This window comes from Pinus tabuliformis, chromosome 7 (assembly GCF_031772625.1).
Source record: "Pinus tabuliformis cultivar Carrire ecotype Pingquan chromosome 7, CPIR1, whole genome shotgun sequence".
NCBI classification, from domain to species: Eukaryota; Viridiplantae; Streptophyta; class Pinopsida; order Pinales; family Pinaceae; genus Pinus; species Pinus tabuliformis.
This window is the reverse complement of record NC_142293.1, coordinates 792185108-792257196: the sequence shown is the minus strand read 5'-3', so window position 1 is coordinate 792257196 and position 72089 is coordinate 792185108. Positions and strand designations below refer to the sequence as shown.

At 37.9% G+C, this 72089-nt stretch overlaps 2 pseudogenes; both read right to left on the bottom strand.

The window, feature by feature from the left end:
* Window positions 1-41541: 41541 nt before the first annotated feature.
* On the bottom strand, window positions 41542-42612 carry LOC149249952 (xyloglucan endotransglucosylase protein 1-like; annotated as a pseudogene).
* Window positions 42613-62824: 20212 nt separating this feature from the next.
* LOC149249951 (xyloglucan endotransglucosylase protein 1 pseudogene) lies at window positions 62825-63493 on the bottom strand (annotated as a pseudogene).
* Between the last annotated feature and the right edge of the window lie 8596 nt (window positions 63494-72089).

Sequence of the window (72089 nt, the reverse complement as noted above, 5' to 3'; positions counted from 1 at the left end):
GTATGCTTCTTGTAGTTTCCCTCTCTTGCCATTTTGCAGGATCTTGGTGTAGCTGGGCCAGTGAAAGAGCAAGGAGCTGGGAGCAAGCAGCAAAGAGAGAAGATTGGATCAATCATTAGCGGAAGACATCGGTTAGTGGACCTCTTTCTCCCCTCTTTTACATCTCATAAAGAAGTAATCTCGAATAGCTTTGCTTTGATTGTTGCTGAGGTACTATCACCCTTAGAGTGGGATAGGGTCATTCCGTATTGGATACTTTTCCCAACAACAAATTGGCGACTCCACTGGGGATCGTATCTTGTTGGTTGTTTGTGTTTTTGCTATTCATTTCATAAACACAGGGAGTACCGAATCGAACTGTATTTGGATATTTCAAATGCAAAGTAGAGGGCAGCTACTCTAGCTCAGTTTCTGGGCATGTTTATGATTTGAAGAGCTGATCCACAAGGACTCTGAATAGCTCTTAGTGATAGCTTTTCATCCTCCTTTTCATCCCTTAGTGTGTACTTGATTGATAGCTTCTGATTTGGCCAAAAACTGTGAATTTTTGAGCAATCTGTGACCCGGAAACTGAGAAAAACGAAAGTTTATCTCTTCAGTGCAGGCACTGTGAAGGCAGTCTGCATTTCAGCGTAGATCCCAAAGGGGCTACCTGCGCTGAACCAGTTTTGCCTAGTGCTATTGGGGTTCCCTGCTGTTTATTGCCCTGTTTTCATCCTTGTTTTTGCAGCCTGTTATCAGTCAATTTACCTATCTGAAACCAACTTTCCTTGCCACTATTCCGCCTCGGTTGTATAAATAAACTGTATTTGTTCTTTGTGTATTTCTTACATCATTTGCGGTTTCCCATAACGAAAGTGAACTAGTCTTGCTGTGGCCTCTTAGATCTAGACCTGTGATTAAGTGTCGTTCTGATCTTAAGAGTTAGTTTGTTTGTTGTTCATAGCTGATTGAGCTTTTGCTTTCGTCATATGGTTTGAATTTATATATTTCTAGTGTCGAAACAAGTAAATCTTAAGGTGTCTTTTGACTTTGGACAAGCTTGTTTGCTTTCGCTTGAAATTGAATTCAAAGTTATACAACAGCTTTCTTTTTGTATTACATCAACATTAAGAAAGAGAAAAGAAATACCTGCATTGTGCATGTGCATTTTGACAGCTTGCATGTTGATTTAGGAAAAGTGCATTAGTGTGTTCTCTATGATCTGTGTGAAAAGATGATGTCTTTCTTTTCCCTCAGTAGTTAAGATTTTCAAAGTTGAAAGATTGAAAAGCTTGCTTATCATCTTAGACTGCATTTAGGAGTGTTATCATACATCTCGTGGTGATCCATAAAGGCAAACTGTTAAACAAGATCAACCTTAAAATAAATTGAATTTACATAACAACGCATTGAAACATAATGCAAACACATAGAGGTCTAAGCTAGAGACGTGTTCCGGCGTCGTTAAACATGATATCTTAGCGTTGAGTGGTTGGGTGATTCCTCCACGGTGAAGCGATAAGTATCAATACGGACTTGTGCTCCCACGTACCGTCGCGTATATATTGGGAGACCCCTATAGGAACAAAGCCTTTATCCATAGGAAACCGTGTCGGCCGCCCTACTAATCGCAATGCAGTGAACACAGCATTCACGAAGATCGACCACTCGTACCGTAAAACGTATTCTGTGGTTTTGCGAAAAGTTTGGCACACCCTCTGCCTAGAACTCCAGAGTAGTTTCTTTTGGCCTTTTTCAAACTCTATAACTGAAAAAGTCCATCCGAGCATTTGTCACTTCGGGCTCGTTAAAACATCGAAGGAGACTAGAGTCATCTTTAGCTTTTTCTCGACTCTTAAAAAGTGAAAAAGCAAGTTGTGTCTAAAGCGTCGTTATAAAATTTATTTTAAACGGAACATAATCACCTCCTATTCCTGCGTTGATCTGTAGGTTGAGAACATGGAACGCCCCAACCAAGGAATTCCACATGATGGAAATCCTAGTCCTTTCTCCTCTTGGGGAGAAGTTGGTGCACCCCACATGGCCACATTGTCGCTTCCAGGACTGACAATTGGCCTGCCAATTTGGCTATTCTCAACCAATGTAGTTCAGAACACCATGGTTCCTGAACAGTCGAGTCAACAGTTAGATCAGTCTAGAGCTGCCCACCAGCCTTCTACTTCCTATAACTCTTCCTCCGATCCTTCATCTTCGCAAGGTAGAGCCGGCAAAAGCCAAGCTCCCATGGAGAAGAAGGAGAAGAAGAAGAGAGAAAAGAAGAAGAAGGAGCCTAAGGCGACTGGGGGCAAGCAAAAGACATCTGACAAAAATCCACACACAGCACAGACCGGGCCTAAATCGCCATGTGTCATATGTAGAGGACACCACTTCCATAGAGATTGTCCCTGTATTCCCCGGATACTAAGGGACTGGTCCCCTCGGTTGCACAATTCGGGAGCATCAACCTCTGATAGCCATGTTGAATGCTTACCGTCAACCAGCGAAAGTGAAGGTTCAAGACAAAGAGGGGGAGAAAAATCCCCCTGTAGACTGTGTGAAGGCGATCACGCCATCCACCGTTGTCCCTTCTTAGACGAAGCGAAGAGAGTTTTGGAAGATCGCCCGGTTTCACCGTTGAGACTTCCTCCTGGATACAAAAAACTCGTGCCAAGTCCTTCGTTGGTTGAAAATACAGCTGGCCCACTCAAGTGGTCAGCTGAAGCGTCAGTCATTGAGAATGAACCTACTGAATCCAGACCGGACGAAAGTCCAAAGGTCGAAACGGCAGTTGACCCGGTTCCGCCTTCAGAGGTTTCATCTTCAAATGACACCGTCATTGAAGATTTGTCTTCAAATGACACCCTCACTGAAGAGAATAAGGATGACACCATCCAGATTCTTTTCATCAACACCGACTCTGATGAGCATCAGGGCAATGCGCCCATTCCTTTATCGCAGGAAGGAACATCGTCAGGGTCATATCCGGCCGTGTATTTAGTCCCACCACCAAGCAACCTAGTTGTGTCCTTTGATTGGAACCAACTAGGCAGACCCCGGTTGCCAGCCAGTGTACCATTCAGAATCATAGTCCAAATTTATAGAATGGTAATGGTTGGCACTATCATTGATGAAGGGGCGTCTGTGAGTATCCTTTCCTCTATTGCTTGGAAAGCACTGGGTTCCCCGGCGCTTTTACCTGAGATAAGAAATCTCTCGGGTTTTGATAAAGGAACCAGTCGACCATTAGGGATCCTCCCCAATGTGCCTGTTACATTGAAAGGGAAGACCGTTCAAATGAACGTGATGGTCGTTCAAGGACCCTTGGATTATAACCTACTCCTTGGACGAGACTATATATATTGCATGGGAGCAATAGTCTCCTCACTCTTTAGAGTAATGTGTTTTCCACACGAAGGAAGAATGGTCAAGCTCGTAGACCAACTTTCATTTCCGGGATCACGCATCGCAAATAGTCACATACCAACCCTGAATGGTCTATTCAATCAAGAAATGTCTCCACCCCCAGTCCTCCTTCCCGATGAGTGCGAGTGATTCGGAAAGATGGGACTGGAACCCAGGGGGCATGCATCCTGGTCTGCTTCGGGCAGAGGAAACCTTGGGTATAAGGTAGAATTTCCGCGAGAGAATCTGACTAGTCCATACCCCGTCCGTGGATGGAAGAGGGGTTGTTCTAGAATAGGATTCTTTTGTCAAGGTTACTTGTTTGACAAAGGTCATTCACCATTTTCTACTTCGGTAGACAGTGCCGAGGAAATGTTTTCGTTTGAAGAAGTTAAAAAGACAATCTTTGGGTAACCAGAAAGAGGCAAGCCTCACCCTTTAAAACAGATGTTTTAACGGATAAGTAGGGGCAGCCTTGAAATTGTACTTTATACCTGGGGGCATGCAAACCTTTTGGAGTGCAAGCTAAGAGCGGTTATTTATCTGTTTTTGGGATTAGCCGTTTCCGAACTTTCATAAAGAAAGGATGAGAGGGAGCATAGCTTTGGTAAGGCACAAGCTCTATAAAAAATGGGATCTTACAGGGGACATTTCTTATCTTATGGCTGGTATATCGAGCAGTTTTACCGCGGAATTTATGCTCGTTAAAAAATAGAAAAGCGAGATCCGAGCAGTTTTAGCACATAGTTCATGCTCATTAAAAAATAAACATAAGATTGAGCAATGTTTTGGTGCGTTCAAGCTCGTTAAATAAAAAATGAACCTATCCCGGTAAATAACCATTGTGATCGTAAATTTATTAGCCATAAAAAGCCTTGGTCGTGTTTGCACCTGCCACCTCCATTTCATTTGGCCGATCGTTCACCTCCATATGATTGTTTACCCATTTTGAGGAACAGCTGCGAAGAGTGATTTCACCTAGCCATCCTTGTGACACTGCCGTGATTGGAAAATTCCAACCTGTACCTGGAATCTGCTGCTATCCCTGTTTATCACTCGTTCCTCAAAAGACGAGTCTTCTTTGAGCTCTTTTCTCTTGACTCGTAAAATATGAAAAGTTTGCCGAGTTTTGGCCTTCCAGCTCGCTAAAATGACCGGAAGAGCTATCCCTCCTCTAGATTTTAATCTTTTTGGACCTGAGGGATTATTGCACAAAAAGGTCGAGCGCTTGTTTTATTCGGCTCGTTAAAGTTATCGAAAACTCATCCCTTCTGTATTGTTTTATACTTTTTCGGACTTAAGGGATTAGATGACGAAAAAGGAATTTTGGAGTTAACTTTTTGTACCTTTTCAGACTCTCTAAAAATGAAAAGGACCGAGTTTTCCTTGTCGTTAGACTCGTTAAAATGATTAAATAGCGACAAACTTGTCTTTAGACGAGAATGAGTTTCCCTATCGCTAGGCTCGTTAAAACATAGCGATGGGCTTGCCCGAAGGGTAGGTTATAGAACAAGCATATGTTATCCTCCTCAAGCTTGACAAAAATAAAGAGGTACTGGTCAGAAATGACTGGGGAAAAATTGGAAGAACCTCAAAGCTTTAATGGTAGCAAGTCGCTCTTGAACATGACACTTTTCCTCCGTATCACATCGGGTTGGGTTGTTTCATTCACCGGTCTCATCACCATGGTCCTCGCCAAACCATCCACATTTGGGGTAATGCTACCGATCCATCGCATCAGTGTCGTTATATGTTCAAGAGATGTTGTTCAGAAAGAGTCAACCGTGTCCCATCCACTGCCATACATTATCCTTCATCCACCCATGATCGCCACCCTGAATCATATGTCACAGATTGTTTTCACCTCCATTAAAATCATTAGCTCCGTTCCGTGTCACTGATGTGGGATTCATTAAGGCCCTCCTTTGACGGATCGCTTCTTGTCGACTTCAGCTCATTATCCAAGGAGTTGATCTAGGAACACCCCCCCCCAGTACTTTGAAGCTTGCATGCCTCAATGGCAAGTTTCTCACTTCCGGCGACAGGTATACATCAATAACCTTCGACCGAAAGATTTTGCGTGGTGTTCGACGCCAAGTCCTTTATTCACACCACGTGAATTGTACTACAGTACCTTGAGGGTCATTATCATTATCGATGATTCCTCTCGCGCTTGTTAACGGTTTACATCATTGACCGGTAATCAAGCGATGTCTTTCCATGTTCGAATTCAGCGCAATTCTCACATGGATCGACTTGTACTTAGAGTGAAGATCGAATGAGTTTGAAGACCCCGGATCTAGTTTCATCCATCCGGGCTGCGATATATATTCAGGAAATATAAAGACATTTGACATGTACATCATTGCAGCAGATGATCATCCTATTCAAAGGATGATAATTTCAGTAGAGAATTATCAGTCTACCATCAGACGATCGTCTGTTCTATGTACCAAAATGAATTTATAAAGCTGAGCATGGGAATGCCCGCCTCAGCTAGATCATGAAAGCAGAATGAAAAATAATGTATTGTATTGTATTTTATTACAGGTCACCTCTCAGCGATTGAATGAACTTCGGATCCTCCTGATAAAGCATTTCACCCGATAAACGACCTCATACTTTAGGGGGCAACTGTTATAGACATTTTTGTGCCTTACAGCATGAAGCATGAAATGTCCATAATCTAAGGGATCCAAAGTCCCTAAACATGTTGTTCCTGCCCCTAGAGGAACAAGGTCAGCAAACCACAGCACTGAATATCAGTTCTCCACCTGAAAACACTCAAAAACAAGATAATTCTGGATCATGTCAACTGCTCCACTGAGCATCTGCGCTGAATGTCAACTGCTCCACTATGTACCTGCGCTGAATGTCCACTGCAAAGAAGGCTACCTGCGCTGGGCGAGTTTGGCCAAGTGGCACAGTCATTCCTCAAGGTGTCAATGCCCAGGAAGCTTCCAAAATGACACTTGGATCAGAGAATTCGACTGGTGATGAGTAAGAGGGTCTAGATCTCCAAGTGGAAGCAAGAACCTCCAAGTGGACTCAAGAACTGAAGAATAACTGAAGTGGGAGAGGACACTAGTCAGCTTCATGCCAGCCTCAAGCTGACTCATCCTTTCTCCAAAACTCCTATATATAGAGCTCTCTCATGAGGTCTAGGGAGGCTGGAATCTTGTGAATGTAAGGAAGTGTTGTTGGTTTGAGTTTAGAACTATTGGGTGATTTGCTTGAAGGAGGTGAAGAGGAGACCGGATTGGGCCTTTTATGGTTGTATCACTTCCTGAACTTTACTTCTTCCATTAATAAAGCATTTGAGGTTCTTCTATATACATGTGTTTCAATGATGTGTTGCTATACTTGTATATTTGATTTATTCTAATCCTTGAATCAATTATGAATGTATGCTTCTTGTAGTTTCCCTCTCTTTCCATTTTGCAGGATCTTGGTGTAGTTGGGCCAGTGAAAGAGCAAGGAGCTGGGAGCAAGCAGCAAAGAGAGAAGATTGGATCAATCATTAGTGGAAGACATCGGTTAGTGGACCTCTTTCTCCCCTCTTTTACATCTCATAAAGAAGTAATCTCGAATAGCTTTGCTTTGATTGTTGCTGAGGTACTATCACCCTTAGAGTGGGATAGGGTCATTCCGTATTGGATACTTTTCCCAACAACACAAACAAACATTATAAAGTGGGTTTTTTCTAAGGAAAAATCAAATCATCCTCTTTATAAGATTTCAAAATCATTTTCAAACTTCATCATGCTCATTTGACAAAGAGATAAAAAGGGAGTTGTAGCGAATTTGTGGTCAAAGAAACCTTGGGCACTGCGCATAGAGCAAGGAGCGTTGCGCATAGGGAAAATTGGTTGGGCGTTGCGCATAGAGCAAGGAGCGTTGCACACAGGGCAAACTTGTGGGGCATTGTGCGCACAGGTAGGGCGCTGCCAAAGAGCCTATGTGTCAGTGTATTTTTGCACAGCGCTGCACATACAACAGGGTGTTGCGCACCTATACACGGCACTGCGCCTACAACAGGGCGTTGCGCACCTGTACACGGCGCTGTGCATAGGGCCAGAAAACACCAAAACCATCCTAACAACCATTCAAAATCACTCCTTTTGCTACCTATAGCCTCAAACAAATAATTACATTCCCTAAACTGTCCTCCCAACACCCTTTTCACGATTTTTGAGTTTATTTGCTATTAAAATTTTCAAACCCCAGGTTTGTTTAAAAATCCTCCCTGCTTACCATTTTCCTGTTCATTCCTACATCTTGTTGTCATATCCATCATTCCCACATCCTGTTGTCATATCCCTAAATATCATCCATATTCCCTACTTCCTACTGTCAAATACACTTATCCCCTATACCCTAATCCCCCAAACAAAATCCCTAAACCCCTACTTACAAAACAATCCCTACTAAAAAATACCCCCCTTTCTCACTCTCACATCATACATATCTCATCCTGCATCACACAAACTCCTCTCCCTTCCCCTATCCCTATTCACCATAACTCACTTCCTGATTACCTTCTCTAGGGTTTCTAAAGATTCAAACTCAAAAACATGGATACAGAGGATAAAGATTATGAGGAGGAGGAGAACAGTGGCAGTCAAAGCATGGAAGATGAACCTCAGAATCAGAGAAAAACACATAAGGGAGGTAGAATTATTAGAAAGGAACCATCAAACATCAAAGAATTAGAGGCTTCCCCTATGACTATCTCATGTTTCAGGCATTAGGGATGCCATGAGTTTTGTGAGCAAGTACAAAGAGTTCAACATCATCCTGAGCTAACTAGGCTTTTTGTAGCAAATCTCAATGATAACAAGGTAACTCTTACTGGGGTGATATTTACAGTTTCCTCCTCCATCATTGTTGATGCTACAAGGATTTCGAATGTGGGGGAAAAATGGTATAAAGCACAAGATTTGGATGAGCAGTACTATGAGCCATACATCAAATCCAGGTAAAAGAATGAAATGAAAAGGACCTTTCCTTTCAGGTTCCTTCACGACAAGTATGCCCCTATGATGAGGATTATTATGAAGTATTTTACATGTGAGGGCAGGTTTTCCAGGTTATACACCTATCATATTAGGCTTCTTATGCACTTCACAAGAGTGAAAATGATGAACATCCTATACTTCTTAGCTAGGAACATTGAGAAGATGGCCTACATTGTACAGAAAAGGCCATACCTCGAGCAGATGAATAATATTTAGCACTATTCCTTGATTAAGATTATTTTGCTACATCATCTCAACCTCCTCAACATCTCCTGCGTACATTTATTGCCAATGAAATCTTCAACGGTCCTCAAATTCCTCCACCAGTGCCTCAGGAAGCAGAAAGGCCTTCCAGCAATACCGAAGTAAAGAAAAGTAAGAAGGCTAAAGAGACTAAAGTTGTTGAGAAGCCAAAAACCTACAAAACATATCAAAGAGGGGCTAGAAAGTTGTTTGTAGTTGATAGGCAAGTGTTTACTCCACCTGATGTGGAAGGTGCCTTGCCTTCTTCACCAACTCATAGGTAAATGCTTTCTCCACAAACTGTGGGACGGGCTTTGCCTTCTTCATCAACACCACAGGTACAACAGGTGCAGCATGTGCATAAAGGAAAGGAAAAGATGCTGGAGGAAAGCCTCAATGATGAAGAGGAAAGGGAATTTGATTTGATGGAACATGATGGACCAAAACAACCACACATTCATCATGGCATTGAGATAGTCGACTTGGAGGCTCAAGATGAGGCGACAAATGAAAATATAATCATAAAGGAAAAGGACGCACAAATCCAAGCACTGATGGACAACTTGGCGAGAGCTAAGTATGTCATTTCATACAATTAGCAAGAGAACAAGTAGGTAAGTGACAAATAGGTCCTCATGGAGCTAGAACGTCTCAAAGCAAAGAGGCAAGGTGGCAAAGGCAAATCAGTGATGCAAGAGGAAGAAACCCCAACCACCTTGACTACAGAATAAAGGCTTGAAAAGGAGATTAAAGAGGATAGAGGAATATGGATTGACATGGTCAATTTTCCTTTGGAGTTGTTACAAAGGGCCAATAGGGACAATCAAATCATCAGGCACATGGCTCGCCATTACAGGACCCAGAACAAGATTTGTAACATAAGAGTCAAGCAAATGAAGACAAGGCTAAAACAAGCCCTCAAAGGCAAAAAGGAGGGTGATAGGGTTAGGTTGCTTTCTGAAGCTTCCTTGGCTGACCCAGACACTTTATGGTGGTGTTCTCCACAAATTTTGAGTAAGTTTTGAGAATTTTTTCATTTTTGAAGAATTTAGCAGTTTTCGACTCAGGAAAATTGCTTTTTCCTAGGGGCATCCAATGAGGAAATGGTTAGCACTTTTGGACTCACAATGATGAGTACATGCACAATGCACATTTTCTATGCTTTTGGAGCAAAACTAGTTGGTCAAAAGGTCAAAAAACACCCAAAAAATGACCTTTCTGCCCTCGTTTTGACCATGGCACTGTGCATAGAAGTAGTCTTGGGAGAATCCATTTTTGAGGGGTCAAATAAACTCCAAATGAAAAACTAAAGGCATATTTGGAAGGTAGGTAGGACAGGTTTTCCAATGAGCTATCAAGAGCTCAATTTGGACACTAGGAAGGCCTCCAAACTGGCCTTGCAAATAGTGTTGCGCATAGCCTTCTAGCACTGCGCATAGGACAATAAAATGCTAAAATTGTACTTCACTGTGCCATGACTGTAATTTTTGGGTTTTCTCTCATGGATGATGTTTTTACTGATGTAACTAGTGACTAGGCATCTAAATAAGATGAATATTAGTTACTAGAGGGGAGATTCATTGGATCAAAAGTTCTCTTGAAGTCAAATGAATTAGTTCCCTCCCTTTTAAAGGCAAGTTGTTAGGATTGCCCAAATTCTAGTTTATTGTTTAGTTTTTGATGGATTAGTTCCTCATCTTAGGGATTCGACCCTTGAGGATGGGAGGATGTTGAATGTAGGTCTATATCTTCTTTTTCTTTCTCATTGTAAAGGGTTGGACTCAGTGGGATTCTTAGGCTTTGATAGACATCACTTTGTACCAGTTACAACTGGAGATTAATGAAAAATTGCAGCTATTTCTTTGGGATCCATGTGGTATGATGCTCAGTTTAGTTTTTCTTATTTTTTCATGCGTTAAAATGTAGTTTTGACTCCATTTCATCATTTCATACTCTTTATGTGAATGTATACAAGTCTGAAAGGCAAAATCCATAACTTTTATGCTCTGTTTTGGGTAGACATTTCACAATCTGTATTTTCTTCAGTTTAGGAATAATCCATGAGGTTTACATGCTCTTCCTAGCTCCTCACTTGTCTTTTCACCTCATCCATCAAACACTAAGTTTCTAATTGTTGTGCCTACCTTGCCCCATCGAACACCCTGCAGTTTTGACCTAATTTCTTTGGCCTAATTGTTTGGCTCCTCCTAATCCAGCAAAACCCTTCAAAATCAAATCAAACCTTGTGCTACTATACCAAGCCTAATATCAGTTTCTATATCTAGTAAATTTGGCTAAGATCCTTACAGAGATAGCCCTCCCCTGGCCTAGTAGGGCTAGCTACTTGGCTAAGCATGGTTTGTGGTTACCTTAGCATTGCCTTCCTTCAACCTGAGGTTCAATCTAAGTGCTAACAGGAGGATGATTTGGTTAGAGAAATTTTTAAGGAAATAACTTAGCCCAATATGAGGGCTCAACCCATTGTAACATGTTGTAACATGAATGGGTGTTAGGCTAGTTACGGCCACCTAGTTGTATAAAGATTTAATTGTGTTCATTTTTTGTGTGTAATGTTCATTGTATGGTATGAATGATTGTGTATAACAATTGGCTATGTTTTAAGTTGTTGGATGTTTCTAACATTGAAACATAAACAAGTGTGAGGCACAATTTAGACTCACGTTCTCTTGGATTGGGAAAAACATGGAGACAAAATGGGTCATGGTGCTTCATGAGCTATAATGATGGGTGACTTGGGTGTGCTAAGTTAGTCTTTGATCTCAAGTTGACTTTAGGGATATGAAAATCAGTATTAGAGAAGAAGATGACTCAACACACATTGATCATATATATATATATATATATATATATATATATATATATATATATATATATATATATATATATATATATATATAGATAGGATTTTTCAATGTGTGAGTAGACATCACCTTGATGACATAGAATGGAAATAAGACATAGAATTCATTGAGAAAATTCTAAAGACGATGTATGAGATCATTAGACAATGGAAATCATGGGAGATTTGGCTAAAATATTTGATTGTTGAAATTGAAGCCTACTAGGTGTTGGGCTTGGACATAACCAAGATAGGAGATGACCAAGACAATAACCTTTCCATATTGGAATGAACCTATCCAATTGAGGAAGGTGGTGAATCCATTATATGTTGTCTATTCTCATAAGAACACTTTGCAAAATACCATCCAAAAAAGGTGACTTGGTTGAATGAGTTGGGACTCCTACCAAGGATGGATCAAATGTTTAAGAGGTACAAGCAAAAGACCCATAGTCATGGCAAGATTTGGAGATGGTTGGATCATGCCAATGGTTCTTAATAAGTGCAGCCAAAGAGGGATATGCATAACACATTGATAATAACATAGAGACTTACCAACAACACGTTGTGGAAATGATGGAGTGACCCAACATGCTTGCAAGGAGAGGTAAGCTATTTTAGTGCTTCCATTTCTCACAAAATCATAATGTGAAGGTTTTCCTATTCTCAGAGGAAGCGTAGGAAGTGTTGTAGAAAGTGGTGAGCCCTAGTATTGCACCAAGAGTGTTGCAGTTCTCAGGGGCTCCTCAACTCAAATTATCAACCCGAGGTTCATATGAACTTAGAGGTGACAGTTCTATACACACATTAGGTTAGGTTATACTCATGTCACCCTCAATCATGAAATCATATCAAGATGTTCAAAGACCATTCCTCCAACTAATTATAGTGAAAACTTCTTATCAAAGTAAAATTGAACCTAATTCTAACTATGAAATTGAAAATGCCTCTCATTCAAATGTAAATGCTAATTGACATTACATGAAAGATAAAGGGGCTAGTCTACTTGCAGAAGTAAAACTAATCTACTTTCCACATTTAATCAAATCAATAATATACTTGCATGTATCATTGATATACTCTACATTTTATTGAAAATAAAGAATCTAACTTTTAACATGCTTATGAAAAAAACTAATTCTAACTATGTTTTTCAATGAGGAAAGGAGGAGGTTGGAGAGGTATAAGAGCTGCTCTTAATCATCAAATCATAATTTGGGGGTCATTATTCATCCTAACTAGGATAATTTCAAAGTGTGAATCAAAACAAGTTGAGGAAAACAGAGCTACAAGGCTACTACAGGAGGTCCTATATTGCGACAGGAGGCCCTGTTTTGCTACAGGAGGGGTTCCGAGAGCCTTTTGAGGGTAGAAATGGTGTCTTGTGGGTAGGAGAAGATGGATGAAGATAAGAGGAAGTGAATGAAGGTTGGGGGAATCCCCCTAGCCAATCCTAGGACCTCTTGAAGGTATATCTTGCACTAAGGTTGATGCTCACGGTGTATTCTAATTGCCTTAACAAAATGACTATAGAAATAGATTTTTGGCATAGTGAGAGGTAGAGAGGGAGAAGATGGAAGGGTCTAGGTGGATATGGAGAGATGTTCCCACCCCTTAATATCAACACAACCCTGCAACTAGCCAAATACATGCATCAAATGACCAATAACATAGTGAGATAAACTTATCATGGAAAAGATGAGTTGAATTTGAATAAAATATATCCTATTCCACAACAATATTTGATCACTAAAATAACACCTAAGTTTCAGAAAACATGCAAAGGGACTACTACTAACATCCATCTATTTCCAATAAATCATAAACAAATATTTTTGGATTGATATTGTAAATCTTCCAATCACTTTCCAACAAGAGAGGTGATAGGGAAGCCTACAATCACAAGTTTTTATAGCTTAACATATACTGCAACAAGATAAATGCATGAAATGTTTTGAAATAAGAATAAGAAATAAACACATAAGAGGGACTAAAGCCTCTGGGTTGGGCCGAAACGCAATGGTTTCAACCCTCTAAAACTAGCTTAGACACATATCAAAGACAAACTTCTCTTTAATAAAAAATAGTAGTCTTATACATCACATGAAAGTTAAGAATAAAAATATTAAGCACTAGGTTCAGTAGATACTCTTATTTGAATAAAAATATCGAATCCTAATGAGCCTTCCAGCTGGTTTATTTATACAAAAAAGTAGTTGATGGCATCTCCCTTGAAAATAAGAATGGTTCCATCTAAGAGCTCGAAAATTGTGGATTTGGTCCTCCTTGAGATTCACATGTACTTAGAGTTACTCAGTTGTGAGTTGTGAGTGAGGATCCTATGATCTCAAGTGAAGTTAGAGAGTTAAGGAGGTGGAAAAGCCCCCCTATATTCTCTCTTGGTTGTCTCCATCAAGCCTCTGCATAGTAAAAGCTTGAAAAATGCTTCATTTTCCTGCAATTTGATCACATTAGGCCACATACTATGACAAACACCTTTTACTCTTATTACTAAGCATATTATGACTAAAAAAGTGAATTAATGTGAGAAAAGGATAATCCTAAGGCCTGGAGGATAGCATAATGAACTTTAAAATATACCTATTTATGGGACCCATAATCAACCACCTATTGAAGTTGTTGATCATCTTATGAGAAAATTAGTCATCCATATGAAGCTCATTCACGACCCTAGTAGCCTCTCTAACATCCCAAGGCAGCTTAGAAGGTGTGCCTTCCTGTGGATAAAAACCTGCATTTTCCTCTATTTATTTTCATACATTTTATTATTCTGGTTGGTTTCTTCCTTCTTGTAGACCCAATAGTAAGGGGGGATTGAGCTTGCGACCTATCCAATTGATATTTACCCTTTGCATAATCTTTTTTTATAATGGTCTTCTCTCCAAGGCATTCCTTATTCTTTCTGTGGAGTGATATTCTCTAATTTTTTGACTATGAGGTATGGATATTAGAGACAGAAAGGATCACTTACTCCTTTTAAAAATAACTTTGTCATGTGCATGAGGGTTTGAGGAAAATTTTTGGTCACTTTGTCTCTCTTTCACCCTTCAATTCCCTCCTGCAGATTCTTCTCGTCCCTCCTATAGTAGTTTAGACCCTCCTGTAGCTTCTCCTGTAACACCTGCAACCATAGTTCGAAGTAGCTCGGTGGCTCCCTGAGAAGTCTGATAGCATAAGCTCCCTCTTCCTCCAACTATTTTTATTTAGAGATGAGCGATGGTGCAAATGGAGTCGAGCCTAGTACTTAATATTATGTTTTGTGGTAAAAGCTCGGAGCGCTTAGGTGACAAAACTCACACACGAAATTCCTTTTTTTGAACTGTTGTCCCCACTCCTTGCAATCATTTCCCTACTCCTCATGAATATCACCTCACTCCTTGTAATCACCACCTCACTTGAGTTGACGTTTCAACGTTCATGTGTAACTGAAGTGAAATTTTATCTTGCTAGTCAAAGGTGGCCAAGTTCACTGGCCACCCCCAACCCATTAAAATACCTTTCATGAATATTATCACATTTTAGCATTATATGCATAGGAAAGAGGTGAGGGTTTTCATATTGAGAATGCCTATGGATGGAATTGTTAGGTATGGCTGCATGCTAGAGCTGGGTCTCATCACATCGTGATCTTGAGGGATTCGATTCCCTTTGCTTTTTTCTATTCAGGGCTTCATAATCCAATTATCTTTTGACTGATAAATTTGTTGTTTATGCAGGTTCCTTACCTGTGTCCAATATGTTGCTAATGAAGTGGATGGATTTTTTCCTAAGGATGATGTGCCTCTTCCCTATTCAGAAATGACTCCATGATGCTCTGTGTGAGTGTATAAAAAGAGTTTTACAGAGTTTTGTGGTGACTGTATATGTTGTGTTAAACAAAACTATGGTGAAGACAAAAGATATGAAGGATCAACCTTGAATGCATTATTATCCTTAATGATACATATTTATACAAGTCTAGTGACCCTTGGTTTCATATTCCAAGTGGTCTCTTGGAATCCCTTTGACTATTCATCTTTCACACCAACCCTTAGAGGATTAGGTGTCCAACATTCCCCTTCTTAATCTGAAGGGGTATGTATAAGTCCAAGAAGAGAGTTGTAATAAAAAATGTGCAAAAATATGCATGGTAACACTAGACTGAATGTGCTCTCTGAAATGTTGGTATAATGGGGTAGTTTAAGGATGACCACCAACACTGGAATGCTTAGTATAGTTCCTGGAACTCTTACAAATGTGGTAAGAAGCTGAAATATTTTGCTAGAGGAATTGTCCCTAATGATTTGGACAGGGAGACCATCAACCTGGAAAAGGGAGTTCTAGAACTTGTGGTGGTTTAAGAATGACCTCCAACTCTAGAGTGCTTAATGCAATTCCCAGAACTCTTCCAAAAATAAAAAGAAGTTGAAGTCATGTGCTAGAGGAAGTGTCCCCAATTCTTTGAAGAGGGAGAAGCTCAACCTAAAAAGGGTGGTCTTAACCCCACATAGATGGTTTAAGTATGACCACCAACCAAGGGCATGCTCATGGGCATCTCTGCCTCTAGATGCAACTCTAAATTTGATATGGTAGGTTGTGTCTCAAGCTTGCTTGATGTGGCTTTGAAAATTGTATATGACCATCACTTCCTCCACCTGCCAAATACAAGGTGAGATGATGGATAAAACTCAACTTCAAGGCTGCTCTAGAACAAGTTCTAACATATGACTGAAATATCTTCTTGGTTGTTGAAGCCCATTTCCAAGAACCGATCCATCCAAGGTGAATTTTTTTTTCTTGTAGGAGGTTTGTTTTTGAAGCATATTTTTTAGGAATGAGTGGTTTTATGATAGTGCTCACATGGATGAAGATCAAAACAATGATCTTTCATATGGCCAACTTGGTCACAATTTTGGCATTTAACAATCTATTGTTGCTGCTATGGAAGAGGAGTAGGATCTAGAACAACTGAAGGTGAATTGTCATGAAGAAATCCAACACTATGGAACTAGATGGGCCTTGAGTAATTTGGAATATGAAAGGACACAACTTTGTCATATCCAAGACTAGTTTTGTTCTTGTTATGGAGAAACTCTTCCCAAGGTCTAATAATGGGCTTGGGAAGCCTATGCTAAATTTCTACTTCTGCATGCAACTCTTCTCTTGAGATGGGTATTGCAACTGAATCAATTTTAATCTCATTGATATGATTACTTTTTGGAAACTGATGGGAGTCTATCTCAATTTTCTAAAAAAAAATAGGTTCAGAATGATGACTCCACTGTTGTAATTCTGCTCACTAAAGCTAAGATACAAGCTCCAAAAAATCTACCTTCTCTTGTGTATACTGCAGGCATGTTTTAATATCACAGAGAGATTTCTTGCTAATGTTTATCATCCCATCAATAGTGGAATGAATTAGGATATTCAATAACTTTAATGCATCTTCAAGTCTGGCCATTGTCTCAATACATAAACCCTTATACGAAAATGATTTTTGCCACAATTTTCTCCACTAGGGGTGATTTTCATAAGTTTTTGCACTGTACATTGATTTTAAGGCTTCCAAATGCACTAACAGTCTCCAAATAAACTTGTATTTTTCAATAGAAACTTCAAAAATTAAATGCAATAATGGACATTTCTCATTCACAAACTTAACTATACAGCGAGCAGATTGGAAGATAGAAACTGATAATTAAATGATAGCCAACACAAATCAGTACATATGCAATTATCATCCCCAGAATGGCACCTCATCATTTTGTTATGTTGTACACTACCCAGGAAATGGAAGCACAGGTTCCATCTTCACGACAATCCTTATATCATCATCAAATCACACTCATTCAACCTCTGAGATAACACGCAATCCCTTCAATGCAGATACAACAATAATAGAAGGTTGAATTATGACTTTCGACCCTTCAGAAAGAACTCCAGAATTCGTGGTTATGCCCAGAAATAGAGTGCGACCTCTTGAGAGTTGGTTTCACACCCCAAACACATGACACAACTTTCCTGTAGCAATACTTTACCTCCTGCCATCCATATGTTCCACTCTTCAATGAATACGTAGCCCAGGAAGAAGGGAGACTCGACCAACAATGAGATATGATCGAAATCTTGACTGGGTATTTGAGCTTCCTTTAAAATGGGTAAAACGAACCACTGGTTCCTTCAATCAGTCACTACAATGAGAAAAATCCTCTAAAAATACAAACTCAACCTCTAACTTGACTGTACAATTCGATTTCCACTATTTAGATTGAGGCTTATGTGCTCAAACCGCCATGAAATTCTTTAACCTACGTTTAGTGGCGAAATACACTCGAAAATTGACAATATTATGGCACAAAAGATCTTATGCTTGAAAAAAATTTAGTCCTTGCCCAACGAAGAGTTAAACATACATGGAATTTGAACATCCTGCAAATTTCATAAAGACCGATTCTTATAACCTCTCATATATCTTGCTAAAGCTAAAATAAAATACAGAGTAATTGTTCTTTACTAACCAGAAATGCCAGCTTGCAAATTAAATAATTAAACAATACCGATTCTTTTAACCTCATCAGATATATTACTAAATCCAATAGCAAAAATGGAGTTTCCATTCTCTACTAACCAGAAATGACAGCTCGCAAATTCAATCGATCGATGATTCTGCATGGAGGTCTAAACCAATGGAGAAGAGATGATCAAAGGTTTCCTTACGATTGGATACTAGTTGAAAACATATAGGAGTGTGGAAAATTAGGTTCAAGTTAAGATTCCAAAAAGCAACATAGTTAGAGAATTTTAATTACAAAATTTGCATGACATCTAGGCACCTGTGAATCGTGTGAAATTGTGTTGGACCTCCTCTTTGCAAAAGAAAGAATTCACGAGATTAGGAATCAAGGCACAAAGATGTTTTATATTTAATGACCTGGGGCAGGTTAAACTGGTGTGGAAATAATGAAACAGTTAGGTCAGATTAGCATAAGGGGCAGAGTTGCAACAACAACAGGATGGATGGGTAGAGGGACAGTCTTCAGAGGTGCCAAATTCACATGCAAAAAATGGATCAAATCAATTTGTTGTAATCGAAGGAGGAGCGTTTTTGCATGTAGAAGAATCCTAAAAACATTTGTGAGTAGAGAAGTGGGCACAAGGCAGAAAAAATGGCTAAGAATAGCATTGAGGAATTGGCAAGTCTAAGCAGGATAGGGAATGGCATATAGAGAATGGCCACAAAAAGTGGCTCAAATTTGAGCAGGGACAAAACTCGCTGACTCTGATACCGTGTTAAACACAACTATGGAAAAGACAGAAGATATAAAGGATCAACCTTGAATGCATCATTATTCACAATGATACATATTTATACAAGTCTAGTGACCCTTTGTTTCATATTCCAAGTGGTCTCTTGGACTCCCTTTGACTGTCAGCTTCCACACCAACCCTTAGAGGATTAGGTGTCCAATAGGCTGCTACATGAGGAGTCTCCTTCCTGTAGAAGTCATTTAATTCCCTTTTCAAGACTTCATTTTTCATTTCATATGGATGGAAAGTGATGAAAGGTATGAGTGTTGGTGCACTAAAATGTCTTTTTACAAACAATCTTAATTCCTACATTAATTGTCAACTCGAGGCAAGTCTTTTTATTTCAAGAGTTTTAGCACTATATATGCAGTGAATTCAGAGGTTAGCTAATACAAATCATTGCAAATACTAATGACTATCTTCTTCAAACTCAGTCTAATCAATTCTAAAAGAAGTAATTCTAAAAGAAATTCATAACACACTCTGCAATCCTACTTAACCTATCATGGAAGCAAACAAATCTAAATACAACTTGTAAAGAATCACACTTGGAAGTTTTAACTAAAGTTGAAGATAACTTGCTCACTCATGAAAGATAACTGTAATAATTAACAGTAATGGTATTTGAACATCAAATCCTAAATAAACAACAAATCCTAATTAAGCAGCAATTTCGAATTGAACAAAAATTCTGAATTGAATAGCAATTCCGAATTGAATAACAATCGTGGATTGAACAACAATTCTGAATTGAATAGCAATTCCGGGTTGAACAACAAATCTGAATTGAACAACAATTTAGAATCGAATAGCAATTTTGAATTGAATAGCAAATGATATAGGGATATCAAACGTTATCTAATAGCAAATGACTGTAGAAGCATAAAGCGATTAATTCTATCTCTGAAATAACATTATTTGAAAGGACCAACGATCTGAGCTAGAACTATCATAACCAATTCAATCGAAAGCATTACTCGCATATAATACACAGATCAATCTAAATCTCAAATGAACAACAAATGTGATTCGGTAATATTTACAATAATCAAAAGTAATATTAACTTAACATTAACAAGCAATCAAGAGTGAAATAGAAAATATAATGACATAGGTGAAGTAGTAGATCTTCTCTTGAACGGGCCCAAAGTCGCGAGAAGTCTCCGCTAAGAGGTACTCAGAATATAAAGATGAATTAAACATAACCTCTCTTCATTAATGTAAGTAGCCAAGTTACAACATTCAAAATAACAGTATTATATGTCCAAAAGAATATTTACAAACGACGTAATTCTGAACTCTGCGCAGTTTTTCCTATTGACCTTATATATTACATTTAGAAAATAAATAGATAAAAGTGAATCCTCAAGATCAAGGGATCCTGAGGATTTCACTATAGTTGATCTAATTTTGTCATAAAATAGCCATCTGATCTTCTGTTGTCCTGCCTTGCCTCTTACGTTGTCGCTTTCCATTGTGAGATGTTGTCATTCTGTTGATTGGGCAACCATCACTCAGTTTGTGACTTTTGCACATAAATATAGTAAAAATCAGTTTTTCCTACTTAGATTCATCTAATTTGTTATTGATTACTTTTACTCGACTTTAGCTATTATTTCCTCTACTTTTATTCATAAATAGAGATAATCATGTGAGGGTGAGTGCAAAATAAAGCGATTACCAAGGAGAAAACATACATTTTAATTGACCCAACATACTACCCAGCTTACCTTGTTGCATTCCCTCATGCAATTAAGTAGTTGAGGTGTAGTTGAGTTAGGGAATAGGTAGGATATACCTCCTCCTTGTAATTTCTGAAGCCATTTTTCTTCTTTAGTATAGCAAAAGCCTGGGTAACGTCTTGATTCTTCAAGGTGTAGTCACAATGATACTTCTCTAGAGGGTACCATATGATTGGATTTCTATATCGACATCCTATCCATTCAAGCCCCATGGTTAAGACCATGTTATTGTACTTATGGAAACGAGAGGAGGCAACTTTAAAGTCCCGGTATCCAAATGGTTCTTGATTTCTAACAGTAATGTTGGAGACTTCCCACCTTTGTCTGGTTGCAGAAAAGACTTCTTCCTTAATCTCTTGGAAGTACTCCTTTCGAGCTTGTATAATATCCATGTGAAATGGCCCCAATTGGCCCACAACACCATCTTGCTTCATGAATTGCTTATGTTTGACCGAGAGATGCAGGGGTTTGGTTGGTTCCCCTCTCACCCATAGGTCGATTCCTTCTTCACGCTTCCTAAAAGTATTGTGAGCCTTGGCCCACTTGAGTTGATTAGTAGCAAAAGAGAGAAATTCCTGGAGTTGTACATCCCCTATAAAGGGGCCAGGGTTGTCTCTGTCATCTTCCAGAAAGAAATTGTGCATATAAAGTTCACAGAGGAGGCATTGTACCTACTCGTCCTATTCTCTGAAGCACTTGACAAAGTCTGGGGTAGTTTTGATTTCCACAGACTTCCCAGCCTTAACAGCTTTGACTTTCAGTAGGAGGTATCTCTCCAGGAGGAATAAGGCATAATTTGTAGCAAGGGCTCTGCATGACAGGGTGTCTGAATAAAGAGAGAAGATAGTTTCCAACTACTCTTTAGCCTTCTGTAATTTGTCCTGTGCTTTCTCAACCTTTTTCTGTTCAACCTTGTACTGAGAAAAGGTTTCATCCTTAGTCATTGTGAGTGCCTCAAGGGGTTTTTCCACAAAAGGGACTAGTTCCCTATGTTCTTCCAAGAAATCAGTAAATGGCAGGGTTTGATCACAACCAGGGCTATCAGCAGAAGCAAACTAGTTGGGGGTACAATTTTGTCCTTCAACATTCTCAGATTGTTCTTTTCCCTGGCTAAACATTCCCATTTTTCCAATACCCTAGCCACCTCTTCTTCATAGTCTCGCAAAGGGATATTCTACGGACTTGGAGGTGGTGTGAGTGACGAACCAACCTCATTCGTCTGAATTGGGGTATGCTGTTGGGACTTCACTCGCGCAGAATGTCTGCATATTGCTAGGTTCAAAGGCACAGAGGAGTTTTTCCTCTTCCGTGTCCTTCTCGGACCTGGGGTTCTAGGCCCTTGTTGTTCTGCTACTAGGTTTTCTAAAGGTGGGGCCAGAGTAGGATTTACAATTTTGTCCCAGGTCAACTGCTATTGGGCCAATCCATGTATGATAAGTAATTTAATCATTACATGATGACTGATGACAGTGCATGGGTCCTTAGCTTTCCTAACTTGTCGAGCGACATCATGCAATAGAGAATTCAAATAAAACGGAAAATTAACTGAAATTTTATGTTTTAGGTTGGCTAATAATTTGAGTTGAAGGGGCTTTACCACATCTTGGCAACCATCACATGCTATATATTGTTGCATGATGACTGCCAACTCTTGCCAAGGTTTTCTTAACACTGAAGGGTGAATCCCTTTCCTTGTTCGAGCATATCGCTCATCCGGGTCGTGGAACACTGCAACCACATTGTGCAGAAGGATGTGCTTTTCTATCCATTTGGTTCCCTGAGTAGAAATTCCTGTGACTTTAGTTATGACTGCTTTAGAGACTGTTATATCCCTACCTTTTACTGTGGTGTTTCCATTCTGCAAATTCTGCAAGAATTCAAGTGTCATTACTTCGTGAAATCCCTGCAATTTATTCAAATATTGTAGCCATCCTGCATGCTCAAGAATTGCCCGTGCCTGGTCCGATACCTTGAGTAGTGAGGGCTCATTTTGGATAGCTCTACCTCTCATGGCTGCTATGTTCCTGTGACTGGTTTTCCTGTATGGACTTCTCATGTTCTTTCGCAAATTATAACAACAACAAACATCATTAAATAAATTAATAGGAAAAATGACGTTGATTTTGGAATTAACAGCATATACATTCAAGTCATTTGTCTCATCAACCATTTTTTATGCAGGCCCATAATTAACTTGCATTCCATCCATAATGGTCATCGTTGTTTCTCCAACCGGAAATACCTTGCTAATTATTACGCATATCCAATCATCATGCAACCTCTACCTAAAAATCCATTTAATAATTAGCATTCAATTATCCATAACTATTTCACACGCAGACCATCCCCCCTCCAATGGGAAAAAGGATGTCCACGTCCACTGAGCATGTGAAAAGCAAGCGCATGAATTGAGGACTCATAAATGCAGAAAAGCGGCGCAATTTATGACAAAGAAATTAAAGCAAGACACGTATTAGTGGTAAAAATGGCCAGAAAAGATAACAACAGATATCTACATTATTATGTGAAAATATTTTCACCACAAGTGATATTAGTAATGGACACATAATTGGCGATAAGTAGTAATGACTATCATGGATTGATTGGACAAATATATAATATAATGAATATGTGACATAAGTTACCATGCATATTGGCTTGTAAGAGTGTTTTTCAAATGGGAAACCAACTTAGAAATGAATCCGTAGGTGGCAATAGAATAGAGAGCATTTGGCAGAGTAAGATAATACTCCAATACCATAAGCAAAGCCACTGCTTCCAGCAGACATTCATAGCCTTGACAGGGTTGCTTTTTAACCCCACAAATGAGTCAGATTCCTCCTTTTAATAAGTAGTTGATTCTTCTTTTTCTGCCATAAAGAGACCACTATGCTAGCATGGTGACTAGATGATCATAGTGCCATTCACCAAGATATAACAAAATGATTAGGCTGGCTTGTAATGAGACCCCCTGTCCTTCTGACAGTTTGTAATCATCAAGAAGGTCATTACCTTGGTTTGGTAGCCAAAAATGGAATGTCACTTGTTACATCTTTATGATCATGGTAGGCTGGCTCATGATGAGACCTCGTATCCTTTTTAAGACAGTATTTTATTGCTTTTGCATATTTATTTAGTTTTATTTTTCTCATCTTTTGATGTTTTTATAAAAAGAGGGAGGCTCATTTGCTCCTTAAGAGTTAGGGATGGTGTAAGAAGTAAAAAGATGCCAAAGAAAGGTTATACTCTTACCCCCATCTCATCATTTCGAAGGAATTTTTCCATTTGAAAGTGTGGTAAATAAGCCAGCATGGTTTGAAATAATGAATCATTTTATGATGTGTCCAAAAAAAGGATGTATAGTCAGTCATTATAGAGATGCACCATATCAGATTTTGGATAAATATAACCATCAAGAGGCTTCATAAATCATAATAATCTTGATATTACTGTTTTTCTTCATGTTAGGCAAAAACCCACTCGAATAATGTTTATTCAAAACATAAAAGAAAAGAAGATGGCAATGATTGATAATGAATCAAATAAAAGAAATCACAATTTGTGCTAAAATAAACATAAAAGTGTTGTTCAATTGTTTGAACAACAATCGTTCAATCATTTGGACAGAAAAATCGAAAAGAAAGAAAAATTGTTGTTCAATCGTTTGAACGGCAAGCATAAATAAGAAAAAAATGCAAAAGTGTTGTTCAATCGATTGAACAACAATCGTTCAATCGTATGAACAACAAAAAATCAAAAATAACAAGCCCAAAAGTGTTGTTCAATCGATTGAACAGCAAATGTTCCATCATTTGAACAACAAATATTAATAAAAAAATGCAAAAGTGTTGTTCAACCGATTGAACAACAATTGTTCAATTGTTTGAAAAACAATAATTAAAAGACATGAAAAAGTGTTGTTCAATAGATTGAACAATAGTTGTTCAATCAACTGAACAACGACACGTACATAAACATAAGTGTTGTTCAATTGATTGAACGACAATCATTCAATCGATTGAATAACACTTACCAAGCACTAAAAACAAGAAAAATTCTCATATTTACATGGTGATACCTAACTGAATTACAATTAATCAAAAAGAATATATACATTATTTACAATTTTTAAAAAAATCTCAATTTTTTGAAAGAAAAGTTGCAGGGTCATCACTCTCTGCAGCTAAGATTTGCATGGAGGGGTCCTCACGTACCTGCTGGCAGAAAGACTCCTTGGTGAGTGGTTTGTGGTAGAGACGCACTCGATGCCCATTCACCTTAAAAGAATGGCCAAACCTGTCAATGGTAGTCAAAGTAAGAGTCCCATTATTATGTAATTCTTGAATCTCATAAGGGATGAGCCATCTTGTTTGCAACTTGCCCAGGAAATCCTGGAATCTTGAGTCGTAAAGGAGTTCCCAATCCCCTTTTTGAAATGTCTTCATTTTGATGAGGCTATCGTGCCACTTTTCCCTTTGTTGTTGAATAATTGCAGTCCGTTGCAAAGCTAGCAGTCACTTGGATTGGGCTTCTGTTAAATCCAACCCCACTTCCTGAGCCATTCTTAGAGCCTTTATTTTGAATTCGATCGGAAAAATAGGTTCTTTTCTAAACACGAGCTGGTACAGAGAGTATCCAGTAGTATTCCTCCAAGTCGTGCGATAGGCCCATAAGGCCTTTGGAAGTCTAGCAGCCCAGTCTCGCCGATGTGTTGAGACTATTTTTGTTAGAATTGCTTCAATGACCTTATTGGTGCTTTCAACCTACTCGTTCGCCTGCAGGTGATACGGGGAGGTGATCCTATGTGTAATTTGATGGTTTCTGAGAGTGGCAGTAATCTTTTGTCCTACAAATTTCCCTCCCCCATCTGTTATCACTTCCCCCTTGTAAACCACACCACACAAATGGCCCAAGAGGAAGTTAATCACGACTTCCTCTTTGGCTCTTGGTAAATCTACTGTTTCCACCCATTTCATCACATAATCTGTGGAAACCAATATGTAGGCTTTCTGATTCTATAGCGGATGGAATGGGCCAACAAAGTCCAATGCCTATCGTTCAAAGGGTTCTGTGACTAGTTGGGGTTGCAGTGGCATTTCATCAGATTGACCAAGTTGGCCCATCCTTTGGCAACTATCACAAGCCTGGGCATATTTCTTAGCATCGTTAAAAATAGTGGGCCAATAATAACCCCTATGTAGTAATTTATGCCCTGTCCTTCGATCTGCGAAGTGACCTCCATAGGGCTCGTCATGGCAAGCTTTCAGGATGTCATAAATTTCATCCTCGCGAATGCATCTGCGTATACACATGTTGGACCCTGTGTGAAAAAGATATCTGCCAATCCAAGAGAATCGGGCACTGCACTGAACGATCTGTTTCCTCTCCCTTGCTATCAAATGCCTGGGAAGCTTCCCTACTGCCAGATAATTTGCCACATCTGCGTACCATGGCGTCTTGATTGTCACGACAAACAAATGTTCATCTGGGAATTGGTCGTCCACTACCAGTGGATCATTTACCTTTGGGATTTGAGACAGAAAATCAGCAACTGGGTTTTCCTTCCCCAGACGATCCTTAATAGTGATGTCAAATTCCTACAAAAGCAATAGCCAATGAGTCACTCGACCATTTGTGATAGGTTTGTTATCTAAATACCTAATTGAAGAGTGATCAGTATACAGAAAAACTTGGTAGCCAGTTATGTAATGTCTAAATTTATTTATTGCATAAATAATGGCCAAGAATTATTTTTCTGTTACTGTATAATTAAGTTTTGCAGGAGTGAGATTTTTGCTAATATAATATATAGCGTAAGGCTTCCTGTCCTCTTCCTAACTGAGGAAAACACCTATAGCTGCATCTGATGCGTCAATGGATATGTGAAAATGCAGCTACCAGTTTGGTCCACGTAACATTGGTGCCGTCGAGACTAGCTTATTTAAACCTGTAAAACTTGTGTCACATTTGTCAAACCATTTGAAATCAACATTTACAGTTAAAGCATATAAAGGTGCAGCAATTTCTAAAAAGTTTTTAATAAACCTGCAATAATAGCCTGTGTATCCTAGGAAACTACGCACCTCTGTTTGAGTACAGGGAGTAGGCAATAAAAGAGTTACCTGAATTTTAGATGTATCTACCTGTATCCCTGCTGCAAAAATATAATGTCCCAAGATTACACCTTCGATCATCATCATGTGACACTTGACATTGCTTAAACATAACTTGGTTTCAATGCATCATTCTAAAACCCTTTCTAGTGTTTACAGTGCTTGATCAAAGTCATCCCCTTATGGAGTAAAGTCATCCATATATACCTCAAGTCCTTCGTTTATCAAGTCAGCAAAAAAGCTAAGTATAGCTCTTTGAAACATGGCTGGGGCATTGCATAGGTCGAATGGTAATACTCTATAAGCAAACGTACCCCAAGGATTGGTGAAGGTTGTTTTATCTTGGTCTTTAGGGGCGATCTGAATCTGATTGTAGCCACTGAATTCATCTAGGAAGGAAAAGAATTTCTTCGTTGCCAAAGTATCCAGGACTTGATCGATAGATGGGAGAGGGAAATTATCTTTCTATGTTGCCTTGTTCAGTTCCCAGTGATCTACACAAATACACCATTTCCCATTTTTCTTGGGGACGACCACCAATGGAGAGACCCATTTTCTATCTGAAATAGGATAAATGAAATTCACATCCAGCAGCTTCTGTAATTCTTCTTTCACAATATCCTTAAGGTGTGGATTCAATCTCCGCTGAGGCTGCCAGATAGGTCGAGCATCCTTCTTGGTATAGATGTGATGAGTACACAGTTGTGGGTCTATACCCTTCATATCGGGATAATCCTAGGCAAAAGCCCCTTTATATTTTTGCAAGATCTGAATGAGCTTTTGCTGCTGATCACTGTCCAAGCTATCATTAATGTTCAAAACTTTGCCTGGTTCAATTTCCACCAGCTTTCTGTTATGAACAACAGTCGTCTGGATGTGTTGATCATCAGTGTCCTTCAAGGGATCTTCCGATGCTTCATTATCAAGGATTTCTTTCAGCATTTGACACTTTACATTGCTTACATCAGCTGGCTGATTGATAAAATTGTTGATAACATCATCTTCAGTCTGATCTTTGAATTCTAGTGCCTCTGCTACTGTGAGCGGTGAACGGATGCTTTCTTCTAGGTATGCTGGTGGTTGTTTACATATTTTTACAAGGGGAAGACTTGGTCTGGCAGTGGGATATATAACAAGATTTTTTACAGCATCCCCCTTTGCAATAGTCATGCTTCCCCTCTGGAAACCTATATATGCATCAGTTGTCGCCAGCCAAGGTCGACCCAGTATCATAGGGTTCCCATCCAATCGACTCTTGGGGTTTATAACAAGAAAATCTACTGGATATTCCCATGAATCAATAGAGACCATGATATCTTGTAGAGTTCCTTCTGGCCTTACCACCAAACGATCAGCGAGTTATAGTAAAGTGGTGGTTGGTTCCAAGGCTGTAATCCCAAGTACTTGATAGGTTTCTGCTGTTAAAATATTAATGGTTGCACCTAGATCAACTAGCGCATTGGGAAAAGAGCGACCATATATCTGAACTGTCACTATGGGATTTCCAAGATCTTCATACTTTACCGGAGTTTCCTCTCCCAAGAGTAAACCAGATAAGGTTCCTACAACATGAATGGTGTGTGAAGTTTTTTCTTTCCTCACAAGCTTCTTTACACATAACTCTTTAATTGTTTTAGCATAGATGGGAATGTCCTGAATAGCCCGGAGGAGCAGAATTTTTATGCAGATATTTTTTAGTTCCCCTACAAGATCAAAATATGGGTACACAATCAGTGTAGGTATCGTTATCCTTTCAGGGAACGGAGGAGAAGAGACTATGAGTTCCTCTGGATCTTTCTGTTGATCTGTCTCTTCTCCTCGTTTCATTTCAATATCAATTACATGTGTTGGTATATGTACTGGTGGTGGTATATGTACAGGTGGTGTTTCAATCTCAATTGATGGTTGGTCCCTATTTTCCTTGGGGGTGATGATACAACCCGACCTCAATCTAAGTTCATTACATTCTTTTTTCTCTATCTCATAGTCTGAGCTTTCTACAATTTGCACCAGCTGGACCAGTCTATTATTGGGATTTGGATTCAGTTGGGCTGGTAATCGAAGGCGTAGAAGAGGTTGATGATTTTGTTGTAATAGATAAGTAGCTGACAATGTGGGTTGAGGTTGGGGACCTGTCCCCATAGGAGTGTTGGATATTCCCAAAGGTTGCTGCCATTTTGTAGACCAATTTAGGTTTTGAGAAGTGGAGGCAGACCACTTGGATTGATAGGGATTGCCTTGCCAAACAAGAGTAAAATGAGAATTTGGCCAGCCATTTCCCAAAAAGGATTGAGTTGACCATGGTGTCATAGGGAATGGCTGAGGTTTCCAATTTGAGTAGGGTGATTGGCCTTGCCATGCCACCCCAAGGTTCTCCTGCTGATTAAATTGTGAAAAAGGAAAGAACTAGGATGCATCTTGTGACGTACCTAGAGATTTGGCTTGCCACTGTCGACGTTGGTTCATTAGATATACTGGTCGGTCTCTTCTTCTACTTCCTTGAACACTGCTTTCAACCCCGAGAGAGATGGACATTGTTCAGTGGCGAAATCCTTGGTACAGATAGTGCATGTTTGAACCATGTCTAGTGGACACTCTTGTTGGTTGTGCTTCTTCCAACAACATGGACGGAAAATGGCTAAGTTTTGTTCTGCTAAAGCTTGTTTTTGTTTAGCCTGTAGGATGGCCAGCTGTGTTGTGAGGGTGCCTAGGATGTCTGTTTTGAAATCTTCTAGGAGGTTTCCAATCTCCATTCATGTTACTCCTCCACTGTGTGGTTTGCTTCTCCTGCTCATGGGATCTCGATTTGTTGCTCCTGTGCATGAGCTTCCTCGCGAACACCTGATACAAAAGCAAACAATTACACCATAATATTCCTGAGAAATATCCCCTTTCCCCATTAAATTTAGAGTTTCTAACCATTCCTCTTTCATTCCTTTAATTAAGATAGCTCTTAGGACTTCTTTTGGTAGGGTGGTGTGTGGAGATCTCTGCAAGTTATAATGAAACCGTTCAACATCCTCTTCTAGAGTTTCATTATCTTTTGCAGCCATCTTAAAGATTTCATCCTTTAGCTCCCTAGTCTTACAAAAGTCCTGGTATTTGGTGAGGAAGGCAGTTTTCATATCATCCCAAGATCTAATAGTATGCCCACCCAGACCCATGAACCATCTTAAAGCTACTCCTTTCAGAGTAGAAGGGAATAGTTTTAGCTTTTCGGGATCAGTGGTGTAGTCATACCCTCTACAGAGGATGTCAAATTCAAACAGGAAGGCGTCGGGATCCTCTATTATCATCCCATGAAAATTTGGGATGCTCTGCAGAGGAATAGCCTTCATGGGGCATTGGCCACTTGGTCGACTATGGGTATTCCAATCTCAAGGTTTTACCTTGATGTGGTTGGTTTTCCATTTGGTCAAAGATGTGCCAATACTCTTCAGGAATTTTAGGGGGTGTTTCTCGAGTAAGTGGGGGATTAATAACACGAGATGCCTTTGCAGCACTGCTTAGATCTGGGATCACATGAGACCCTTATTTAGGTAGTTGAGGTCCTGCCTTAGCAGTTCCACTGGTTTCTCCTTCTCCTTCTCTTAAGTTAGAGAATTTTCCCTCTTGTAGAGGATCAAAATGTAGGCTTACTGTAGCTTGAAGACTTTGTTCAGATCCTCCAATTTGGCTTTCAATCTCAGCATGAGTTGTAGATGGTGAGCCTGCTATTTAAGGGATTATAATAGGACTTTTTCCAGTTACAGCCCAGAATCTTACTGATGCTTGAGACTCTGATTTTCTCACAATTTTGTCTATAAGGGTTGTTCTCACAAGGTTCACCGATCCCTTGGGTTTTGTGGATTTTGGAGGGGGGTTCGGTTCTTTTTCTATTTTTCTATTCCTAATCATTCATAAAAACCAATTCCTATTTAACCTCTAAGCTTTTGATGAAAAGTGGGCTGGTAAGCAAGCACTTTACTTGCTAGGTACGTAGGTTCTTACCTCTCGTTTTTAAAACCCAATTCTTTTATAGCAAGAAAAAAAGGAAATCACTTTGGAACACTCTCCCCGGCAACGACGCCAAAATTTTGGTGCACTAAGATGTATTTTTACAAACAATGTTAATTACTACATTAATTGTCAACCCGAGGCAAGTATTTTTATTTCAAGAGTGTCAACACTATATATACAGTGAATTCAGAGGTTAACTAATACAAATCACTGCAACTGCTAGTGACTATCTTCTTCAAACTCAATCCAATCAATTTTGAAAGAACTTCATAACGCACTCTACAATCCTACTTAACCTATCATGGAAGAAAACAAATCTAAATACAACTTGTAAAGAATCACACTTGGCAGTTTTAACTAAAATTGAAGCTAACTTGCTCACTCATGAAAGAGAACTGTAATAATTAACAGTAATGGTATTTGAACAACAAATCCTAAATAAACAACAAATCCTAATTAAGCAGCAATTCCGAATTGAACAACAATTCTAAATCAAACAACAATTTTGAGTTGAACAACAGTCTCAGATTAAACAACAATTCTGAATTGAATAGCAATTCCGAATTGAACAACAATTCTGGGTTGAACAACAAATCTGAACTGATCAACAATTTAGAACAAACAACAATTATGAATTGAACAACAAACGATACAGTAATATCAAATGTTATCTAATAGCAAATGACTGTAGAAGCATAAAGCAATTAATTCTATCTCTGAAATAACATTATTTGAAAGGAACGACGATCTGAGCTAGAACTATTATAACCAATTCAATCGAAAGTATTATTCACATATAACACACAGATCAATCTAAATCTCAAAGGAACAACAAATGCAAACCGAATCATCAATATTTACAATAATAAGAAGTAATATTAACTTAACATTAATAAGCAATCAAGAGTGAAATAGAAAAGATAATGACACAGGTGACGCAGTAGATCTTCTCTTGACCGGGCCCAAAGTCGACAAAAGTTTCCGCCAAGAGGTACTCATAATATAAAGACAAATTAAACACAACCTTTCTTCATTAATGTAAGTAACCAAGTTACAACATTCAAAATAACAATATTATATGTCAAAAAGAATAGTTACAAATGGTGTAATTCTGAACTCTGTGCAGTTTTGCCTTTTGGCCTTATATATTACATTTAGAAAATAAACAGATAAAAGCAAATCCTCAGGATCAGGGGATCCTGAGGATTTCGCTATACTTGATCTGATTCTATCATAAAATAGCCATTGGTTTTCCCAGTCTTTTGTTGTCCCGCCTTGCCTCTAACGTTGTCGCTTTCTGTTGTGAGATGTTGTTGTTCTGTTGATTGGGCAACCATTGCTTAATTTGTGACTTCTGCACATAAAGATAGTAAAAATCAGTTTTTCCTGCTTAGATTCGTCTAATTTGTTACTGATTACTTTTACTCGACTTTAGCTATTATTTCCTCTACGTTTATTCATAAACAGAGATAATCATGTGAGGATGAGTGCGAAATAAAGTGATTACCAAGGAGAAAACATAAATTTTTCTTGACCCAACAATGAGGACACAATTAGGATCATGAGGAAGTGGTGTAGGTGGTGGAAGAATGTAAAACAAAGGCTTTTCTGTGTTTTTTTAGGTGCATAATAGAGAGGAAATTTGAACTAACCTTGACTAGATGGAGTGGATAGCTGATGAAATGGATAGTGGCGGACATCCCTCAACATTACCTAATGAAAATATGACCCTTTGGCCTCTTTTTCACATCATATCTCACTCTTGTAACATTACAATGAGGAGACAAAATTTGTTTTTTTTTTTTGACAAGATGATGGAGAGAGGTAGGTATGTGAGTGGAGAGTGAGGAAATGAAAAGTATAGATGGAAGAATGGAGGAATAAACATGTATATTATGCCCTGCAACCATGATTCTGTCAACTTTTTTGAGTCCTGCAAAGAAAAAATGTTAGCACGGGTGGTGTAACAACTCCTTCCCTTTATTGTCTTTTCTCCTTTGTTTTTTATTTTTCTTTCATTCATTTTTTTAGACAAGTAGACTGCTTCTGCAGAGGTTTTCAATCTGCATGCTTGCCCTAGGTGCCTCAAAGGAGGCTTTCGCCTGAAGATATTTTATTTTCTCTCTCTCTCTCTCTTTTTTCTCCTGGGTTTCCTCGGAGATATTTTCAACTCAGGAATTGGCCCTAGATGCCACATGGAGGTTTTCACCTAGGCCCTCTTATTATTTTTATTTTTTCCTTTTTGAACTTTGGTGTTTTGAGGGGTATGAGCCTCCTAATCACATTTAGCTCTCGGCTAACTAAACTGATAAAATATTCCTTGGACAAAGGTTTCTTGTACAACTTCAATCTATGACCATTGACAAGTAAGGGAGTCCCTTCCTCATCAATTTTTCTAATTTGGACAGACCCATTCTCATGACACTTATCTACTAGATAGGGACCCAACCATCTTGTCATTAACTTCCCCTTGAAATCCTTGAATCTGGAATCATAAAGCAAGGCCCAATATCCTTCTTGAAAATTATTTTCTCTAATGTGCTCATCATGCCAAATCTTCCTTTGTAGCTGGATTACCTCAGTGTGAAAGAGAGATCGCATTATGAATTCATCTAGACAATTGAGTTGGAGTGGCCTTTCTTATTGTGCTATAATGAGATCCAAGTATAACTGAACAGGGCCTTCTTCCCATAGACCATCTCAAATGGAGTGAATCCAATAGTGGTCTTACAAGTGGTGTTGTAGGCCTAGGTGGCTTCCACAAGCCTATATGCCCAATATTTTTTTTTGTTGCTAACAACCTTAGTAAGAATGCCTTCCAATGATTTGTTTGTGACTTCCACTTGCCCATTTGCTTGAGGGTGATAGGTAGTAGATGTCCTATGCTTGATGTGGTGTTTCTTCATGAGATCTTCAATAAAACTTGATGTAAATTGTGCTTCTTGATCAGTGACTAATTCCCTTAGAAAAGAAAATTTGTAGAATATGTTCTCCCTCAAGAATTCAGCCACATTTTGCTTAGTTGCTTCCTTCACTACTTTTGTTTCATCCCATTTGGTTAAGTAATAGGTGAAAACAATGATATACATTTTATGTCCAAATGGGGGATCAATAGAATCCATGCCCCACTTGTCAAATGACTCTAGATTCACTTAAGGTTGTAAGGGCATTTCATCCTTGGTTGTTTGTTTACCCATCTTTTGACACTGATCACACCAGGTGGTGTACCTCCTTGCATCCCGATGTACAATGGGCCAATAATAACTTGATTGTAGAACTTTGAAAGTTTTCCTCTTAGCAAAAAAGTGGCCCCCACAGGGTCCATCATGGCATGCTAAGAGGATGTAAAAGACCTCTTATTCCCTCACACATCTTCTCAGGATTTGATCTGGACCAAATATGAAAAGATTTCCCCAATCCAAGTGAATGGGGCACTCTTCTTGCCAATCTTGTTTTTCTCCTTGGAGGATAGGTTAGGGAGGGAACTCACAACAACCAAATAGTTGGCTATATCAACAAATCAAGGAGAAAACACCGACATGGAAAAGACATGTTCATCTGGAATTTAATCATCTATCATTTCTTCCTTTACTGCAGGCAGGGTTAGTCTCGACAAGAAATCTGCAACCTCATTCTCTTTCCCTAGTTTATCAATAATAGTCAAATTAAACTGCTACAATAATAACCATCTAATTATGCTAACATTGACATCAGGTTTATACATTAAATATTTAATGGTTGCATGATCAGTGTGAACCAAAGTTTGATAACCAGTGATATAATGCCTAAATTTATTCAAAGAATGCACCACAACCAAGAGTTCTTTTTCAGTGATAGTATAATTCAACTTGGCTTTGGAAAAGTTCTTGCTGATGAAATAGATAACATAATGTAATTTGTATTGTTCTTGTCCTAAGGCAGCCCCTACAAATTTATCTGAGGCATCTATGTGTATATGGAAAGGTATTGCCTAGTTGGGACCCCTAAGGATGGGTGCAGTGGTCAACTTTTCTTTCAGTACTTCAAAAGCTTCTTGACAGTTGGTTTTCCAACAAAAATCTTAATATTTAACCAACAATCCAAACAAGGGTGAAGCCAGTTTGATAAAATATTTAATGAACCTCCTATAATACCCATCTAATCCAATGAAACTCCTGACATCTCTTTGTTTCTGAAGGATAGGGACCCTTTTGATGATTTTCAATCTTGTTTGGGGCAACCTGTATCCCTTCCTTGGATATAGAATGGCCAAGGACAGTCTTTTCATTCATCAAAAATTCACATTTCTCAGGGCTCAATGAGAGATTCATTTCAATACATTTCTTCAAGACTTTGCACAAATTGGAGAGATATTCTTGGAAGTCACGTCCATAAGGAGTGAAATCATCCATGTATATTTCAATAGAGTCATGAACAAGTTCAGCAAATATACTTAGGACAATCCTCTGAAAAGTAGCAGGGGCATTACATAAACGGAATGGAAGAACTCTATAAGAAAAGGTACCCCAAGGACATGAAAATGTGGTCTTGTCTTAGTCTTCAGGGCTGATCTGAATCTAGTTATATCTACTAAATCCATCCAAGAAGGAGAATACTTTTTTTCCTGCAAGGCCATCTAGGACTCGGTCAATGAAGGAAAAAGGAAAATGGCCCTTTTTTGTAGAGTTGTTAAGTTTCCGACAGTCAAGACAGATTCTCCACTTCCCATTCTTCTTGGGAACTAGAACAAGAGATGACACCCACTCGCTATCTGAAATGGGGTATATGAACCTTGCATCCAATAGTTTTTGTAATTCTTCTTTCACAATATCCTTAAGAGCTAGGTTCATCATTCTCTGGGGTTGGCGCACGGGCTTGCATCCCTCTTTGATGTAAATATGATGAGTACAAATTGAGGGATACACACCTTTCATTTCTTTATAATCCAAGCAAAAGCATCTAGGTGTTGCCTTAGTACATTGCATAGTTGTTCTTCATGTTTGGACGAGAGAGAAGGGTTGATCTTTAGAGTTCTTGATGGGCCAATATCTACAGTATTTACATTTCCTAGGCTAGATTCAATAAAGCACAAGTCAGTTCAAAGACTGCTCTCAAATTCCTTCATCAATTCATCAACTAGTACGGGACTGGGAGGTTGATTCTGAAGGATATGGTCAATAAGGTCTTCTTAATCAAGCTATCCCCCTCCTATAACAATATCTAGAGTTCAGACTAGGTAGGGGTGATACAATTCATCCTCTTCCTCATCCTCTAACCATATGGGTAAATAATTTTCAATAGAAGTTTGAGCAGGAGGATACAGCACAAGTTGTTTTGGTAAATGTCCATTTTTTATAGTCGTGTTCCTAGACTGAAGGTTGATCTCTTGTATTTCCATAACATAAGCAGGATAGGATGTTTCCCCACTATAGCCCTATTATGCCTGCTTATTGTTCGAGTTCCTATTTGGTTGAGCAGGAATTTGAGGTTGCTTAGGTGGGGTATGATGAGCTAGCTTTGATTGAGGTTGGGGTGGAGGTAGTAAAGCAGGAGGTTGGCTTGTTTGATGCCTCCACCCTTGTGAGGGGTTGCCCCATTAGGAAGATTGAGGTGGATATAGCTGAAAAGGAGGGTTGATATGTTGAGGAGCATATTGAGGAGTATAAGACTGAGGAGGAGGTGTGGACCATGGTGGATAAGTGGAAGGGTACCAAGGCTGGAAAGGTGTCCTCTAATTTGGATTGTAGTGATGATAATGTGCACCTTGCATGCCTTGCTGATATGGTCGAGGTTCTGGGGGTTTCCTTTGGTTAAAAAAGCACAAATATTCTGACCCACTCTCTACTCCTACCTCGTATACAAACTTTAGGCCTGTAAGAGAGGGACATTTTTCTATTGCATGATTCTTCTCATAGACTAGGAAAACTTCTATGACATTTGGTGGGAATTCATTCTTAGGATGTCTTTTAGTACATCTAGGGGAAAGAAAAGCTACTACCCTTTTTTCTTCCTCTTGCTTTCTTTTTATTTTATAGTATCCATTTTCAATGAAAATTTATGAAAATTTTCACTATTGAAATCCTCCAACATGCTCCTTATCTCATGCTTGATAGACATTGTGGAGGGAGAGCAATTGACCAAGTTTTGGCTAGGCGCACACTTTTTCCTAGCAACCCCTGAGTGATTATTGTATACAATTTTGATGTCATCATAAGACAATTGGTAGATATATCCTCTAGATAACATGTTGAGGGTCTCCATTACATCTTCCCTAATCCCTCAGAGAAGAACTAGCTTGAGTGACTCAGGATCAAGGGTACAATTGGACCTCATATAATTAAGTTGAAACCTTTCCTCATATTCCTCTAAAGATTTATCAGGTCCAATTGTCATCCTAAAAATTTCCTCCTTGTTTCTTTGGACCTACAGTAATAGACTCATAAACCAGCGCAAGGTTGCATCATTAAGGGTAGAAAGAAACAACGTCAACTTCTACTCATCATAGGCATAGTCAGAGGTGCTAGAGACAAAAACAAATTCAAACATGAAGGTGTCAGGATCTTTAGAGTTTAGGCCATCGATATGTGGAAGGGAAACAAGGCTTATATTTTTCATTCTAGCCTCTCCATTGGCTTCTCTAATAGGGAAAAGCTCATTGTTCTGGTTTTCAGCCATAGTTTGAGTAGGTGAGATAGGTCCTTCTTCTCCAATAGGCTCTTCAAAAATTTCAGTTGGCTCATCTAGAGGGTCTTCTAACTCCCTTGTAGTCAGAGAGGGAAGTTCATAGCCACCGAAGAAGAGTGAAGGTTGGCTGCTTGAGGGTGTGGGCGTTTTTGGTAAGAATTTTCCTTGGTTATCCCTACTCCTACGAGGCATGAAATAACTTTTTTTTTTAATTTTTCACTTTTTCAAAGCAATAAGACTGATGCAAAATAAAAATAAAAATAAATAAATAAAAAATAAAAAATAAAAATAAAAATAAAAATAAAATAAATAAATAAAATAAAAATAAAAATAAATAAATAAATTTCTTAAGCAGAAACAACACCTACTTAGACACCTCCTCAACAATGGCACCAAAAAGTGGTGAGCCCTGGTATTGCACGAAGAGTATTGCAACTCTCAAGGGCTCCTCAACTCAAATTATCAACCTGCGGTTCGTGCAAACTTAGAGGTGACAACATTATATGCACAGTAGGTTAGGTTCTACTCATGTCACCCTTAATCATGAAATTATATCAAGATGTTCAGAGACCATTCCTCCAACTAATTATAGTGAAAACTTCCTATGAAAGAAAAATTGAACCTGATTCTAACTATGAAAGTGAAAATGCCACTCATTCAAATGTAACTGCTAATTGAAATTGCATGAAAGAGAAAGGGGCTAGTCTACTTGCAGAAGTAAAACTACTCTACTTTGCACATTTAATAAAATCAGTGATCTACTTGCATGTATCATTGATCTACTCTACATTTTCTTGAAACTAAAGAATCTAACTTTTAACATGCTTATGAAAAAAACTAATTCTAACTTTGTTTTGCAGTGAGGAAAGGAGGAGGTTGGAGAGGTCTAATCGCTCCTATTAATCATAAAATCACAATTTGAGGGTCATTATTCATCGTAACAAGGCTAAGGTCAAAGTGTGGAGCGAAACAGGTTGAGGAAAATAGTGCTACAGGCCTGTTACAACAGGTCCTGTATTGCTACAAGAGGCCCTGTTTTGCTACAAGAGGAGTTCTGAGAGCCTTTTGAGGGTAGAAATGGTGTCTTGTGGGTAGGAGAAGATGGATGAAGATAGGAGGAAGTGAATGAAGGTTGGGGAAATCCCCCTAGCCAAGCCTAGGATCTCTCAGAGGTCTACCTTGCACTAAGGTTTATGCTCACAGTGTCTTTTAATTGCCTTAATATAATGACTATAGAAACATAGTCTGGGACCAGTTTGAGGTAGAGAGGGAGAAGATGGAAAGGTGCAGGTATAGATGGAGAGATGTGCCCACCCCTGCAGATCAACAAAACCCTACAACTAGCCAAAACATGCATGAAATGACCAATAACACAGTGAGATAAACTTATCATGGAAAAGATGAGTTGAATTTTACTAACATATATTCTATTCCACAACATTATTTGATCACTGAACTAACACCAAAGTTTCATTAAACATGAAAAGGGACTACTACTAACATCCATCTATTTCCAAGAAATCATAAACAAATATTTTTGGACTGAGATTGTAAATCTTTCCAATAACTTTTCCCACAAGGGAGTTGATAGGGAAACCTGTAATCACAAGTTTTTATAGCTTAACATCTACTGCAACAAGAGAAAGACATGAAATTCTTTGAAATAAGAACAAGAAAGAAATACAGAAGAGGGAACAAAGCCTCTAGGTTAGGCCCAAACCTAAGGGTTTTAGCCCTCTAAACCCAGCTCACATGAAGATCAATGAAAAACTTATCATTAGCAGAAAATAGTAGTCTTATACATCACATGAAATTTAAGAATAACAATATTAAGCACTAGTCTCAATATCTACTTTTAGTTTAAACAAAATTTTAAATCCTAGTGAGTCTTTCAGTTGGTTTATTTATACAAAAAGGTAGTTGATGGCATCTCCCTTGAAAATAGGAGTGGCTCCCTCCAAGAGCCCGAAAATTATGGATCTGGTCCTCCTTGAGCTTCACATGTACTTGGAGTTACTCGGCTATCAGTGAATTCGAGCTTGTGAGTGAGGATCCTATGATCTCAAGCTGAGTTAGAGAGTTAAGGAGGTGGAAAAGCCCCCATATATTCTCTCTTGGTTGTCTCCATCAAGCCCCTGCATAGTAAATGCCTCAAAATGCTTCTTTTTCCTAGAATTTGATCACATTAGGACACATACTATGACAAACACCTTTTAATCTTCTTGCTAAGCATATTATGACTAAAAATATGAATTAACGTGAGAAAAAGATTATCCTAAGGGCTCAAGGATAGCATAATGAATTTCAAAATATACCTATTTATGGGACCCATTAGAGAGAATTAGAGGTTTTTGTGCATAAGGATGAGGATGAACTTACTTTGGTGAAATGAGGATGTATTGGGGTTAATGCAACAACGAAAGGATTGAAGCGAATTGTGTTGGTGGACACCATTGCAACTCACAATTTTATTTGTGAGTGGACTATGAACTCACTTGATTAGAGAACATGTGTGTAAGATTTGATCCACTTATGTGTGCACTAATTAATTATGTCATAAGGCATTCTCTTTCGAAAGAACTCCCCTCCCACTGCCACTCTGCACCGTTGATCCTATGTTAGACAATTGAGTTATTATATGTTGTTGGATGATGATATTGGTTACATCGTACATTTATTATGTGGCATGTGGTTCCTTGATTTACACTACCTTAAGTGTTCAATTAGTTTATGCTCTTCTTTTAGGCATAAACATCTCATAGGTAAAATTGGTGCTGTCAACAATATTAAAGGGCATCTTTCCCAAAGCATAATACCATCTTTATAAATGTCTCACCCATGAACATTGTGTTATCAATGATATTAACATCAACATTGGGAGGTGACATTGTTAGTTGTTTGAGTGGTCTGCCATATTAAAATAAAGAAACAACTCCATATATTTTTGTTGAAGGGAGAATTTGATGAGACCAAAAACATGGCACAATCCTTTCTGAAACAGTGGGAGAGGGCTCACATTCTCATGGAAGCAAATATTTGTCAATCCCATCCACAAGATTTGTTGTTTATGGTTTTGGCCAGGCTGCTAATGCACATTCTTGCTAAACTGAACACTGACTATTTCGAGACAAATTCAAATTTCAAAAATTTCAAAAATTGCTTTTAATTTTCAAAATATTCAATTTAATAGTTATTTATTTCAAAACTTTAATAGACTTTATAAAATCTATCTAAAATTTCCAGAACTAATCGAAATTCAAAGCATTTTGACTGTAAAATGATTACAATATAACATGCCTATCGCAGGTATAAAAATATGATTGCTAAAAAAATTTCTTACTTAATTTCAAGTAAGACTATTAAAAAAATGCCCCCGAAAACAACAACTACTACCAGTTAGACTACTGGAAAGCTATTGGACCGGTGCCAAAACAATGAAGAAAGTTAAGTATACAGATGGTGAGAAAAGTGGTTATGGGTATGGGGTGCTAGGCCAAGGACAAATGACTCCATATCTCCATTTGGAAGATATGTATACCCAATGAATTTGAATTTGAAACACACTGGCTTGAAGGATCATGATGGGACAAAAAGAAATTAAGTAATATGTTTTTTTATAAAGTGGAACCAAGCTAGGATTCTTGATTCTTGACTTGGAGAATCATGATGAAAAAAAAATATATTATGTTTTTTTTATAAAGGTTAAATTGGAAGAGAAAAATGAGAAGAGTTAAATAAAGACGACATCTTACTTCAAATTCAAAAACAATATATTGTCAAGTGAAGACTCTATATTCAATATCATAAACCAAATTTATTTTGTTATCATTCATATTTTTTTATGCAATAGTGTTCCATATAGCACACCAGTGTTTGAGAATTATAGTTTCTCGTATCAAGGGTAAATAAATTTCATGCCATACCATAATGGAGACCATAAGGAAAAATGGATCACACATGGAAACCATAACGGAGACGTTGTAGCCATTGAATCATCAAAATAATATTTCTTTTGTATTACCAGTAGAAAAATAAAATTATTGATACCCTCTAATATTGACATGCATTTATTTTTTTGTGTTCTGAAAAGAATGAAAGAATAAATGTAATAGAAATGAATAATTGGAAGGAAACAATCAATGGAAGGGTTAGGTATCTGCAAATCATCTTTGAATTCAATGGAATTGAATTGAATTGAGGGGTCATTTGCATTAGGTAGGCAGTCCCTGGGGGAATCTCTTGGTGTCTAAACAATAATCGTAGATTATGTAGTTCTTTCATACCCATTGGAGCCTCTTCTCTTGGTTCAATTCCAAAGTCTCCTCCTCTACAGCAACGAAAAAAGAAGAAGTAGCGGAAGTAATGAAATTGTGGAAGGATGAAACAAAGGGAACTTTAGTTCAGTCGATCTTCACAAGCCCACCTCTGGTTGCCCAATCACCTGCATTCCAAAGGCTAGAGTAGACCCTCATTTCTTGGCTCTTGGGATAATGATAATTTCTATCGAGTTTACCTAACTTTGTCTCCATGTTCTTAAACACTCAAACAGGAGTTTCCTCTACATAAAATATGAACAACCACAAACATGATTGTCATGGTCATGTTAGTTTGAGAGGTCACAGTATTGTATTTTATTATATTATATTGAAAGAAAAAGAATGAATGCAAAGAGTGATTAGAATACATACATAATTTGGTTTGATGTCCAAATCATAGAGTAAGTGTGAAAATACAGGGTTGGGTGGAACCACAAGTAAAATTGTTGCTCGTGATTACCAAGGTCTTGAGCAAAGACATTAGTGTGCATAATATAGGGATCTCTAAAGAGGTTGCCCAAAAATTCAGTCTATTTCGTCGTGTTTGGGACCTTGAGATGATAGTTGTAGAGAGACATAACAAAAATAACACCATGTTAGGAGAAGTTATATCTTCAGTCTAATGATCCAAGGTAGTGCTACTTAATTTAATTCAATATAAATAAGGTGAAGTTAATTACATAGAAGGTAGTAAATGTGCCTGCAGATTTGTCAGGTACCAACTTGATTTGCATATAAATTTTGGCAAATAGATACTCTTGCTTGGATTGAATACCACAACCTGTCATAAAAGGAGAATATTAATATTATCTTATCTTTGTTTAGTTGAATTTAATTGATAGAAAAAGGCTTGATGGCATGAGAACTTCAAATATTACTTGAAGAGTGGTCGAGAGTAAGCTGCAACTGCTTTCCATTATCAAGAATTTTAGCATGATCAATTCCCCATGTGATGTCGAAATCATTTTAGAAATTTACAGAAACAAGAGCTTCCGAGAAGGCAATGTTAAGATAGAGAACACATAGTGTTGGGGGCAAGCCCGCCAAAGAAGGATCATGTAAAGAGCTTAAAAATGGAGTCAGGAATTATATCCTTGAAATTCATTACACAAGAAACAACGTATTCTAGCATGTGGGAGCTTAAAAGTTCAAGTGGAGGTTAGAATCACGTGATGGGAACTGCATAGAAATGACCATCCCTAGTAAGTAATCCCAATTGAAATGAAAGAAAACAACTAGGAAGACCGTCGAATCTGATTTTGGCTACAGGAGGGAGCACACGGATTGTCAAGTCGAACCATGGATTATCAAGATGATGGACTAAATGAGGATAATACTAAGGTAGAGGAAGAAAGTAAGTTGAAACTAACTAGGACAAGAGAGGTAACACATGTAAACTATCTCATCAAGCTGAGTTGAAGGAATATTTTAGACTTAGTCTATGCAGAGGTACAACAATTCAGATCTGTAAACCATAATGTCTGAATCAATGTCCCAATCATTCAAGAGAGGGAGCGGTGGGCATGAAGAGGTATAAAGCACCACCTAAAGAACAAAGAAGAAACAAAGGAATTGTTAGGATAAGATCTTAGAGTTGAAGAGATTAGAGGATATGACAATAGTTCATGGTTGCAGAGAGATAAGTAGTGCAAGGTTGGCACAGAGAAGAGGGAATGTAATGAGAATCATAGAGGGAGCTAAAGGAGAAATGGGAAAACCTAAGAAGATGCTTAGAGAAAATGTCCAAGTTGCTGGAAAAAGTAAGATGACACAACTATGGAAGAGAAGACTATGTCAAGAGAACATGGTGTAGAAATTATGGTGTAAATGTGAAACTACTCATGAAGTTTTAATCAAAATCACAAGACACAAACGTACTCTACTGCTCTACAAAAGTTAATTCACAATTTAGAACAAAAATTTCAGACATTGCAATAAGAAATAACACACATGCATACAATATTTTTCTTGGAGAAAGCAATTTGCTAAAAACCCCAATGCCTGCTTGCATTAATCTGATGAATAGTGATGTATTACAATTTATTTTCTCAATTGAGCACAACCTGCAAGTGAATAACCTATATATATCTTCACTGAGAAGCTATGACCCAGAATTAGTTAATTTATGCCTCTGCTTGAGCCCCTATTTCCTTGTGCAATTCCTTGAGAAATATAATAGGATTTTCTCCAAAATGGTTTGCGCAATTCTCAAGGTTGATGATTTGACTTCATGCAACACCTATACACTCAAGGCTAGTCTACAATTGATGTTACACTACCTTGGAATCTCCACCATAGTTGGGGAACTCGAATTCTCTACATGCACTAGCTATTTTGGGTTCATTAATCAGTTAACTAGATGATCATTGAGTTTAACTGAAGTCCCATTGCACAATTGACCTTCCACAAGTTCCTCCAACAGTTGGAACTATTTTAACTAAAAATAACTTGAGATAACTGACTTTTATTGCTACAAATTAGCAATCAGGCATGCTTAACTGAAATTTAACTCCAACTCAAATTTACTAAGTAAAATGGGTGACTCAAATTCAAAGTTTCTCAATTTAGTAAAGGCAAAATCAAATTAAGAATTTCTTGTTGCATTTTTCAACAATCCCTCTCAGCAAGAAAGGGATTATCAACCACTCCTATCTTGCACCCGTGGAACTCGAATTTCCCTCTTAACAAGGCCTTTGTTGACAAATGTAAACATCTTGTTCCTCTTTCAGAATGTACTAAAGAAACATTATCTGCCTCTGCACATAGTCTCGTAAATGGTGATACCATATATCTATATGCTTATATCGATCATGAAAAATAGGATTCTCAGAGAGCTTGATGAAACTATGATTATTATAGTAGATCACAGTTGGATCCATCATCTTACCAAATAATCCAACAAGTATATTTCTCATCCAGATCGCCTCACGGGTTGCTTGAATTGGTGCTATGTATTATGCTTATGGCAAGTTGAGCGCCAAAAATATTTTCTTCATGTTGTACCAGGAAACAACTATGAACCTAACACTGAAAATTACACTTGATGTGGTCTTTCAGCCTGATGGACTCCCTACCCAATCTGCATCTGTGAAGCCACACAACTTCACTCCCTTTATCCGTTTGTACCTGTTGTGACCACCAACAACCCCCCTCCTTCTTTAGTATTAGCAATAACACTAAAGAAGTGGGGACCCTTAGTAAAAAGTCCAAAAAATTTTATAAAAATTTTTGTATTATACTCCTCAAAAATACATCGAACGGAGAAGAGTGAAACATTTCTTTATGAGCACAATAAGAAACTGCGAAGAAGCAGCGCGAAATTCATCGCATCGCATACATTAAGAAGCGCCCATAAATGAAAATCTTAAGAAATCTTCGATGGCCGATATGCGACATCGCATATCGCAACGTCGCATAAACAACACACAAATAACTTAACAAATTGCAGTGATTCTGCGATCTTGCGATCCTGCGATTTGCTGCGAACTTGCGATGTTGCGATCTGCGATCTGCGCGATTCTGCGCTAAACTGATCAGGAAACTCTGCGATGACACATCTTGATAATGCGATAAACACGATGATGCGATACGAGTCACAAAAATCACCCATCGCAAATTCTCCTCGGCTCAGCATTCAAGAAAAGCTGTCCCTAAACCAAAAATTGGGCGCGCGCCTTAAAGAAGATTAATGAATGTACACCAAAGTATTCATGAAGGACAGTTTTGTGTTTTTCGAAAGAGTCAGTTCACTGTGGGTGTCATGATTTTATACATTCGTAGAGCTTAAAGCTTTCATGTCAAAATTTATTATCGTTACTCTTTTCCTTTGCGTGAACTACAGGAATAAAAAACAGGGAACAACATGAAGCAATGTGCAGGAAACATCTAAGGAAAAAGGGAAAGCGTCAATGCTCAGAGAATAGAGAAGAGATGCCCTCATAAACAGATACCGCATGCGACAGAAACGCAGATTTCAGAATATTACTGAACAGATGCTGATATCAATAGGCGATTCGACACTCAAGGTCAAAAGCTCACAAAAGCAGCATGTTTACAAAATTCTGAAGCTTATGCCTGGTAAAGGAAAAAGCGCTAAAGGCGGAAAACGCACCAGAAAGGCCCGGATCAAAGAACGGAGGCGGTTTTTGATGCGCGATTAGCGCCTAGCACTAATCATGCATCGCTAAGAAAATTGTTTAGAAAGCAAAGTCCCTAACTTGCTTAGTCATCCATGAGTCCGAAAACCGAGATAGCAAAAACAGAGGCAATTTAAGAGGAATTTGGGTTGTTACCAAGTATACACGTAGTAAATTCGCACAGCCAGAAGATGATTCCCAGAAATATCTTCTAGTTTACTAAAAAGTGGTGCCAGCGCTTGCCGTTTCTATTTTCATAACCCAAGCAAAAGCAGAAGACGACCAGCCGACTCTTCCCAGACAAATGTTACATGCTCGCAGCACTAAGGAGCAAATACAGAAATAGTTAGGAATTAGATTCAATTTTTAGAAATAAGTTTGCTTAGATAAAGGGCGGTCATTTAAACCGTATCCGAAATTTGTGTAATTAAGTTATTTAGTTAGCAGTATTTAAACCCTTCTTAGGCATTTAGAGAAGGGTCCAGAAATTTGTCAAAAACTTGTCCTCAGAACATGCACTTTTGCACCCTCAGAGGAGGTTTTGATGAATGAATGGATCGAGGTTTATTAATGTTTGCATTTGATATCTGCTACTGATGTTGCACTTCTGTACTCTTAGTAGATATTAGAACAAGTAGAGATAAATCATTGTTGCTTGAAGCTTATGAGTAGGACCAGTCATAAATGGTACTTTTATCTCTTGGCCATTTCTGCTTATATTCTTAAAGTGATATACAGTTTTTAGTTGTTTATATGTTATTGCATGAATGTTTGAGTTACCATCTGGCACTTTTGTACGGTGGAGTCATTTATTTATGTTTGATATATGAATAACTTATTATGCGATATGCTGTTCACAACTGTTTTGCCTAACTTTTTATGCAAAGTGGTTCATCTTAATTGATTTCCATTCTTATGATAGCTGAATGATCTTTATTACCAGTTATTATTTGAAATCTCTTTAGATCGCATAATAGAAGAAATACATCCCGGGTTAGCATATATTAGATGTGCTGTTTTCATTAGATTACAATAGCATAGAATTAGATTAAAGTAGCTTAGATCAGAACCCTTAGATCAACATCATCCAACTATGCACACACACACACCCTTAGATTGGGAAACTGGTCCCATTATCCCCAGTCGGACCCGCTATACCAAACGGATAAGGAGCTGCCAACCAAGGTCCGGACCGGGTGGGTATCCCCCTTGTTGTCGACCCGATTTTCGGGGCATCAACAGTACCATAGTCCAAACTGGGTAGTGCCTCTAAGGTACCATAAAACATGCTTAGTTGCCTTCCAAAATAATTTGGTCAGCCTAATCATAGCTTGGCTTAGCTGGTTGACTACATAACACATATCTGGTCATGTGTTCACAAGATACATGAGTGAACCCATGAGCTTTCGATAAATGTTGGCATCCACTTCCTCACCTGAAGTGGCATCCTCCTTCCTCCAGTCGGTCTCTAGAGGTGTCTCCATGGGTTTACAACACTCCATGTGGAATATCTATAGTATATCATTTGCATACTTGTCCTGAGAGACAAACAGTTCCCCATCGCCTTGCCATACTTCCAACCCAAGGAAATAGGGAATGAGATCCATGTCCTTCATTTCAAATTCTCTTACAAGGTCCTCCTTGAAATATCTGATCAGCTGCTCATCACCAATTAAAATTAAATCATCTGCGTATAAGACAATAATAAGAAATCTACCTTCTACCAAGATGTGATAGAGGTTTGCATCCACTTCACTTTTGGTGAAGCCCAACCAGTGAGATAGCTATCGATCCTGGTGTACCAAGCATGGGGTGCTTGTTTGAGACCATACAACACTCGCTTGAGTCTACACACATGAGACTCTCGATCAAATGTCTCAAAACCTTCAAGTTTCTCGATGTGCACCTCCTCCTCAATAACTCCATTAAGTAATGTTGTTTTTACATCCATCTGGTGGATCTTCCACCCCATCTACGTAGCCAATGGAAGAATTGATCTAATGGATGAGTAAAGCCAAGTTCGAAATGTAAAGCCAAGGCTTCACATGTTACTTCTCCTGAGTTCTTGCTTGCCTTTTTGTGTGGACACTTCATGGCATAGTGCCTGAATTCATGACAATAGAAGCATTTAATTTGGACAAATCTTTCATCTTTCCCTCTTGGATGGACTCTGGTTTTGATTAATATTTCCTCCATTTTCCCTTCTTTCCCTTTCCAACCAATGCAAAGTTTTCTTCATTCTCGCCCTTGGATGAAGTCCCATCTCTGGTATTCCACTTTATTTCCTCCTATACCAAATCATACCATAAGCTTTCCCAATTTGGTAGTTTCTAGGCTCCCATTCACCGAATCTTAGTGGCTATGCCATCTCTTGGGAAGGCCTAGAAGGGCTAGGCTTACTAGGTCATCTTCTAGAACATTAACACCAACCCCATCAATTTCATCACAACATTGTGTGAACGTGCTCAGATACTGTGAATAATGTCATTCTTCTGCATATTAATACTTCAAATTTCATCCTGGAGTGCCAACTTCCTTTGGTCACTACAATTCTTGAACAATTATGTTAGTGCTTTCCACATTGCAAATAGAGTTTCTTTTCCATGGATATTTGAGACAATGTGATCCTGTACTCCCTCCAAGATTATTCTCTTCACCTTGGCTACATATTTCTTCCATTGGGAAAGGTTATGGGCATCAGATTCTGGTGGTTTTGCAACATTTGTCTTGATGTATTCTAGCAATCCATTGTCATCCAATACCGCCTCCATGCGATCCTTCCATGCAATAAATCTAGAGTTGCCTTCCAAGGCATACTCTAGCCTCTTTCCATTAGAGGCCATCTTCTCAGATCTGAAGAGATCCTACTATCTCGAACTTCAAAATCGATCCTCCTGAGAAATAACTTTGAAATTCTTGCTCTGATGCCATGTAGAAATCATGGTGTAGAATTGTAATTGCTCATGAAGTTTTAATCAAAATCATAAGATACAAACCTACTCTACTATGCTATGAAAGTTAATTCACAATTTAGAACAAAATTTTTAGACATGAAATAAGAAATAACACACACGCACACAATATTTTTCCTAGGGAAAGCAATCTGCTAAAAATCCCAATGCCTGCTTGTAATAATTTGACGAATAGAGATGTATTACAATTGATTTGCTCAATAGACCATAACCTATAAGTGAATAACGTGTCTCTCTTCTCACTGGAAAGCTCTGACCCAGACTTAGTCAATCTATACCTCTGCTTGAGCCTCTATTTCCTTGCACAATTCCTTGAGAAATTAGGCCCCTATTATTTAGGAATTTCTCCAAAATGGATTGCACAATTCCTAAGGTTGATCATTTAATTGCATGCAACACTTGTACACTCAAGACTACTCTACCATTGATGTTAAATTTCCCTGGCATCTCCACCACAACTGGGGAACTTGAATTCTCTACATGCACTAGCTATTTTGGGTTGATTGATTAGTTAATTGGATAATCACTGAGTTTGATTGAAGTCCCACTACACAACTAACCTTCCACTAGTTCCTCCAACAGTTGGAACTAGTTTAACTAAACACAACTTGAGATAACTGACTTTAATTGCTATAAAGTAGCAACCACACATGCTTAACTAAACTCTAACTCCTCTAACTTGAATTTACTGAGTAAATTGGGTGACACAAGGCATGTCACACAAGTTAAGTGCATCCAAGTTGTCTGCTCAAGTGGAAATTCGAATTTTCTCAATTTAATCAAGGAAAAATCAAATTGAGAATTTCTTGCTTCATTTTTCAATAGCTAGGATGGGAGAACAAAAGTGGGAGATTTATTCCATGGGGGCTGGTTAAGTTATAGCAGGTGGCCCAACACAAAGGAGGCCCCATCCTTTAACAAGAATGGTTTTCATGATACACTGCAACTCCACTAGTTATTTTAGCCTAATACTGATTTTGGCAAGGCTTTGTAGGTATATTCAATAGACCAATGTCAAGGCAGTCCCCACCATGGGGTTTGTAGCAGTTGGATGGGGTTTTGTCCCCGTGCATGATGGGGTGGCACAAGGGCACCTACGGAATAACCCATACTCTATCAGCTAGGAGCTGCAATCACTTCAAATATGCGTGGAAGTCACCTGAAAAAGGATGAACCACCCCACCACGTTGACCCTCACGGTACCATGGAAAAGGCTACAAATCCAAAATCTAGCCACTGTCCGCTAGAGGAAGGAGCAGGTATAGCATCAAGAAAAGCGCAATGATCAGGGACAAACATAGAACTCGGCCTTGGAGTAGTAATGGTGGAAAGGATTATTTTTCTGAGAGCACCACTGTGGAGAGAGGGAGCGTGACTCTCCTCTCTCACCCAATCTCGAAGTTCCAGGATGACCAGACCACTTGACCACCCATATAAGTTGTTGTAGAAAGAGCTTGAAAACAACCTCAGTAAGAGCAGAGGTTACCGAATCCATGGGGATAAGAGGAGGACTGAGTGGCTCAGGGTGAGCCACAGTTTTACTTTGGAGGCCTATTGGAGCCCATAAATTTTTTGTTTAAATTTTATTAAGAGAAGGACCACGTAGGAGAATAGAGGAGTGCATAAGGAGCAGGCGGTGCACAGAAAATGAGCTGGCGCAGTGTAGGGAGATATTGTGTAAGAAGGAGATGTCAACGTCCAGAGAGGGGGATGTGTGCTAGTGAGGATTGGTAGTTAGGATTTTGTAGTAGCAGCGAAACATGAGAGGGATGTCGTGGCAAGGGGGAAGTTAGATATATTTTGTAGGTAAATGAAGGTTGGCAGAGTGGAGCGAACATGTGGTAGATACTTTCAAATGGCGATTAAAGCACACATGGGTGAGCTAAGGGAGGTATTGGAAAATATCTTAACGACCTAGAGGATAGCTGAAGAGATGGAGGGGAAGGTCGAGAATGTTAGAGGAGCTATTGGCGATAGATAAAGGAGATGCTAGAGATGGATTGGCTGTTAGAAGGTTGATCAATGAAGGACGATGGGTGTTGAAGGTGAAGATTGTTATTATGCATATATTCTTTACATTATCTCTATTTGTATCTATATGTAGTCTTAAGCATGAATGTCTGAGTTTGTGTAGAGATTATTGGTTGGTGAGTTTGATTATACAATTGTTGCATTGTAGCACATTTTCATCCAATCTACCAAGACAATAATAAGAAATCTACCTTCTACCAAGATGTGATAGAGGTTTGCATCCACTTCACTTTTGGTGAAGCCCAACCAGTGAGATAGTTATCGATCCTGGTGTACCAAGCATGGGGTGCTTGTTTGAGACCGTACAACACTCGCTTGAGTCTACACACATGAGACTCTCGATCAAATGTCTCAAAACCTTCAAGTTTCTCGATGTGCACCTCCTCCTCAATAACTCCATTAAGTAATGTTGTTTTTACATCCATCTGGTGGATCTTCCACCCCATCTACGTAGCCAATGGAAGAATTGATCTAATGGATGAGTAAAGCCAAGTTCGAAATGTAAAGCCAAGGCTTCACATGTTGCTCCTCCTGAGTTCTTGCTTGCCTTTTTGTGTGGACACTTCATGGCATAGTGCCTGAATTCATGACAATAGAAGCATTTAATTTGGACAAATCTTTCATCTTTCCCTCTTTGATGGACTCTAGTTTCGATTAATATTTCTTCCATTTTCCCTTCTTTCCCTTTCCAGCCAATGCAAAGTTTTCTTCATTCTCGCCCTTGGATGAAGTCCCATCTCTGGTATTCCACTTTATTTCCTCCTATACCAAATCATACCATAAGCTTTCCCAATTTGGTAGTTTCTAGGCTCCCATTCACCGAATCTTAGTGGCTATGCCATCTCTTGGGAAGGCCTAGAAGGGCTAGGCTTACTAGGTCATCTTCTAGAACATTAACACCAACCCCATCAATTTCATCACAACATTGTGTGAACCTGCTCAGATACTGTGAATAATGTCATTCTTCTGCATATTAATACTTCGAATTTCATCCTGGAGTGCCAACTTCCTGTGGTCACTACAATTCTTGATCAATTATGTTAGTGCTTTCCACATTGCAAATAGAGTTTCTTTTCCATGGATATTTGAGACAATGTGATCCTATACCCCCTCCAAGATTATTCTCTTCACCTTGGCTACATATTTCTTCCATTGGGAAAGGTTATGGGCATCAGATTCTGGTGGTTTTGCAACATCTGTCTTGATGTATTCTAGCAATCCATTGTCATCCAATACTGCCTCCATGTGATCCTTCCATGCAATAAATCTAGAGTTGCCTTCCAAGGCATACTCTAGCCTCTTTCCATTAGAGGCCATCTTCTCAGATCTGAAGAGATCCTACTATCTCGAACTTCAAAATTCGATCCTCCTAAGAAATAACTTTGAAATTCTTGCTCTGATGCCATGTAGAAATCATGGTGTAGAATTTTAATTGCTCATGAAGTTTTAATCAAAATCATAAGATACAAACCTACTCTACTATGCTACGAAAGTTAATTCACAATTTAGAACAAAAGTTTTAGACATGAAATAAGAAATAACACACATGGCAATTTTAACTAAAAGTGAAGCTAACTTGCTCACTCATGAAAGAGAACTGTAATAATTAACAGTAAAGGTATTTGAACAACAAATCCTAAATAAACAACAAATCCTAATTAAGCAGCAATTCCGAATTGAACAACAATTCTAAATCAAACAACAATTTTGAGTTGAACAACAGTCTCAGATTAAACAACAATTCTGAATTGAATAGCAATTCTGAATTGAACAACAATTCTGGGTTGAACAACAAATCTGAACTGATCAACAATTTAGAACAAACAACAATTATGAATTGAACAACAAACGATACAGTAATATCAAATGTTATCTAATAGCAAATGACTATAGAAGCATAAAGCGATTAATTCTATCTCTGAAATAACATTATTTGAAAGGAACGACGATCTGAGCTAGAACTATTATAACCAATTCAATTGAAAGTATTATTCACATATAACACACAGATCAATCTAAATCTCAAAGGAACAACAAATGCAAACCGAATCATCAATTTTTACAATAATAAGAAGTAATATTAACTTAACATTAATAAGCAATCAAGAGTGAAATAGAAAAGATAATGACACAGGTGATGCAGTAGATCTTCTCTTGATCGGGCCCAAAGTCACCAAAAGTTTCTGCCAAGAGGTACTCATAATATAAAGACAAATTAAACACAACCTCTCTTCATTAATGTAAGTAACCAAGTTACAACATTCAAAATAACAATATTATATGTCAAAAAGAATAGTTACAAATGGTGTAATTCTGAACTTTGTGCAGTTTTGCCTTTTGGCCTTATATATTACATTTAGAAAATAAACAGATAAAAGCAAATCCTCAGGATCAGGGGATCCTGAGGATTTCGCTATACTTGATCTGATTCTATCATAAAATAGCCATTGGTTTTCCCAGTCTTCTGTTGTCCCGCCTTGCCTCTAACGTTGTAGCTTTCTGTTGTGAGATGTTGTTGTTCTGTTGATTGGGCAGCCATTGCTTAATTTGTGACTTCTACACATAAAGATAGTAAAAATCAGTTTTTCCTGCTTAGATTCGTCTAATTTGTTACAGATTACTTTTACTCGACTTTAGCTATTATTTCCTCTACGTTTATTCATAAACAGAGATAATCATGTGAGGATGAGTGCGAAATAAAGTGATTACCAAGGAGAAAACATAAATTTTTCTTGACGCGGCAATGAGGACACAATTAGGATCATGAGGAAGTGGTGTAGGTGGTGGAAGAATGTAAAACAAAGGCTTTTCTGTGTTTTTTTAGGTGCATAATAGAGAGGAAATTTGAACTAACCTTGACTAGATGGGGTGGATAGCTGATGAAATGGATAGTGGCGGACCTCCCTCAACATTACCTAATGAAAATATGACCCTTTCGCCTCTTTTTCACATCATATCTCACTCTTGTAACATTACAATGAGGAGACAAAATTTGTTTTTTTTTTTGACAAGATGATGGAGAGAGGTAGGTATGTGAGTGGAGAGTGAGGAAATGAAAAGTATAGATGGAAGAATGGAGGAATAAACATGTATATTATGCCCTGCAACCATGATTCTGTCAACTTTTTTGAGTCCTGCAAAGAAAAAATGTTAGCAGGGGTGGTGTAACAACTCCTTCCCTTTATTGTCTTTTCTCCTTTGTTTTTTATTTTTCTTTCATTCATTTTTTTTAGACAAGTAGACTGCTTCTGCAGAGGTTTTCAATCTGCATGCTTGCCCTAGGTGCCTCAAAGGAGGCTTTCACCTGAAGATATTTTATTTTCTCTCTCTCTCTTTTTTTTCTCCTGGGTTTCCTCGGAGATATTTTCAACTCAGGAATTGGCCCTAGATGCCACATGGAGGTTTTCACCTAGGCCCTCTTATTATTTTTATTTTTTCCTTTTTGAACTTTGGTGTTTTGAGGGGTATGAGCCTCCTAATCACATTTAGCTCTCGGCTAACTAAACTGATAAAATATTCCTTGGACAAAGGTTTCTTGTACAACATCAATCTATGACCATTGACAAGTAAGGGAGTCCCTTCCTCATCAATTTTTCTAATCTGGAGAGACCCATTCTCATGACACTTATCTACTAGATAGGGACCCAACCATCTTGTCATTAACTTCCCCTTGAAATCCTTGAATCTGGAATCATACAACAAGGCCCAATATCCTTCTTGAAAATTATTTTCTCTAATGTGCTCATCATGCCAAATCTTCCTTTGTAGCTGGATTACCTCAGTGTGAAAGAGAGATCGCATTATGAATTCATCTAGACAATTGAGTTGGAGTGGCCTTTCTTATTGTTCTATAATGAGATCCAAGTATAACTGAACAGGGCCTTCTTCCCGTAGACCATCTCAAATGGAGTGAATCCAATAGTGGTCTTACAAGTTGTGTTGTAGGCCTAGGTGGCTTCCACAAGCCTATATGCCCAATATTTTTTGTTGTTGCTAACAACCTTAGTAAGAATGTCTTCCAATGATTTGTTTGTGACTTCGACTTGCCCATTTGCTTGAGGGTGATAGGTAGTAGATGTCCTATGCTTGATGTGGTGTTTCTTCATGAGATCTTCAATAAAACTTGATGTAAATTGTTCTTCTTGATCAGTGACTAATTCCCTTAGAAAAGAAAATTTGTAGAATATGTTCTCCCTCAAGAATTCAGCCACATTTTGCTCAGTTGCTTCCTTCACTACTTTTTTTTCATCCCATTTGGTTAAGTAATAGGTGAAAACAATGATATACATTTTATGTCCAAATGGGGGATCAATAGAATCCATGCCCCACTTGTCAAATGACTCTAGATTCACTTAAGGTTGTAAGGGAATTTCATCCTTGGTTGTTTGTTTACCCATCTTTTGACACTGATCACACCAGGTGGTGTACCTCCTTGCATCCTGATGTACAATGGACCAATAATAACTTGATTGTAGAACTTTGAAAGTTTTCCTCTTAGCAAAAAAGTGGCCCCCACAGGGTCCATCATGGCATGCTAAGAGGATGTAAAAGACCTCTTATTCCCTCACACATCTTCTCAGGATTTGATCTGGACCAAATATGAAAAGATTTCCCCAATCCAAGTGAATGGGGCACTCTTCTTGCCAATCTTGTTTTTCTCCTTGGAGGATAGGTTAGGGAGGGAACTCACAACAACCAAATAGTTGGCTATATCAACAAATCAAGGAGAAAACACCGACATGGAAAAGACATGTTCATCTGGAATTTAATCATCTATCATTTCTTCCTTTACTGCAGGCAGGGTTAGTCTCGACAAGAAATCTGCAACCTCATTCTCTTTCCCTAGTTTATCAATAATAGTCAAATTAAACTGCTACAATAATAACCATCTAATTATGCTAACATTCACATCAGGTTTATACATTAAATATTTAATGGTTGCATGATCAGTGTGAACCAAAGTTTGATAACCAGTGATATAATGCCTAAATTTATTCAAAGAATGCACCACAACCAAGAGTTCTTTTTCAGTGAGTATAATTCAACTTGGCTTTGGAAAAGTTCTTGCTGATGAAATAGATAACATAATGTAATTTGTATTGTTCTTGTCCTAAGGCAGCCCCTACAAATTTATCTGAGGCACCTATGTGTATATGGAAAGGTATTGCCTAGTTGGGACCCCTAAGGATGGGTGTAGTGGTCAACTTTTCTTTTAGTACTTCAAAAGCTTCTTGACAGTTGGTTTTCCAACAAAATTCTTAATATTTAAACAACAATCCAAACAAGGGTGAAGCCAGTTTGATAAAATATTTAATGAACCTCCTATAATACCCATCTAATCCAATGAAACTCCTGACATCTCTTTGTTTCTGAAGGATAGGGACCCTTTTGATGATTTTCAATCTTGTTTGGGGCAACCTGTATCCCTTCCTTGGATATAGAATGGCCAAGGACAGTCTTTTCATTCATAAAAAATTCACATTTCTCAGGGCTCAATGAGAGATTCATTTCAATACATTTCTTCAAGACTTTGCACAAATTGGAGAGATATTCTTGGAAGTCACGTCCATAAGGAGTGAAATCATCCATGTATATTTCAATAGAGTCATGAACAAGTTCAGCAAATATACTTAGGACAATCCTCTGAAAAGTAGCAGGGGCATTACATAAACGGAATGGAAGAACTCTATAAGAAAAGGTACCCCAAGGACATGAAAATGTGGTCTTGTCTTAGTCTTCAGGGCTGATCTGAATCTAGTTATATCTACTAAATCCATCCAAGAAGGAGAATACTTTTTTTCCTGCAAGGCCATCTAGGACTCGGTCAATGAAGGGAAAAGGAAAATGGCCCTTTTTTGTAGAGTTGTTAAGTTTCCGATAGTCAAGACAGATTCTCCACTTCCCATTGTTCTTGGGAACTACAACAAGAGATGACACCCACTCGCTATCTCAAATGGGGTATATGAACCTTGCATCCAATAGTTTTTGTAATTCTTCTTTCACAATATCCTTAAGAGCTAGGTCCATCATTCTCTGGGGTTGGCGCACGGGCTTGCATCCCTCTTTGATGTAAATATGATGAGTACAAATTGAGGGATACACACCTTTCATTTCTTTATAATCCAAGCAAAAGCATCTAGGTGTTGCCTTAGTACATTGCATAGTTGTTCTTCATGTTTGGACGAGAGAGAAGGGTTGATCTTTAGAGTTCTTGATGGGCCAATATCTACAATATTTACATTTCCTAGGCTAGATTCAATAAAGCACAAGTCAGTTCAAAGACTGCTCTCAAATTCCTTCACTAATTCATCAGCTAGTACGGGACTGGGAGGCTGATTCTGAAGGATATGGTCAATAAGGTCTTCTTAATCAAGCTATCCCCCTCCTATAACAATATCTAGAGTTCAGACTAGGTAGGGGTGATACAATTCATCCTCTTCCTCATCCTCTTACCATATGGGTAAATAATTTTCAATAGAAGTTTGAGCAGGAGGATACAACACAAGTTGTTTGAGTAAATGTCCATTTTTTATAGTCGTGTTCCTAGACTGAAGGTTGATCTCTTGTATTTCCATAGCATAAGCAGGATAGGATGTTTCCCCACTATAGCCCTATTATGCCTGCTTATTGTTCGAGCTCCTATTTGGTTGAGTAGGAATTTGAGGTTGCTTAGGTGGGGTATGATGAGCTAGCTTTGATTGAGGTTGGGGTGGAGGTAGAAAAGTAGGAGGTTGGCTTGTTTGATGCCTCCACCCTTGTGAGGGGTTGCCCCATTAGGAAGATTGAGGTGGATATAGCTGAAAAGGAGGGTTGATATGTTAAGGAGCATATTGAGGAGTATAAGACTGAGGAGGAGTTGTGGACCATGGTGGATAAGTGGAAGGGTACCAAGGCTGGAAAGGTGTACTCTAATTTGGATTGTAGTGATGATAATGTGCACCTTGCATGCCTTGCTGATATGGTCGAGGTTCTGGGGGTTTCCTTTGGTTAACAAAGCACAAATATTCTGACCCACTCTCTACTCCTACCTCGTATACAAACTTTAGGCCTGTAAGAGAGGGACATTTTTCTATTGCATGATTCTTCTCATAGACTAGGAAGACTTCTATGACATTTAGTGGGAATTCATTCTTAGGATGTCTTTTAGTACATCTAGGGGAAAGAAAAGCTACTACCCTTTTTTCTTCCTCTTGCTTTCTTTTTATTTTATAGTATCCATTTGCAATGAAAATTTATGAAAATTTTCACTATTGAAATCCTCCAACATGCTCCCTATCTCATGCTTGATGGACGTTGTGAAGGGAGAGCAATTGACCAAGTTTTGGCTAGGCGCACACTTTTTCCTAGCAACCCCAGAGTGATTATTGAATACAATTTTGATGTCATCATAAGACAATTGGTAGATATATCCTCTAGATAACATGTTGAGGGTCTCCATTACATCTTCCCTAATCCCTCAGAGAAGAACTATCTTGAGTGACTCAGGATCAAGGATACAGTTGGACCTCATATAATTAAGTTGAAACCTTTCCTCATATTCCTCTAAAGATTTATCAGGTCCAATTGTCATCCTAAAAATTTCCTCCTTGTTTCTTTGGACCTACAGTAATAGACTCATAAACCAACGCAAGGTTGCATCTTTGAGGGTAGAAAGAAACAACGTCAACTTCTATTCATCATAGGCATAGTCATAGGTGCTAGAGACAAAAACAATTCAAACATGAAGGTGTCAGGATCTTTAGAGTTTAGGCCATCGATATGTGGAAGGGAAACAAGGCTTATATTTTTCATTCTAGCCTCTCCATTGGCTTCTCTAATAGGGAAAAGCTCATTGTTCTGGTTTTCAGCCATAGTTTGAGTAGGTGAGATAGGTCCTTCTTCTCCAATAGGCTCTTCAAAAATTTCAGTTGGCTCATCTAGAGGGTCTTATAACCCCCTTTTAGTCAGAGAGGGAAGTTCATACCCACTGAAGAAGAGTGAAGGTTGGCTGCTTGAGGGTGTGGGCGTTTTTGGTAAGAATTTTCCTTGGTTATCCCTACTCCTACGAGGCATGAAATAACCTTTTTTTTTAATTTTTCACTTTTTCAAAGCAATAAGACTGATACAAAATAAAAATAAAAATAAAAATAAATAAATAAAAAATAAAAAATAAAAATAAAAATAAAATAAATAAATAAAATAAAAATAAAAATAAATAAATAAAATTCTTAAGCAGAAACAACACCTCCTCAACAATGGCACCAAAAATTGGTGAGCCCTGGTATTGCACAAAGAGTATTGCAACTCTCAAGGGCTCCTCAACTCAAATTATCAACCTGGGGTTCGTGCAAACTTAGAGGTGACAACATTATATGCACAGTATGTTAGGTTCTACTCATGTCACCCTTAATCATGAAATTATATCAAGATGTTCAGAGACCATTCCTCCAACTAATTATAGTGAAAACTTCCTATGAAAGAAAAATTGAACCTGATTCTAACTATGAAAGTGAAAATGCCACTCATTCAAATGTAACTGCTAATTGAAATTGCATGAAAGAGAAAGGGGCTAGTCTACTTACAGAAGTAAAACTACTCTACTTTGCACATTTAATAAAATCAGTAATCTACTTGCATGTATCATTGATCTACTCTACATTTTCTTGAAAATAAAGAATCTAACTTTTAACATGCTTATGAAAAAAACTAATTCTAACTTTGTTTTGCAGTGAGGAAAGGAGGAGGTTGGAGAGGTCTAATCGCTCCTATTAATCAGAAAATCACAATTTGAGGGTCATTATTCATCGTAACAAGGCTAAGGTAAAAGTGTGGAGCGAAACAAGTTGAGGAAAATAGTGCTACAGGCCTGTTACAACAGGTCCTGTATTGCTACAAGAGGCCCTGTTTTGCTACAAGAGGAGTTATGAGAGCCTTTTGAGGGTAGAAATGGTGTCTTGTGGGTAGGAGAAGATGGATGAAGATAGGAGGAAGTGAATGAAGGTTGGGGAAATCCCCCTAGCCAAGCCTAGGATCTCTCAGAGGTCTACCTTGCACTAAGGTTTATGCTCACAGTGTCTTTTAATTGCCTTAATATAATGACTATAGAAACATAGTTTGGGACCAGTTTGAGGTAGAGAGGGAGAAGATGGAATGGTGCAGGTATAGATGGAGAGATGTACCCACCCCTACAGATCAACAAAACCCTACAACTAGCCAAAACATGCATGAAATGACCAATAACACAGTGAGATAAACTTATCATGGAAAAGATGAGTTGAATTTTACTAACATATATTCTATTCCACAACATTATTTGATCACTGAACTAACACCAAAGTTTCATTAAACATGAAAAGGGACTACTACTAACATCCATCTATTTCCAAGAAATCATAAACAAATATTTTTTGACTGAGATTGTAAATCTTTCCAATAACTTTTCCCACAAGGGAGTTGATAGGGAAACCTGTAATCACAAGTTTTTATAGCTTAACATCTACTGCAACAAGAGAAAGACATGAAATTCTTTGAAATAAGAACAAGAAAGAAATACAGAAGAGGGAACAAAGCCTCTAGGTTAGGCCCAAACCTAAGGGTTTTAGCCCTCTAAACCCAGCTCAGATGAAGATCAATGACAAACTTATCATTAGCAGAAAATAGTAGTCTTGTACATCACATGAAATTTAAGAATAACAATATTAAGCACTAGTCTCAATATCTACTTTTAGTTTAAACAAAATTTTAAATCCTAGTGAGTCTTTCAGCTAGTTTATTTATACAAAATGGTAGTTGATGGCAGCTCCCTTGAAAATAGGAGTGGCTCCCTCCAAGAGCCCGAAAATTATGGATCTGGTCCTCCTTGAGCTTCACATGTACTTGGAGTTACTCGGCTATCAGTGAATTCGAGCTTGTGAGTGAGGATCCTATGATCTCAAGCTGAGTTAGAGAGTTAAGGAGGTGGAAAAGCCCCCGTATATTCTCTCTTGATTGTCTCCATCAAGCCCCTGCATAGTAAATGCCTCAAAATGCTTCTTTTTCCTAGAATTTGATCACATTAGGACACATACTATGACAAACACCTTTTAATCTTCTTGCTAAGCATATTATGACTAAAAATATGAATTAACGTGAGAAAAAGATTATCCTAAGGGCTCAAGGATAGCATAATGAATTTCAAAATATACCTATTTATGGGACCCATTAGAGAGAATTAGAGGTTTTTGTGCATAAGGATGAGGATGAACTTACTTTGGTGAAATGAGGATGTATTGGGGTTAATGCAACAACGAAAGGATTGAAGTGAATTGTGTTGGTGGACACCATTGCAACTCACAATTTTATTTGTGAGTGGACTATGAACTCACTTGATTAGAGAACATGTGTGTAAGATTTGATCCACTTATGTGTGCACTAATTAATTATGTCATAAGGCATTCTCTTTCGAAAGAACTCCCCTCCCACTGCCACTCTGCACCGTTGATCCTATGTTAGACAATTGAGTTATTATATGTTGTTGGATGATGATACTGGTTACACCGTACATTTATTATGTGGCATGTTGTTCCTTGATTTACACTACCTTAAGTGTTCAATTAGTTTATGCTATTCTTTTAAGCATAAACATCTCACAGGTAAAATTTGTGCTGTCAACAATATTAAAGGGCATCTTTCCCAAAGCATAATACCATCTTTATAAATGTATCACCCATGAACATTGTGTTATCAATGATATTAACATCAAAATTGGGAGGTGACATTGTTAGTTGTTTGAGTGGTCTGCCATATTAAAATAAAAAAACAACTCCTTATATTTTTGTTGAAGGGAGAATTTGATGAGACCAAAAACATGGCACAATCCTTTCTGAAACAGTGGGAGAGGGCTCACATTCTCATGGAAGCAAATATTTGTCAATCCCATCCACAAGATTTGTTGTTTATAGTTTTGGCCAGGCTGCTAATGCACATTCTTGCTAAACTGAACACTGACTATTTCGAGACAAATTCAAATTTCAAAAATTTCAAAAATTGCTTTTAATTTTCAAAATATTCAATTTAATAGTTATTTATTTCAAAACTTTAATAGACTTTATAAAATCTATCTAAAATTTCCAGAACAAATCGAAATTCAAAGCATTTTAACTGTAAAATGATTACAATATAACCTACCTATCGCAGGTATAAAAATATGATTGCTAAAAAATTTCTTACTTAATTTCAAGTAAGACTATTAAAAAAATGCCCCCAAAAACAACAACTACTACCAGTTAGACTACTAGAAAGCTATTGGACCGGTTCCAAAACAATGAAGAAAGTTAAGTATACAGATGGTGAGAAAAGTGGTTATGTGTATGGGGTGCTAGGCCAAGGACAAATGACTCCATATCTCCATTTGGAAGAGATGTATACCCAATGAATTTGAATTTGAAACACACTGGCTTGAAGGATCATGATGGGACAAAAAGAAATTAAGTAATATGTTTTTTTATAAAGTGGAACCAAGCTAGGATTCTTGACTCTTGACTTGGAGAATCATGATGAAAAAAAAAATATTATGTTTTTTTATAAAGGTTAAATTGGAAGAGAACAATGAGAAGAGTTAAATAAAGACGACATCTTACTTCAAATTCAAAAACAATATATTGTCAAGTGAAGACTCTATATTCAATATCATAAACCAAATTTATTTTGTTATCATTCATATTTTTTTATGCAATAGTGTTCCATATAGCACACCAGTGTTTGAGAATTATATTTTCTGGTATCAAGGGTAAATAAATTTCATGCCATACCATAATGGAGACCATAAGGAAAAATGGGTCACACATGGAAACCATAACGGAATCATCAAAATAATATTTCTTTTGTATTACCAGTAGAAAAATAAAATTATTGATACCCTCTAATATTGACATGCATTTATGTTTTTGTGTTCTGAAAAGAATGAAAGAATAAATGTAATAGAAATGAATAATTGGAAGGAAACAATCAATGGAAGGGTTAGGTATCTGCAAATCATCTTTGAATTCAATGGAATTGAATTGAATTGAGGGGTCATTTGCATTAGGTAGGCAGTCCCTGGGGGAATCTCTTGGTGTCTGAACAATAATCGTAGATTATGTAGTTCTTTCATACCCATTGGAGCCTCTTCTCTTGGTTCAATTCCAAAGTCTCCTCCTCTACAGCAACGACAAAAGAAGAAGTAGCGGAAGCAATGAAATTGTGGAAGGATGAAACAAAGGGAACTTTAGTTCAGTCGATCTTCACAAGCCCGCCTCTGGTTGCCCAATCACCTGCATTCCAAAGGCTAGAGTAGACCCTCATTTCTTGGCTCTTGGGATAATGATAATTTCTATCGAGTTTACCTAACTTTGTCTCCATGTTCTTAAACACTCGAACAGGAGTTTCATCTACATAAAATATGAACAACCACAAACATGATTGTCATGGTCATGTTAGTTTGAGAGGTCATAGTATTGTATTGTATTATATTATATTGAAAGAAAAAGAATGAATGCAAAGAGTGATTAGAAAACATACATAATTTGGTTTGATGTCCAAATCATAGAGTAAGTGTGAAAATACAGGGTTGGGTGGAACCACAAGTAAAATTGTTGCTCGTGATTACCAAGGTCTTGAGCAAAAACATTAGTGTGCATAATATAGGGATCTCCAGAGAGGTTGCCCAAAAATTCAGTCTATTTCGTCGTGTTTGGGACCTTGAGATGATAGTTGTAGAGAGACATAAAAAAAATAACACCATGTTAGGAGAAGTTATATCTTCAGTCTAATGATCCAAGGTAGTGGTACTTAATTTAATTCAATATAAATAAGGTGAAGTTAATTACATAGAAGGTAGTAAATGTGCTTGCAGATTTGTCAGGTGCCACTTTATTTCCTCCTATACCAAATCATACCATAAGCTTTCCCAATTTGGTAGTTTCTAGGCTCCCATTCACCGAATCTTAGTGGCTATGCCATCTCTTGGGAAGGCCTAGAAGGGCTAGGCTTACTAGGTCATCTTCTAGAACATTAACACCAACCCCATCAATTTCATCACAACATTGTGTGAACCTGCTCAAATACTGTGAATAATGTCATTCTTCTGCATATTAATACTTCGAATTTCACCCTGGAGTGCCAACTTCCTGTGGTCACTACAATTCTTGATCAATTATGTTAGTGCTTTCCACATTGCAAATAGAGTTTATTTTCCATGGATATTTGAGACAATGTGATCCTATACCCCCTCCAAGATTATTCTCTTCACCTTGGCTACATATTTCTTCCATTGGGAAAGGTTATGGGCATCAGATTCTGGTGGTTTTGCAACATCTTTCTTGATGTATTCTAGCAATCCATTGTCATCCAATACCGCCTCCATGCAATCCTTCCATGCAATAAATCTAGAGTTGCCTTCCAAGGCATACTCTAGCCTCTTTCCATTAGAGGCCATCTTCTCAGATCTGAAGAGATCCTACTATCTCGAACTTCAAAATTCGATCCTCCTAAGAAATAACTTTGAAATTCTTCTCTGATGCCATGTAGAAATCATGGTGTAGAATTTTAATTGCTCATGAAGTTTTAATCAAAATCATAAGATACAAACCTACTCTACTATGCTACGAAAGTTAATTCACAATTTAGAACAAAAGTTTTAGACATGCAATAAGAAATAACACACATGCACACAATATTTTTCCTAGGGAAAGCAATCTGCTAAAAATCCCAATGCCTGCTTGTATTAATTTGACGAATAGAGATGTATTACAATTGATTTGCTCAATTGACCATAACTTATAAGTGAATAACGTGTCTCTCTTCTCACTGGAAAGCTCTGACCCAGACTTAGTCAATCTATACCTCTGCTTGAGCCTCTATTTCCTTGCACAATTCCTTGAGAAATTAGGCCCCTATTATTTAGGAATTTCTCCAAAATGGATTGCACAATTCCTAAGGTTGATCATTTAATTGCATGCAACACTTGTACACTCAAGACTACTCTACCATTGATGTTAAATTTCCTTGGCATATCCACCACAACTGGGGAACTTGAATTCTCTACATGCACTAGCTATTTTGGGTTGATTGATTAGTTAATTGATAATCACTGAGTTTGATTGAAGTCCCACTACACAACTAACCTTCCACTAGTTCCTCCAACAGTTGGAACTAGTTTAACTAAACACAACTTGAGATAACTGACTTTAATTGCTATAAAGTAGCAACCACACATGCTTAACTAAACTCTAACTCCTCTAACTTGAATTTACTGAGTAAATAGGGTGACCAAAGGCATGTCACACAAGTTAAGTGCATCCAAGTTGTCTGCTCATGTGGAAATTCGAATTTTCTCAATTTAATCAAGGAAAAATCAAATTGAGAATTTCTTGCTGCATTTTTCAATAGATAGGATGGAAGAAAAAAAGTGGGAGATTTATTCCATGGGGGCTGGTTAAGTTATACCAGGTGGCCCAACACAAAGGAGGCCCCATCCTTTAACAAGAATGGTTTTCATGATACACTGCAGCTCCACTAGTTATTTTAGCCTAATATTGATTTTGGCAAGGCTTTGCAGGTATATTCAATAGACCAATGTCAAGGCAGTCCCCACCATGGGGTTTGTAGCAGTTGGATGGGGTTTTGTCCCGTGCATGATGGGGTGGCACGAGGGCACCTACGGAATATCCCATACTCTATCAGCTAGGAGCTGCAATCACTTCAAATATGCGTGGCAGTCACCTGAAAAAGGATGAACCACCCCACCACGTTGACCCTCACGGTACCATGGAAAAGGCTACAAATCCAAAATCTAGCCACTGTCCGCCAGAGGAAGGAGCAGGTATAGCATCAAGAAAAGTGCAATGATCAGGGACAAACATAGAACTTGGGCTTGGAGCAGTAATGGTGGAAAGGATTATTTTTCTGAGAGCACCACTGTGGAGAGAGGTAGCGTGACTCTCCTCTCTCACCCAATCTCGAAGTTCCAGGATGACCAGACCACTTGACCACCCCTATAAGTTGTTGTAGCAAGAGCTTGAAAACAACCTCAGTAAGAGTAGAGGTTACCGAATCCATGGGGATAAGAGGAGGACTGAGTGGCTCAGGGTGAGCCACAGTTTTACTTTGGGGGCCTATTGGAGCCCATAAATTTTTTGTTTAAATTTTATTAAGAGAAGGACCACGTAGGAGAATAGAGGAGTGCATAAGGAGTAGGTGGTGCACAGAAAATGAGCTGGTGCAGTGTAGGGAGATATTGCGTAAGAAGGAGATGTCAACAACAAGAGAGGGGGATGTGTGCTAGTGAGGATTGGTAGTTAGGATTTTGTAGTAGCAGCGAAACATGAGAGGGATTTCGTGGCAAGGGGGAAGTTAGATATATTTTGTAGGTAAATGAAGGTTGGCAAAGTGGAGCGAACATGTGGTAGATACTTTCAAATGGCGATTAAAGCACACATGGGTGAGCTAAGGGAGGTATTGGAAAATATCTTAACGACCTAGAGGATAGCTGAAGAGATGGAGGGGAAGGTCGAGAATGTTAGAGGAGCTATTGGCGATAGATAAAGGAGATGCTAGAGATGGATTGGTTGTTAGAAGGTTGATCAATGAAGGACAATGGGTGTTGAAGGTGAAGATTGTTATTATGCATATATTCTTTACATTATCTCTATTTGTATCTATATGTAGTCTTAAGCATGAATGTCTGAGTTTGTGTAGAGATTATTGGTTGGTGAGTTTGATTATACAATTGTTGCATTGTAGCACATTTTCTTATATATGATGAAATAATAGAAGGGATGATTAGGTTGCCCCTATTTTTTTGTTAATGTCTGAATTTATCTTGTTGTATATGGTGTGTTAGTTTAGCCAGTGTCTAATGTTTCACTACAAATCTAAATATTCGTGAATATCTTGAATAGTTATGCTCTTTGAAAGTTTGGGAATGTATCTATATTTTATGATGTGGCTGTAAAGAACAACATTTGGTGTTGTTATATTGTTTCAAATGTCGAAAGGTGTAAGTTGATTTAGTCCTTTGCGCGCTGTCAATTGTGACATGCGCACTAACTAGTAGACAAAAGGGTTTGGAGGTTTTTCACAGTGAGTAGTCCTAGGAGGATGGTTAAGTGTCTATTTGGTGGGATTTTGGGGACTACATATATACCTATAATGCGTGAAACCATGTAATTTGAAGATTCACTCAATATTAAAGGACACTACAAAATAGATCGCACAGATGCCTTTAATGCATGGAACTATGTAATTAGAGGATTCACTCAATATTAAAGGCTATAGAAATATTATGATTCAAAACTAACTTAGTCTACATTTAGTTCTTTTGCCAAATACCCAATTAATTAATGCTTAGGCTTCATTTAAACATATTGCTCTACACTAACACTAACTAAACACTAATATGGAATCGATAACATATTACCATGAGAAATCTAACTTCGTAATACATAAAACAAAATTTTATAAATCCACTTTTTATATCAAAAACACAAATTAATTAAAAAAATGGGAATTTGGTCTTCAAGGCATGCTTATCAATGTAACATTGTGAAACAAATAATTTTCCAAAAAAAAAAAATTAAAAATAAATAATTAGAAATAATATTATCATCAAATCAAAAATTTTATTTATGTAAAGAAAGAAGGTAACAAATTAGGATGAAATGGAAAACATAGAACTTGGTAATAATGAAATATAAAATATAAATAAACTAAATAAATAATTAAATTAAATTAAAACTAGAAATCAAAACTTTAACCTAAAACTCCACAATATTGAAATGTCAAAATAAATTTCTCGGTCCGGTTGTTGCACTTCCTTACCTCCCCTAACACTAAAAAAAGAAAAACTTATTAAAAAAAAAAATTGACATTAAAATTTAAAGGAAAAATATTGAATCACTGAAGTTACATTTTTCCATTTTTTTTCTTTAATAATTTTGGTTATTTATCATTTTTTTCGCTTATGTTCAAAATTACCAAGTTCAAGATCAAGTAGAAGAAGTGCTATTTGTATCAATATCATCACATAACAACAACGGTAGGGGCGTGGTAGGAACAGATAGGGGGTAGGCGGTTTTTGTAGGGGGTGATGAGCAGTAAGCGGTATCGGCGGGGGGGGGGGGGGGGGGGGGTGCGAAATCACCGTAATGCGCCATGCAAGGGGTAGGTCCTCACGGGAGAAACCACCTTCCAAACCCACCCCCCCCAGGTAGTAAAGGGAGAGGGGGGGGTGAAAAAGGACAAGGGTCGTAGATGGAGTATGGGATCGAATCCTGAGGCTTTCAAAGCCGCTGACCTTTAACCATAAATGACAACAATTTTTTGTCCTTATGCCCTTTTTGATATTAGCTATGAAGACTTAGGATAAGGACGAGTAATGAAAAATGGAAATTTTTATCCATAGTGCACTTCGAGTTTTTAGAATTTGGATAAGGTAAATATAATTTTGAAATACATTACCCATAGCATGTACATTTTCCTTTTTGCTATATCCTCAGACTTAGGATAAAATTTTCATAGGCAATTATTTACTCAATCACCTAGTCTACCTACCCTTAACTAGACTAACATTCTTTATTTCTATCTCCAGGTGCACTTATACTAGCAAACCCATTTTCATTTCTTCTATGCAGAAAAAAAAAGCTATCTAACCTATCCCTTATTTCTCCTATTGACCCAGATTAAACAGTTGGATCAATGTCATTTTCTACCTAACTAATGATTTACCTAGATTGAACTGTTGGATAAACCTTTATTCTCTAGATAATTCACTGAAATTTAAAGAAGTCTAATCATGATTAAAAAATATGATTAAACTAAAGCTAATGATTGTGTCATTTTGAACAAGTTGCACACAACTCATTTTACAGACGTGAAGAAAAACTACGTATGAGTAGTGGCATTTAGACTTGCAACACTTTCAGTATTATTCCTTTCTTTATTTACTTTCTTTTGGTGGGGTTAAATATTTTCCTCTTTTTCAATATTTTTGTTTTTCTCTTTATTTTTCTTCCTTATACCCTCTTTTCATTTTTTATTCTATTTTTTTTTATTATTTGGAAATCATTGGCAGATTGACAAATATTTAAAAAATAGGATTCCTCATATATAATACTAAATTACCTTGAGATCCTATAAATTTTAGGACCCTAACACAAGCTAGTTTTCCTCCCAACACAAGTTTAAAAAGTACATGTTCTCTAATTTCCAAACCTTCTCTATCCTTGGGAGCTATAACAACTAACAAACTTACGAGATGAAATTTTTTTATGTTAGAATTCCCTCGCTGTGACAAAAATTTACCACTTTCTTTTGTTATCCACTTCATAATCCCAGTTAGTGCTAGCAGAATGAACATTGACAAATGAGGATAGTTTTGAGAACCAATTTGATTAGGATGATACAATCAGTTGGATTTATCCATTATGATTCCCATCGCTAGAACTTGCTTACAATTTTTTCCAAAATGCTCTGCTAAGACTAGGCTAAGGAGTTAATAAGAGATAGTAGCATGCCTAAGAACTTAAACAAATACCATTTCTCCTAATAGGGGAATAACAAAATCTTGAAAATTATTTTGGCGTAGCCAAATGCTTACATTCCACCTGAAAAGTTGAATTTTCCACTTGCTTATTTTCCCTCCTAAATCTTTTATGAAATCGTCCAAAACATTATTTATCTATATTGTAATAGTGGAGGACACACCTCCTAATAGAATGGTTTCATTAGAAAACTAATAGTGGTTAAGAATCTTTTCCCTCTAACAATTTTTACTCCAAAAAATTTTCCAATTTTATACAAAACCTTTTTGCTATTACGATGAATAGTAAGGGGGAGATAAGGAAGCCTTGTCTTTTGCCATACTTATTTGAGAAAAGGGTGCAAGTTTGCCATTTATCGATCATACTATCTTTGTTGTACTTATGTAAGATCTAAAGAGTCCAATGACAAAAGTACAAGAAACCAAATTTATTCAGGGCATAAAAAAGGAAAGAACGTCTTACCTTATTGAAGGCATTCATCATGTCTATGTTGATGCTCATGCTCATTTCCTAATTGGATTTTCTAGATTGAGTTGCATGTTGAACCACTATAATTTTCTCCACAATTTTCCCTTCTTTTTTTTTGTAAGAAACCACCTTGATTCTCTAAGATGAACTTTGGGAGCACTTTCCTTAACCTATTTTCCATAATATTCATCGTAATTTGATAAGAAGCATTGCATAGAGAAATGGGACATAATTTGGAGAAGAAATATGGGTTTTCTTCCTTTGTGATGAGGGACAAGAAGAAAGATTTTGTATTACCACTTAATCTATAGGAATTTTGAATGTAATGTGGCATATTTTTTAAATCATGTTTGATCAATTTCCACGAAACAAATAATCCTAGTAGACGAATGCAACTACACTTTGATTAGGTGAGTTGTTATGTGATGGAAGTGCATTGGGATCACACTTAACAAGAAGACTAACATTTAACTTTGTCCTCATTACTAACAAAATGGATTGTCTCCAAGATGGAGAGGGGGATGGGATGAATTTTGACTCCCTGTCCCTATCCAAGGAGTTGCAAAACCTGTATGTTGGCTAGCAGCATTTATTTTGGGGTTGCAGCTACTGACTTTTGCTCTTGTTTGAAAATGTTAGTATGAAAGATGACAGTTTCTCAACATCATGCATAAGAATAAGTGTAAAAGTGGTGAAAAAGATATTATTCACACCTACACCAAAAATAGGGTAATAATGGATGAAAAATGCATAAGGATGAAAAGTGAAAAAATGAAATAAAAAAAGGTTATGGTACGGTGTTGAAAATGTGCTAATTTGGACACATGTCATTCTGAAGCTTGTATTATTGAAGAAAGACTAATTAATATATATTGTTGGGCAGACTCATTGTTCAGGGAGTTGCCCCTCCCTTTATACTATGCAATTGTTGTTCTCTTTTATAATTTCTGATGATAATGAATGAGTATGGGTGTTCATGAGTATGGGGTTTGGCAGCAGATTCATTAAGTCTCTCGAGGATTGATTAAGGATTCCAGCCCCGGGAGGGGCTGTCGCTGCTTACACACCTTGTTTAATAAAAATGGAAAGAATGATTCCCCTCTTTGATTTTTCAATAGTATTGTTTATTTTCTTTTGATGAAAATGGCAATACTCTTTATATTTCTCAAAAAAAAATCAAAAAATAAGTTGGGAAGTGGAATTATGTGTAAAGAAAATTGTTATGCCAAAAAAAAATCAAAAGATAGGTTGGGAAGTAGAGTTATGTGTAAAGAAAACTGATATGCAAAAAAAACGGTGACCATTATACTATAAAATCTAGTGTGAAAATGTCACCGGATGATAAAGGATTTTTATATTCCAATTACTAATTTTAAAAATTAAACCAGAAGTAAATATGCATAAACTCTAGGCTCCCATAAGCTTTCCCAATTTGGTAGTTTCTAGGCTCCCATTCACCGAATCTTAGTAGCTATGCCATCTCTTGGGAAGGCCTAGAAGGGCTAGGCTTACTAGGTCATCTTCTAGAACATTAACACCAACCCCATCAATTTCATCACAACATTGTGTGAACCTGCTCAGATACTGTGAATAGTGTCATTCTTCTGCATATTAATACTTCGAATTTCATCCTGGAGTGCCAACTTCCTGTGGTCACTACAATTCTTGATCAATTATGTTAGTGCTTTCCACATTGCAAATAGGGTTTCTTTTCCATGGAGATTTGAGACAATGTGATCCTGTACTCCCTCCAAGATTATTCTCTTCACCTTGGCTACATATTTCTTCCATTGGGAAAGGTTATGGGCATCAGATTCTGGTGGTTTTGCAACATTTGTCTTGATGTATTCTAGCAATCCATTGTCATCCAATACCGACTCCATGCGATCCTTCCATGCAATAAATCTAGAGTTGCCTTCCAAGGCATACTCTAGCCTCTATCCATTAGAGGCCATCTTCTCAGATCTGAAGAGATCCTGCTATCTCGAACTTCAAAATTCGATCCTCCTGAGAAATAACTTTGAAATTCTTGCTCTGATGCCATGTAGAAATCATGGTGTAGAATTGTAACTGCTCATGAAGTTTTAATCAAAATCATAAGATACAAACCTACACTACTGCGCTACGAAAGTTAATTCACAATTTAGAACAAAAGTTTTAGACATGAAATAAGAAATAACACACATGCACACAATATTTTTCCTAGGGAAAGCAATCTGCTAAAAATCCCAATGCCTACTTGTATTAATTTGACGAATAGAGATGTATTACAATTGATTTTCTCAATTGACCATAACCTA